Source organism: Gorilla gorilla, chromosome 6 (assembly GCF_029281585.2).
Source record: "Gorilla gorilla gorilla isolate KB3781 chromosome 6, NHGRI_mGorGor1-v2.1_pri, whole genome shotgun sequence".
Lineage (NCBI taxonomy): Eukaryota > Metazoa > Chordata > Mammalia > Primates > Hominidae > Gorilla > Gorilla gorilla.
The window spans coordinates 74,445,213-74,517,301 of record NC_073230.2 but is presented as its reverse complement, the minus strand read 5'-3'; the positions used below and the strand labels follow the sequence as shown (position 1 = coordinate 74,517,301).

Here is a 72,089-nt window from a genome sequence, read left to right as displayed (position 1 = left end):
CTCAATACACATGAAGTGACAGGAGTTTGAGACTATCCTGGGCAACATCTTAGATGACAACTCTATTAAAAAATAATATAATAAAGTTAAAAAAGAAATATATATGCCCAGAGCCTGGACAACACTGCAAGATCACATCTCTTCTAAAAAGATGGATGGATGGAGAGGCAGGTAAATAGGTAGATAGATAGATAGACAGATAGATAGATAGATAGATAGATAGATAGATAGATAGATAGATAGATAGGATTAAGCCAGGTGTGGTAGCTTATGCCTGTAATCCTAGCACTTTGGGAGGCTGAGGTGGGTGGATCATTTGAGATCTGGTGTTCAAGACTAGCCTGGCCAACATGGTGAAACCCCGTCTCTACTAAAAATACAAAAAGTAGGCGGATGTGGTGGTACATGCCTGTGATTCCAGCTACTCAGGAGGCTGAGGCAGGAGAACTGCTTGAACTCGGGAGACCGAGGTTATAGTGAGCAAAGATGGTGCCACTGCACTTCAGCCTGGGCGACAGAGCGAGACTCCGTCTCAAAAAAAAAAAAAAAAAAAAAAATATATACACACACACACACACACACACACACACACTAGTTGTGTATAAATGTGTGTGTATGCACATTCATCTGTGTGTAGCTTAATTCATTCAATTAGTCTATTATTAAAAGACATTTAAATTACCTCCAAACATTCGTTACAATGAGCAAGGTTTCAGTGAATTTTCCTTATTATCGGTTTTCTTTTCTTTTCTTTGTTTTTTCTTTCTTTTTTTTTTTTTGAGGCAGAGTCTCCCTTTGCTGCCTAGGCTGGAGTGCAATGGTGCAATCTCAGCTCACTGCAACCTCTGCCTCCCGGATTCAAGCGATTCTCCTGCCTCAGCCTCCTGAGTAGCTGGGTTTACAGGCGCCTGCCACCACGCCCAGCTAATTTTTGTATTTTTAGTAGAGACAGGTTTTCGCCATGTTGCCCAGGCTGGTCTCGAACTCCTGACCTCAAGTGATCCGCCCGCCTCCCAAAGTGCTGGGATTACAGGCGTGAGCCACCGCGCCCGGCTTTATTATCTGTTTTTAAACTCTCAACCTAAACAACAAACAGAGAAAGGCTCTCTCAAAGAAAAGATGTTTATTTGGGAGTAGGGCATTGCAACGGGAATACATGAGATTCACCACTGCCTACCGCCCAGGACTGCCGCGCAGCTCAAATAAATTTTTGAAAAGCACCTCTGCACTCCAGACTGGGCGACAGAGCGAGACTCTGTCTCTGTCTCAGAAAAAAAAGAAAAGACAAAGACAAAAAAGAAAACCGCCTCAAACAATTTTTTAAAAGTGCCTCTCGAGGCCTTGTGCACACGGAGTGACATGACCTGCTGAGGTCAAGCCAAGCTTTCCACCCTCCGTGACTGGGAAATCTCCTGCCTGGCTTCAGGATGAATCAAGGCCAGGGCGCCTCCCACCTCTCGGGAGGAAACCTGACGCCTGACCGCTTAATGGGTGTGTCCACAAGTTGCCACCTAAGGAGGAGGGGAGGGGGAAGCTACGCAGCCTTGATAGCAGCCGGGAACCCTGAGTCCCGGACCCGCACAGCGCAGAGGACCCCGGCAGCGCACTTGTCCCTTTCGCCCTGGCCTTGCCGCGGCGGCGGGGAGAAGAGGGTGGGACGGTCTGACCTCCGCAGCCAATGAAAGCAGCGAGTTCCTGGTCCGATCCCCAGCGCGACTCCTCAGTGGTCACCTCCCGGGCAACGGGCCACCGACCCTCGGCACCCCGAGACAATTGTCAGGCGGAGGGTGAGCCCCGGTTCCTGGGCGGCGGGTGCGGATTGGGATGGGCGCGGAGCCAGGTGGCGTGAACCTGCAGCCCTCCCTGCTTGGAGTGCGCGCGCCACAGTGGAGCCCGCCGCGTCGCTGACCGGGTGCGCGCTGCTCTTCCTGCTCTGGGTGCGCGGGAAGGGGCTGGGTGTCCGCGCACCCCTTCCTCCTGCCGCTCTTGGTACCTTCCACATCTACCAACGTCTGTGCGCCGGGTGGTGTGGAAGCGCAGCATCGCCGGTGGGACAGCCAGAAACAGAAGAGCACGCCTGGCGTGGCAGGGGCCCAGAGCCACAGGAACACGGGTGACAGGGACAGCGGGACTTAAGGCAGCAAGGGAGGTGCGGTGCAGGAGGGAGCCAGGACTTCATGGAGAGCTGGCATTGGAGGGCGATTGGAACCAAATAAATTAAAAAAAAAAAAAGGTGCGGGGGGAACAGAACAGGCAAAGGCAACAGAGGAGCACAACATTGCCCCAATGTTAGCTGTGTGCAGGGCATGTGCGGGTACCTGGGGCGGATATAAAGAATGCTAAGATAGGCCGGGTGCAGTGGCTCACGCCTGTAATCCCAGCACTTTGGGAGGCCGAGGCGGGCAGATCAGGAGGTCAGGAGTTCGAGAGCAGCCTGGCCAACATGGTGAAACCCCGTCTCTACTAAAAATACAAAAATTAGCTGGGAGTGGTAGCGGGCGCCTGTAATCTCAGCTACTCGGTAGGCTGAGGCAGGAGAATCGCTTGAACCCGGGAGGCAGAGGTTGCAGTGAGCCGAGATCACGCCATTGCACTCCAGCCTGTGCGACAGAGCGAGACTCCTTCTCAAAAAAAACCCAAAACACAAAAACAAGAATCTTAACAGAAAGGTGCCCAACAGTCAGGTAACTCACCAGGCCCCAGCCTCTCAGAAGGAGGAAAGGCTTCCGGGAGGCGGAACTGGGCCTAGCGATTGGGAAATGGAGGAAATGATTGGGCGAAGGTGTGTGGGTGGAAGGAATGGTATGAGCAAAGGCCGGGAAAGGAGAAAGCGTAGGGCAGGGGGAGGAGAAGATTCGAAAGCCAGCTTGGAGCTAGGTTGGAGAGGGGCCTTGCTGCCAGGTTTGAGTTTTGAGCAAGGTGCTTCTGTCGGGTTTAGAGGAGAGGACTAAAGTTAAAAGGTGGAACTCAGCCCAGGATCCGGAGGGAAGAGCCTCACAGTCTCTGGTGACGGAGGGTTCACTCCTTGACAGGTGCAGTTGTTCCATGTCCCAGCTGGAGCCTATTCTGCGTCCAGGGCTGGCCTGGTTTTGGGTCCTGGGCTGTTTCTTGGCTCCCGCTGCATCTCCTTCTGTTCCTTTCTTGCTGGCATCAGGTTGCAGAGAGCTTCTGTTTCCTGCTGCCACCCTTCCATAGGCATAGCAGCCTCTGTATTCTGTGAGCTCCGCTTCGGGTGCTGCAGCAAGAGCGTGAACATGGATGGGGAGAGCCGCTCCTATGAGGGATGAGACCTCGGATCTGGTTGGGGGAAGGCAGAGTCTCGAAGCGCTTTGCCTGCTGCCCTTGGTTCTGCCGGTCACAGTCTTAGCCCCAGTGCCCTGCCTACCCTTTCTCCTCAATTGCATCCTCTTTCCCAGCTATTTCCACGACTTTAGATTCTCCATTTTTCTTCCTGTCTCCTCCATCAGAGTATGAGCTCTTGGAAATCAGGGACACTTATCTGACTCACCTCTGGCCAATGAGGCCTGGCTCCAAGCAGCGTAGTCAGCACTTCTTAACCTCAACTAAACTGCAGGGTTCACTGTGGGCAGGAAGACAAGAGTCCCAGCTGGACTAGCCACTGCCCTGAACCTGCCATGAGCCATTGATGTCCATTATTTCTAATGCTCACAGCAACCCTGGTAGGTCTTGTGCCGGTTTTACAAATGGGGAAAATTGAGTTTCTGGCTGTGAGTCGTGTGTCCAGGATGGCCTAGCTAGTCAATAGGGCTGGAATCCAGATTACCCTGATTTCAGAGCCAAAATTCTTGACGATTTTTTCCCATCCATTCCCTTCCCTCCTGTAGTTCTGGTCCTGTTGCCTCATCCCTGGCCTGTTGTAATAGCTGTCTGACCAGTTGCCCTTTTTCCAGGTACCTCTCACCTCTCTTTGACCTACACATAGTCCCAAGAGTGGGCTTTCATGGCATTGGCTCCCTGCCTAAAATCTTGGCTGGCTCTAGTCAGGATCCAATCCACCCAGTGCCTCGGGCTTTCTGACTTCTGCATTCACTTCATGTGACTCTCCAGCTTAAATACAGTGCCCCAACTCAGTCCCTCCCACCTCTGGGGTTGTATCAAGTCCTGGGGCTGCAGAGATGGGAAGGGAGGCATGTTTGGCCATGGAATTCGACCACTTGTTCCTTCACCCCTTACTCACAAGAATCCCTTCATCAACACCTGCCCCCTCCCAGCTCCCTGGCCTCTTATAGTAGGAAAGCCCTTTTCCATGTGGAGCTGTTTGCCTGGCCAGCTCCAGTGCAATTTTCTCTAGGAGGCCTGACCAGTATTTGACCAGACTTTTGGTTGCAAGTAAAAGAAGCTCAAATCATACTTGCTTGAGCAAGAAGGGATTTTAAAGTCCAGGAGTAAAACTGGATCAGGCATGGCTGGATCCAGGATCCTTCTCTTCCCCATTTCCATCTTTTCATACATCTGCCATTTCTTGTCTCTGCTTTTCTCTAGGTTGACTTCATTCTTTGCAGCCTGTCTTCCTGTAGAGGCCCCAGAAGTTTCCTGGCTTACAGTCAACCAGCTTAGCAACTCCCACAAAGGCAGAGTGCTTTTCCTAGAACCAGTCTTGTTGGCTTGATTTGGGTCATAGGCCCGTCTCTAAACCTGTTTCTGTGGCCAGGAGGATAAAATCAGCCTTTAGTCATGTGCCTTCTGGGGCACAGTGAGTAGAATTAGCCTTACCTGAGCCAAAGGAAGACAGGGATTGTTAGAAGTAGATGAAGAGGGGCTGGGCGCAGTGGCTCATACCTGTAATCCCAGCACTTTGGGAGGCTGAGGCGGGCAAATCACTTGAGGTCAGGAGCTCAAGACCAGTGTGGCCAACATGGAGAAACCCTGTCTCTACTAAAAATACAAAAATTCACCAGGCGTGGTGGCAAACACCTGTAATCCCAGATACTCGGGAAGCTGAGGAAGGAGAACCTCTTGAACCTGGGAGGCAGAGGTTTCAGTGAGCTGATATCACCCTACTGCACTCCAGCCTGAATGACAGAGTGAGACTCTGTCTCAAAAAAAAATGGGTGGTCGCAGGTCAAAACAACAGATCTCCACTTTTCCTGCTGTTGTTCATCTCAGTAGGAAGGGAACACTTCCTTCCGTGTTCCTAATGGGCTTGTCATCCTGGGACATTTGTTCTCTGTGTTTGAGCTCTAGTCACTTACATTAGAGGTTTTGCAAAAGCTCTTTCTTTCATTGGCTTGGTGGTCCTTCCTTGCCCCTTTTCTTTCCCCCAAGGTGATAAATGAGTTAACACATACAAATGTTTAGAACAGGGCTTGGCATGTAATAAGCCTCAATAAGTGTTAGCTATTATCCTATGGACTATTACCATGAGCCCATCGATTCTTCCAGACCTGAAATTCAACAGCTCTGGCTATGAATCTGGGCTTTGCCATTTACTAGTTATGTGACCTTGATCAAGTTATTTTGCCACTGAGTTTCCTCATCTACAAAATGGTGTCATCCTAACTTCCTGGGATTGTTGTGAGAATCAAACAAGACAGTGTGCAATAGACACATAGCACAGTGAGGATACCCAGTAGGGGTAATGTTTTTTTACAATCACTACTATCATTACAAAACCTTTTTCAAACTTCCCAGTTAGGATTTATGTTTTCAGGCTGGGCACCTTGGCTTACACCTGTAATCCCAGCAATTTGGGAAGCCGAGGCAGGTGGATCACCTGAGGTCAGGAGTTCAAGACCAACCTGGCCAACATGGTGAAACCCCGTCTCTACTAAAAATACAAAAAATTAGCCGGGCTTGGTGGCACACGCCTGTAGTCCCAGCTTCTCAGGGAGCTAAGGCAGGAGAATCACTCGAATCCCGGAGGTAGAGGTTGCAGTGAGCCGAGGTCACGCCATTCCACTTCAGCCTGGGCAACAAGAGCGAAACTCTGTCTCAAAAAAAAAAAAAAAAGGAATTAATGTTTTCAAAACACCTTGCTCTTATATTCTAGTTCTTTCTTCATTCTGCCTTGTGGTGTAGCAACTTGTTAGCTTTTCTGCAGGCCTCATTAGCCAAGGAAGTAACTGGGGGACTCTTCCTTGTTTTGTTTCTCCCAGTGCCTGGATTTGGGTTTGTTTCCCAGCTCCCTCTTTCTGAAAGCAGGGCTGTGAGCTGCTCTTGGGATCCCTTGTGGGGCCAGCTTAGCCTCTGTCCTGTGATTGTAGGTGTTTGGAATGGAAAAAGTGGGACAGTGAGACCTTCATGTACACACGGTGCCCCAGCCAGCTCACCATCTCACTGTGGGTTGGGAAGTACAAGAAGATGTCCAGAAACATCATAATCAACCCGATGGGCGTTCTAGAGGTGGACGCCAACAAACGGGGGAGAACAGCACTGTTCCCTAGTTGTGGGAGCAGGTAGTGCACTGCCTCTGGTGCATGAGGCTCGCAGGGAGCTGATTTTAGCCAAGGGCATCCCAGAGTGGACTGGACCAAGGCCCATGTCCTCATGGAAGGCTCTGCCCACTGCTGCTGTCCTCATGCCTCACAGCTACCAAGGAGAGAGATGGGTCATAAGCTCATCTCACAGGCTGGCAAACTAAGAGCTCAGAGGGACCCTTCCATTGTCTGTATTTCCACAGGAAGTCAGGAATGGGGAAATCATGAGCTAAGAGATAAAAGGGAACTTATTTACCCCTTCGTGGTAAGGAAGTGTTCAGGTGGAACATGGGCTAATGAAAGGAACAGATGGCATGGTCTTGCTCCAAGCTTCCTGGAGAACCACGTGTTTAATAGCCTTAGAAATGTGCATACTCTTAGACCCACGTAGTAATTCTACTTCTTGGAACTTGACTTAAGGAAAAGGGAAATAGGTTTCAATATAATTAAAGATACCAAACAGCTAGAGAGATTGCATCACAGTTTTACTTCTAATTGACAAAATTTCTATACCCAATCATAGAGGACTCATTAAATGTGGTGAATCTGTGGGGGCGCCCAACCCCTCTTCATCTACTTTTACAGGTGCCCACCGCCACCCCCAGCTAATTTTTGTATTTTAAATAGAGACAGGGATTTACCGTGTTGGCCAGGCTGGTCTCGAACTCCGGACCTCAGGTGATCCACCCACCTCAGCCTCCCAAAGTGCTGGGATTACAGGTGTGAACCACCGTGCCTGGCCTCTGCTTTAAGAATTTGTAAGGATTTTGTTTGCTAGTAAATCATCAACTCTTCTGAAAGTATCTGTTTGGGCCCACTATTTCATTTCCAGTTTGAAAAGGTGTATACACACACACACACACACACACAGAGGCACGCATAAATACATTTTTTCTTCTATATATCTCTTATAACTAAAGTTTATCTTTAACTTAATATATTGGTATATTTCACGCAATGTAAATCAAACCAAAAAAAATTATGTGTTCAATTGGCTCAGAAATAAAAAATATGCAAAGAAAAGTATTGGATACAATTTTATAACTAATGATTCAGAATTCAGAAACCATGGCTTCTAATTCTACTTCTACATAATCTTTATTGTAACTATCATAATGTCCCAGTAGTTGTAGCAGGGAGAAAACAATATAAAATATATCTCTTGAGAACATTAGTCTCCAAATGATTTAGGGTTTCAATTCTCTTTTAAAAAGAAACTTACTAAAGAAGTAATTCCACTGTGTTACCTAATAGTATATTGTTATTATCTGTTACCTCCAATGTTAAGTAAAGTAGAATAGGTTACCATGGAAAAGATAACATTTGGTTCATTGCACTTCAGTGTTAAAACATGAGAAACCATTTAGTTTTCATAGTTAAATTAAGCTCACACATTGTCTAAATAAGACATTTTAAAATTCACTATATGCTACTTGGTCAAGCACACAAGAAGCATTAGTTTTTTTCTGATTTAGTGATCTTAGAGATTTTGTTTTCTTTTTTTTTTTTTTTTCTTGTTTTTGAGACGGAGTTTCACTCTTGTTGCCCAGGCTGGAGTGTAATGGTACAATCTCGGCTCACTGCAACCTCCGCCTCCCAGGTTCAAGCGATTCTCCTGCCTCAGTCCCTCTAGTAGCTGGGATTACAGGCGCCCACCACCATGCCCAGCTAATTTTTGTATTTTTAGTAGAGATGGGGTTTCACCAAGTTGGCTAGGCTGATCTCGAACTCCTGACCTCAGGTGATCCTCCCGCCTTGGCCTCCCAAAGTGCTGGGATTACAGGTGTGAGCCACCATGCCCAGCCCAATATTTTCTTTCTCCATTTTTAAATGCTGAGGTTAATTATTTAGAAAACATTGATTTAATAAGACATTTAAAACCTTTCATAGGCCTGGCACAGTGGCTCACGCCTGTAATCCCAGCACTTTGGGAGGCTGAGACGGGTGGATTCACCTGAGGTCAGGAGTTCAAGACCAGCCTAGCCAACAGGGTGAAACCCATCTCTACTAAAAATACAAAAATTAGCCAGGCATGGTGGCGAGTGCCTGTAATCCCAGCTACTCAGGAGGCTGAGGCAGTAGAATTACTTGAACCTGGGAGGCAGAGGTTGCAGTAAGCTGAGACAAAGCCACTGCACTCCTGCCTGGGTGACAGAGTGAGACTCTGTCTCAAAAAAAGAAAAAAAAAAAAAAACCTTTCCTAGAGGAGTTATCTTCACTTTTCTCTGATATCTGTACTCTTAAAACTTTTATTACATCAAATAATACTTAAGACTTTAAAATATTGTTAAAATACATCGGTATTTTAGGGGATTGCCTTTTTTTCTTGAGAAACTGGTAAAATTATATATTCAAAAATTTAGAATGTTTCTTTCTTATGTTAACAGAGATTGATGCCCTGAACAACTACCTCATGCTGACTTGCATCACTGTTTTGTTTTTTTGATTTTGTTTTTGGGTTTTTTTTTTTGAGACAGAGTCTCACTCTGTCACCCAGGCTGGAGTGCAGTGGTTTGATCTTGGCTCCATGCAACCTCTGCCTCCTGGGTTCAAGCGATTCTCCTGCCTCAGCCTCCTGGGTAGCCGGGATTAGAGGCGTGTGCCACCACAACCGGCTCTTTTCTATTTTTAGTAGAGAGGGGTTTCACCATGTTGGCTAGGCTGGTCTCCAACTTCTGACCTCAGTTGATCTGCCCACCTTGGCCTCCCAAAGTGCTGGGATTACAGGCTTGAGTCACTGCACCCAGCACATCACTGTTAAGTCAACAACAAAGAGCATCCTCCTACATTTCCCACTAAGCTTCCATAAAAAAACTGATGCTAATGATGCCCACCTAATACAGAATGGCCTCTCATATCTCTGAGGCAGCAACAGTGGGCCACATGTTTTCTTATAAACACAAGGAATTTAGGCATTTCACCAACCAATTTTTGAGAGTTTAATTACATAATAATTGAAAATTTCCAATACTGTCAATACAAAACCAGTATTCATTGAATATAAATACATCTGTCTAAACATCAAAGTCTTGCTTCTTTATTTATTTATTTCCTTTTTTTTTTTTTTTTTTTTTGATACAGAGTCTTGCTCTGGTGCCCAGGCTGGAGTGCAGGGCTCGGTCTCTGCTCACTACAACCTCTGCCTCCTGGGTTTCAGCGATTCTCCTGCCTCAACCTCCCAAGTAGCTGGGATTATTGGCGCCCACCACCACACCCAGCTAATTTTTGTATTTTTAGTAGAGACGTGGTTTCACCATGTTGGTCAGGCTGGTCCTTGAACTCCTGACCTCAGGTGATCCACCTACCTTGGCCTCCCAAAGTGCTGGGATTACAGGCGTGAGCCACCAAGCCTGATCTGTCTTGATTCTTTAAAACATACAACTAAATTATCTTACTCTTTAGACTTTGAGTTCCCTATTTTAAGTACTCCTGTTTAACAGAAAACTTTAAAGTGTTAGTACTTTTTTGTGTAATCCTCTGATGTTTATTTAGACTTAATTTTTTATAATGCTTTTTTTCCCTTTTGTAGAGATGGGGTCTTGCTGTGTTGCCTACGCTGGTCTCAAACTTCTAACCTTAAGTTACCCTTCTGTCTCAGCCTCCCAAAGTGCTAGAATTAGAGGCATGAGACACTGAGCTTGATTTTTTTTTATTACTTTCTCAAATTTATTGCATCTATAAAGCTTTTTTTTTCTGTGAATACTGGTAATTTCCAAGGTGTACATTTTGAATAAAACTCTTTCCCCATTCATTATAGAGCTTCTGTAGTATATAGAATGTAGTATATAGCTTCCGTAGTATATAGATGTGTATAGAGCTTCTGTAGTATAAGTTCTCTGATGTTCACTAAGGCAGTAGTCCCCAAGCTTTACGGCACCATGGACCAGTTTCATGGAAGACAATTTTTTCCATGGACTAGGGCTGAGGGAAATGAAACTGTTCCACAGCCAGGCGCGGTGGCTCACGCCTGTAATCCCAGCACTTTGGGAGGCTGAGGTGGGTGGATCACAAGGTTAGGAGTTCAAGACCAGCCTGGCCAAGATGGTGAAATCCCGTCTCTACTAAAAATACAAAAATTAGTCTGGCGTGGTGGCAAGCGCCTGTAATCCTAGCTACTAGGGAGGCTAAGGCAGAAGAATTGCTTGAAACCGGGAAGCGGAGGTTGCAGTGAGCCGAGATCGCACCATTGCACTCCAGCCTGGGCAATAAGAGAGAAACTCCGTCTTTAAAAAAAAAAAAAAGAAAAGAAAAGAAACTGTTCCACTTCGGATCATCAGGCATTAGTTAGATTTTCATAAAGAGTGTGTAACCTAGGTACCTTGAATGCAGTTCACAATAGGGTTTGGACTCCTATGAGAATCTAATGCTGCTGCTGATCTGACAGGAGGTGGAGCTCCTGGAGCTCACGATTGAATTGTCTATGTAGTAAATCCAAAATAGTCAATGTAAAAAAATCTAGAACTAATAAGTGATTATAATAAGGGTGCAGTGTGGGGAAAAGCAAGAGAGATCAGATTGTCACTGTGTCTGTGTAGAAAGAAATAGACATGGGAGACTCCATTTTGTTATGTACTAAGAAAAATTCTTCTGCCTTGAGATTCTGTGACCTTACCCCCAACCCCGTGCTCTCTGAAACATGTGCTGTGTCAAACTCAGGGTTAAATGGATTAAGGGCGGTGCAAGATGTGCTTTGTTAAACAGATGCTTGAAGGCAGCATGCTCCTTAAGAGTCATCACCACTCCCTAATCTCAAGTACCCAGGGACACAAAAACTGCGGAAGGCCGCAGGGACCTCTGCCTAGGAAAACCAGGTATTGTCCAAGGTTTCTCCCCATGTGAAAGTCTGAAATATGGCCTCGTGGGAAGGGAAAGACCTGACCGTCCCCCAGCCCGACACCCGTAAAGGGTCTGTGCTGAGGAGGATTAGTATAAGAGGAAGGCATGCCTCTTGCAGTTGAGACAAGAGGAAGGCATCTGTCTCCTGCCCGTCCCTGGGCAATGGAATGTCTCGGTATAAAACCCGATTGTACATTCCATCTACTGAGATAGGGAAAAACCGCCTTAGGGCTGGAGGTGGGACATGCGGGCAGCAATACTGCTTTGTAAAGCATTGAGATGTTTATGTGTATGCATATCTAAAAGCACAGCACTTAATCCTTTACCTTGTCTGTGATGCAAAGACCTTTGTTCACGTGTTTGTCTGCTGACCCTCTCCCCACTATTGTCTTGTGACCCTGACACATCCCCCTCTCGGAGAAACACCCACGCATGATCAATAAATACTAAGGGAACTCAGAGGCTGGCGGGATCCTCCATATGCTGAATGCTGGTCCCCCGGGTCCCCTTATTTCTTTCTCTATACTTTGTCTCTGTGTCTTTTTCTTTCCTAAGTCTCTCGTTCCACCTTACGAGAAACACCCACAGGTGTGGAGGGGCAACCCACCCCTTCAGTGCAGAAGTAAATTCTTCTCTATATAGAAGCAATGAACAAGTCAAATTTGAAATTTTAAATACGTTAACATTTAAATTAGCACTTTTCAAAATGAAACACGTATAAATCTAACAAAATACATTCAAGATCTATTTGATGAAAACTACATAATTCTGATAATAAATTAGTAACTAAATAAATGGAGAAATAGTTCCTTCTCATAGGAAGAGTCAGTATTGTCAAGATGTCATTTCTGTCTAACTTCACCTATAGATTCAACACAATCCTAATCTAAACAAAAAAAATTATTTTATGGATATTGAGAACACTTTCTAACATTTACATAAAGAGAAAAAACCAAGCAACCCACACAGTATTGAAAAAGAACAAAGTAAGAGGACTGTTATTACTCAACTTCAATACTTATTATAAATTTATAGTAATCATGAGATGTTGTATTGGCAAAATCATCGACAAATTGATCAGAGGAACAAATGCAGAGCTCAGATATAGATCCACACGAATATAGTTAAGTGATTTTTCACAAAGAATCAAAGACAATACAATGGAGAAAAAATAGTCTTCAACAAATGCTACTGTAACAACTAGACATCCACATGCAAAAAAGAAATATATAGATATAGTCATTACACCCCTCTCAAAAATTAACTCAGAATGCATCATATACCTTAATGTAAACATAAAACTATAAAATTAGAAGAAAACAGGAAAAGATCTGGATCTCCGAATACAGCAATGGCCACCCTTCATTGAAATTTTAAAACAAAGAAACAAAAACTGTGAAAGACATTGCTTCTCATTTAAATAAGAAGACAAGACACAGACTGGAAGAAAAATATTTTCAAAATATCTGTCTGGAAAGAAATGTTATCTAATGGTCAGACACGGTGGCTCACACCTGTAATCCCAGCATTTTGGGAGGCCGAGGCAGACTGATCATGAGATCAAGAGATCGAGACCATCGTGGCCAAGATGGTGAAAACCCATCTCTACTAAATAACAACAAAATTAGCTGGGTGTGGTGGCAGGTGCCGGTAATTCCAGCTACTTGGGAGGCTGAGGTGGGAGAATTGCTTGAACTCAGGAGGCGGAGGTTGCGGTGAGCCAAGATTGCACCACTGCACTCTCCAGCCTGGCGACAGAGCGAGACTCTGTCTCAAAAAAAAAGAAAGAAGAAAAAGAAATATATCTAAGATATATAACAAACACTTAGAAGTCAACAACAAGAAATGAAGAACTGCCATGGTTTACATATATTTTATATTACATATATTATTTATTTTTCATTTTTTGACACGGAGTCTCACTCTGTGGCCCAGGCTGCAGTGCAATGGCATGATCTCCATGCTCACTGTAACCTCCACCTCCCAGGTTCAAGTGATTCTCCTGCCTCAGCCTCTTGAGTAGCTGGGATTACAGGCAGCTGCCACCACGCCAGTCTAATTTTTTTGTATTTTTAGTAGAGACGGGGTGTCACCATCTTGGCCCGGCTGGTCTCAAACTCCTGACCTCAAGTGATCTGCCCACCTCGGCCTTCCAAAGTGCTGAGCCTCAGATTACAAGCCACAGATTGTAAACCACCGATTACAAGCATGAGCCACCGCTCCCGGCCACATGTATTACTTTTTAGAATCCCCAACAGAATGAAATCCTAACATACCCAAATTATAATTTCTGAACGCTCTTTAAGTAACATATGTAAAGGCACAAGAAATGCTAAAAGAGGCCAGGCGTGGTGGCTGATGCCTGTAATCCCAATACTTTGGGAGGCCAAGGGGGGGTGGATCACCTGAGGTGAGGAGTTCAAGACCAGCCTGACCAACTTAGCAAAACCCTGTCTCTACTAAAAATACAAAAATTAGCTGGATGTAGTGGCAGGCACCTGTAACCCCAGATACTCAGGAGGCTGAGGCAGGAGAATCGCTTGAACCTGAGAGGTGGAAGTTGCAGTGAGCTGAGACCAAGCCACTGCACTCCAGCTTGGGGGACAGAAGGAAACTCCATCAAAAAAAAAAAAAAAAAAAAAAAAAAAAACCTAAGGCTTTTTTGTATTCATGGTCTACTTCATTAAAATGTAATCTTTGAAGGGTGTTGTAGCCGTAGACAGCTCTTTGGGCTGCTAGAGTTATAAGAAATGCATTGCTTCCCTCAAGGGCAAAGAGTGGCACTGAAAAATAACATAATAGTTGTGACATGAATTTTTCAGGCATGGCTTCAATTCGACACATCAGAATGTGTAAGAATTCTAAAGACTGCTCTACTGCCACTGCACCAGATTTTTTTATATTGCTCCACCGACTATAGGAAATTTTCACTGAAATTAAGTTTTAATAAAATAACTGACTTACAAACTCTAACAAGGGGACAGAAAATTCGCCAGAGATATCAGTTCCTCCTGAAAAAGCCTCTTTTCTCAATACAGTTTTTCTGAAGATACTTTACTGATTTCAGGTGGAATTTTAAATTCTCCTTAAAGACAGAAACAAGCAAAAGGACTAACTGACAAAAACGAATAAAAGTGTGCTCAAATTTACTGACAGGATCATGGGTACATTTAAATAATTAGACCCTACTGGTTTTAAGTAAAAAAGAAAATACCTTAAATTTCAAAGGGGTCTTTATTTTTGGGGAAACAAAAAGCCACTTTTGACCAACTGTCCCCCATATACACACACCCTGGTCCCCCAACCACCCGTCAAGAGGGCCATGTCAAGGCTCCTAAGAGAGGAGACTGTGTGGTCTCGGCAGTGCGGGACGCAGGCTCTGGAACCGCAGGGTCGCGATTGGTCTCATGCCAGCCCTCCTGGACCCGTAGCCAGAAGGACAGGGCAGGCGCGGAGGGGCCGGGGTGTTCCGCGGGATGGTCCTTGCCGAGAGGAGGCTGGGGCACGGGCTTCCTGCTCGGGGAAGTTTGTTTCCGCTGCCCAGGAGGGCTCTGCAGCCGCCAGGGAGTGAACGCAGCGGGGAGGAGGCCCCGAGCCAGACGAACCAGGAGCCCTGGGTGGCGCGGGCTAGGTGGCGGGGGTCGGAGAATAGGGGAGCAGGAGCCCGGCCACGCCAGCTTCTGTCTCTGCCCGCCTACGTAAGGAACCGCCCTCTTTGCCCACCAGATTCCGGGAGGCGCTCTCTTCCCGCCGATGCCAGAGCGGGACTCGGGGGTCGCCACCCTCTGGGAGACTGAGGACGCCAGGACACCCGCCCCTGCCGTGGACGCCCCGCCCCGCCCTCGCGCTCAGCCTGGCGGTGACCGTGGTGGCCAGCACCGCTTTGGAGCCCTGAGCAAGGGCAGCGAGGTGTGTGGTGAGCAGCAGGCGGGGAAGGAGGCCGCGGGCACCGAGGAGGGTTCGGGGCCCTGCAGGGGACGCTGGGGAACTGGACACAGGGTCCTGGATGGGGAAAAGGCGCCGCGTGTAAGTGGCACTGCCAGGTTAGTCCCGGCTTCTGTTGCCACTCCTTCAGAAGATCACTGCTTGAGCCGGGACAGCGGTTGTGTGGCGCCAGGAGCTGCAGGGCCACCACCCAAGTGCGACGCCCTGGCGGGGAGCTTGGCCCGTGGCGTCCACAGACCCTGCCCCTAGGCCCCAAAGCCAGAGGCTGGAATTTGGAGGGTGGATGTGCAGGAGTCAACTGAAGCCCAGCCCCTGCCCGTAAGTGGCCAGCGTGATGCGGTGACACTTTAGTGCCACCACTGCCCCTACCCTATTCTCAAGCCTGGTGGGCTAAGAGATTTGTCTGCCCCATGGGGTGCACACCCATCACCAGGGAGAGGTAATGGGGGAGATGTCCCAGAAGTGTGGGACCGCCGACAGTCAGGAGCCTGCGAGAAAAGGAGGGCCTTCTAGGAGGCGCCCCGAGGCCAGAGAAGGAGAGGGTGCCCCAGGCCCACCTTGGAAAGTTGACGCTGTCCCCGAGGTGTGGCGCTGGCGACTCCCAACCAAATCGCCAAGCGCTCTGTGTGCTATCTGCCCTGCGCACGCGCTACCATACTCCTGGCTACCAACTAGAGAGGGGTGGCCTGGAGGGCGACTGCCAAGAGCCTGTTCCCCTGGAAACAGGCAACCCCCATCCTGGGCAAGGGGGGCACGGACACCCCCATCCCCAGCCTAGCGACCATGCATAGGGAGGCCCTTCACGGGTGAGCGAGGTGGATTGGAGTGGAGCAGGTGGCCCAGGGGGTCCCTGAGTGACTTAAAGGTGATTAAGCTGGGAGTGGAGCCGTCCCGTTGGCGGAAAGGTTGCGTGTGGGTGGGCTTGGAGGGCGATGTCTGCGGGGACCTCTTGGGCTCCAGGCTGCCAGTTGCCTGGCTGGACTCTTGGTGTCCACCTTGAACCTCAGTTTTCTCCCTTGTCCCAGACAATGAATATGGCAGAGCTGTTTTGATTATTAGGCCAGATATTCCTGGTGAGCATTTATTAGCCTGCCTGGTCTCTGTATTTTTTCTTTCCTGACTTTGTAAGGAAACTCTACTGCCAGTGTGTACTCTTGGGGAGTGAGTTGGGGAGGCAGGAAGACAGGACTCTCACCTTTGGCTTCAGAGTCCCTTCTGGGTCCCCTCCCCTTAGGCTCAATTAAAGCACATAGCTGGCAACAAATCTCCTATCCATGACAGCTGAAGAGTCCAAAACAAGATGGGTTCCTTTCCTGACCCCAGGGCCTCATCTCACCTCCAAATTAAAATCCCTTAGGGTGGTCAGCTTCAGACAGCAGTCTAAATTTGATTTTTGTTCTCTGGGGCCGACCCAAAGCCCTTATGATGGAGTGTTGCTCCCCCTCCATACTACCCCATGCCTCCCCCAGTGCATTGGAGGACCTTAACTGTAGTGACCTGGAATTGGGAACAAGGTTCCCCAGCAGAAAATGTGATCCTCCCCAGGAGGCTGGCCTGGCGTAGCCTCATGGACGTCAGTCTTGGGTCAAGAGACTCAGGGCAGGGAGAGACTCTCACCACCCCTCCCCCCACCACTTTCACATGCTGCAGGGTGCTTCCTCACTCAACACCCTCCAGTGGTGAAGGCCCCAGTCATGGCTGGCCTCTGGGCTGCTCCATGTCCCTTCCCAGATCCCAGGAGAGGAGCAGATCCTGAAAGAGGATCTAAATTTCTCAGCTCAGCTGAGCCCTCGGCCACTACCCTGGAACATACACTCTGGTTTTCTCGCCCTGAGTCCCTTCTTGCTCCTGCCCATCTGGCTATCCCAGGCAGGTGATTGGGTTTCTGCCCCATGTCTGGTTGGGCTGTGAGGGTCACTGGCAGGCCACCTTTCAGAAGGCACCACCTGGCAGTGGGCAGATTGTCATTGTGGTCTCTCAGGTCCAGAAATAGTCTCTGCCACAGCCTGCTGGGCTCTCTCCATCACCCTGTGGGCCACCACCCACCCTGGGAGGCCTGGGAGGGCAGCTCAGAGCTCTGGGAGGTGCCTTTTCCCAGCTTCTGCCCACATTGCTCCCACCCGTGCCTCAGTGTCCTCCTCTGAGGGATGGATGTGTCTCTGCAAGTAGATGATAGTGAGGTTACCATGGGGAGGGGCTCCCTCCCTCCTCTGTCCTGGGCCCCTGGTGCCTCCCTCTGACAGATGCTGGCCCAGACACCCCATGAATCTTCACAGGAAGGCAGCTCCCACCACAGCCCCCAAGAAAAAGGAAAGCCAACTGGGCTGTGCGGGAGGGGGTGGCAGCAGCCCTAGACACCAAGATAGGCAGGAGGCCAAGCCTCTAGAACTCTGTCCTTATTAGGTGCCCACCAGGTCCTGAAACACTGCATAGGGTGGCCTAAGGCCTCAGATTCTAGTGGGCAGACACCACCCCACTGCCTCCTAGGTTCTCCACACTGTAGGCATCTGAGTTCACCCTCCTGGAAAACTGCTACAAATGCCTGTCCTGGCTCATCCACCCAGCTGGGATGCCCACTGGGTTCTGGACCACGCCCCTGTGGGTCTGCCTCTGTGTGCCTCCTTTGGAGGGTAGGGGCTTCTCTGGAAGATGCCCTCATGCCTTGAAGTTCTCCAGTTCAGATTGGAGCACACTGGGCCTCTCAACAGGAGTAGCAGCTTGGAGGAAGCAGACAGAGAAGAGAGGAGACACACAGCCTGGCCCTGAGAATGCCCAGGGTTTGTGGGACATCGTGGTGATGCTCATGGGAGTCTAGTCCAGCCCAGGCAGGAGTCCTCAAAAGGCCAACATTCTCCCTCCACAGAAGAGGAAACTGAGTCTGGAGTTAGCCAGAAGGACCCATTGAAGGGGTCAGGTCAGATGGGCCTCTGTTCCTCACCTCTGTTGTGGCCTTCATGTGCCAGGGTTCCCCTACTGGACTCGACCCCAGCAGATGGACAAAAAGCTGCTGGCCACGCCAGCTGTTGAACCCATTCACTTTTGCTGTGTGGCCACCAGCAATCCAACACTCTCCATTTCCTGGCTGGAGAACCACAAGGAAGTCCATGAAGTGCGTCACATCAGGGCATCAAGGTCAGCCTGGTGGTGGAGGCATGACCTTTGGACCTGGGCGAGTGTGAGTGTGGGGTCCAGGGTGGAGGACTTTGCAGGGCAGGGCCTGTGATCCAGTCCTCTCACCTGAGGATCCACCCACAGTAGTGGCACCAGCTGTGGAGCCTGGTCATGGAGAGCCTAGTGGAGAATAAGCTCCCCATTGTGTTAGCTCATTCTGACACTGCTATCAAGAACTACCTGAGACTAAGTAATTTACGAAGAAAAGAGGTTTAATTGACTCACGGTTCTACAGGCTATACAGGAAGCATGGCTGGGGAGGCTTAGGAAACTTACAATCATGGCGGAAGGTGAAGAGGAAGCCGACCTATCCTACATGGATGGAGCAGGAGGAAGAGAGAGTAAAGAGGGAAGTGCCATACACTTTTAAACAACCGGATCTCATGAGAACTCACTATCACAAGAACAGCAAGGGGGAAGTGAAGTTCACACCCATGATTCAATCACTGCCCATCAGGCTCCTTCTCCAACACGTGGGGATCACGATTTGACATGAGATTTGGATGGAGACACAGAGCAAAACAGTATCAGGCAGCATCCTTCAGGCATATGGCCTGGACGTGCTGGGCGAGGGCTGCAGGCAGAGTCAGGCAGTGAGGAATCTGTCCAGCTATTGTGTGCCCCTACACATTGCTGTCCTCACTGGCCCATCCTACATACATGGCTGCTGCTCAACCAGATGGTGGTGCTGGGCAGTGAGGTGGAGCTCCACTGTGCGGTGTGAAGTGGCTTAGCATGGGGAGGTGAACAGCAGGAAGGTGGGCACCGACGGCATGCCGTACCTCAGCATGCTCAAGGTGGATGTCACTGCTGGATGGATGCAAGGGGTGGGCAGGCTTGTTACCAACGGAAGAGATCCGAGTTACTGGGGGGCGAGTTTGTGTGGGTCTCCAGCAACTTCAATTTTTGCCTCCCCAGAAGAAAGAATTTGACTGAAGGAGCAGAAAAAGAGACCAAGGCAAGTTTCAAAGCAGGAATGGAAGTTTATTTAAAAGGCTTTAGAGCAGGAAAGAACGCTTGGAAGAGATCCAAGTGGGTGCCTGAAGGTTAAAAAGAGGGGAAAAAAAGGGGGGTCTTTAACTTTGATCCCGGGACTTTATAGACTCACCTCTTTCCCCTAGGGTGGGCTTTCTGCAGATGTGATGCCCTCCTTACCCTTGGGAATTGAGTACATGCAGTATGTATGTATGTAAGTTTAGGAACTTAAACGCATGCCCATCTGAGGCTTTCTTCTTTTCTCTGGTGGAGTGTACCCAGAAGACCATACTTTGCCTTTTTTGTCTGTCAGTGTGCATGCCCAGGAAGTTGCTTTTCCCTGGGACCTGCCATTAATTAACACTTAAATGTTAACAGGTGTGGACCATTGGGAACTGGCCTCTCCCTGGCTTTCGCTGCCAATTTATCACTTTTAGTGAGGCAATGCCATAATTGCCAAACCATCACCTAACATTTTTAGTGGGTGAGGTAGGGGAGAGCCCTCTCCTGCCCCTATCATGTCTGTCTATCTACCTATAACAGGCTGGGTTGTGGGGGCTCCACTTTACTGAAATCTACCACCATTATAGAAGTTTTAAAGGAGCCAGTGAAAGACAAATTTATGATACCAGCCAGGAGACAAAATCCTCTGTAGTAAGCAGTTCTGGATATGAACTTGCTGCTGGTTCATAGCACCTTCTATAAACCACGGTCTGAAATTGGATGCATTTCCTCCCAAAGTGAGAATATATGTGCCAGTAAATAACAATGGGAAGCATTTCTGTGACTTTTGTTCCTCATAATCCTTTCAAAGACATTTCTTTCTCCCTCTGCAACTTTGTACTCTCTGAATTCACTCACTGAGTAAAGAATTCCTTGAGTAAAGAATCCCACACATAATCTCTTTTGTGTGTGTGTGTGTGTGTGTGTGTGTGACAGAGTTTCACTCTTGTTGCCCAGGCTGGAGTGCCATGATGCAATCTCGGCTCAGTGCAACCTCCACCTCCCGAGTTCAGATGATTCTCCTGCCTCAGCCTTCTGAATAGCTAAGATTACAGGCACACGCCACCACGCCCAGCTAATTTTTGTATTTTTAGTAGAGATGGGGTTTTGCCATGTTAACCAGGCTGGTCTTGAACTCCTGACCTCAGGTGATCCACCTGCCAATGGCCTCCCAAAGTGCTGGGGTTAGCCACCGTGGCGTTAGCCACCGTGCCTAGCCAAACTTGTCTTAACGTTACTGGAAAAGGGTCTGAATCCATATCCCAAAAGAGGGTTCTTGCACCTCCCGTAAGAAATAATTCAGAATGAGTTCATACAGTAAAGTGAAAGCAATTTTATTAGAGATGTAAAGAAACAAAAGAATGACTACTCCATAGACAGAGTGGTGAGATTGGCTGCTCGATTGACTATACTTATAGTTGTTTCTTGATTATATGCTAAACAAAGGGTAGATTATTCATGAGTTTTTCAGGAAAGGGGCAGAAATTTTCCAGAACTGAGGGTTCTTCCCCATTTTAGAGGCTACAGGGTAACTTCCACATCTTGCCATGGCATCTGTAAACTGTCATGGCACTGGTGGTAGAGTCTTTTTGCATGCAAATGCATTATACTGGCATATAATGAGCAGCGAGAATGAGCATCACCATCTTGGTTTTGGTGGGTTCTGGCTGGCATTTTTTTAAACCACATCCTGTTTTATCAGCAGAGTCTTTGTGACCTATATCTTATGCTGGCCTTCTATCTCATCCTGATAGAAGGTTAGAATGCCTAACCTCCTGGGAATGCAGCCCAGTAGGTCTCAGCCTTATCTCACCCAGCTGCTATTTAAGATGGAGTCGCTGGATTAAGAAAATGTGGCACATATACACCATGGAATACTATGCAGCCATAAAAATGGATGAGTTCATGTCCTTTGTAGGGACATGGATGAAATTGGAAACCATCATTCTCAGTAAACTATCGCAAGAACAAAAAACCAAACACCGCATATTCTCACTCATAGGTGGGAACTGAACAATGAGATCACATGGACACAGGAAGGGGAATATCACACTCTGGGGACTGTGGTGGGGTGGGGGGAGGGGGGAGGGATAGCATTGGGAGATATACCTAATGCTAGATGACGAGTTAGTGGGTGCAGCGCACCAGCATGGCACATGTATACATATATAACTAACCTGCACAATGTGCACATGTACCCTAAAACTTAAAGTATAAAAAAAAAAAAAAAAAAAAAAGATGGAGTCGCTCTGATTTTGAAGCAGAATATCTCTGACACCTTCACAGGTGGGAACTGGAGTGCACGGGTGCTGGCAGGGGCAAACTCCACTCACTCAGCCCACTGTGCTCCACCACTTGTGGGAGGGGGAGCATGCAGGTGACTGGGTGCAGGAGCTGAGACATTTTTGGACCCTGGCAGGAGCAAACTCTGTACTGGCCCCATGGCAGCATCTGGGGGATGCTCATGACTTCTGAAACCCCAGAAGGACTCTTACAGTGCCCTTTTAGCTTTGCTGTCCATGGATAGCTTAAGTGTTAACAGCTCAGTGGAGGGACAGTGTGATAGCCTTTTGCACCCATACTCATGGTACCTGAGTTCTTGTCTGGCATCCAGGAGGAATGAGGTTGCAAGAACAAATTGAAGATGGTAAATGTGAGATATTTTATTGCCAATCAAAGTGGCTCTCAGCAAGAAGGGGAGCAGAAAAGGATATTGAGCAAGATTATCTTCCCCTGAAGTTTGGTCATCCCTGGCCAGACTTTTCTCTGAAATTATTCCATCATGCTTTCTCTGTGAAGTCAAGCTCCTTCTCTCTAATGTCCAATCATAGTCTCCAATGTCCAGCTGCTTCTCCTCTCTCTGCTGGCTGAGCCTGGGGTTTCTGTGGGCACAAGAAGCAGGGTGGGGTGGGACATGGGTGGTTTTGGAAAAGGCAACATTCAAGCGGGAAAACAGAGATGTAAATTTTCACTTTGAGCAGTGCTATCAGGCTTTTTGGCATGAGGGTGGGGCCCTTACCAGGGATCTGCCCTCCCAAAATTTCTCTGCCTCCTGTCCCTATCGTTTGAATGCCTCTGACATTAAGATCCACTACAACATTATGGGAAAAGTCTATTGGAATTATAGTCAATGAGAAATGGAAGAATTAGGATGGGCTATTCTGAAAGGCGTAGCATTAGTTACATTTGCGTTTACAAGTTTTTTATTAACCTATATTTATTACTTATGAATATATATCATGTTTTATTCTGTCTAGTTTAAACATATACACTAGATAATAAAAGTGGTCCCCACTGTGAAAGAAAAATAAACCTCTGGACCCCCAAATCACTAAGCCAATGGAAAAGTCAAGCTGGAAACTATGTCAGGCAAACCTGCCTCCTATTTTATTTCTAAATAAGATAGCTACAAATATAAAAAGCTACATATTTTCCTCACAATTTGCCCATAAGGAAATTCCTTGTCAACAAAGGGCATACAGAACTCAAAGTCATCCCTCTGAGGCTCATCTGAGACAAATGCATATCTGATTTCTTCCTCTGCCCTATTGTTTATGTAAAAATGCAGATTCACTGAGGCAGACTAAATTTTGTATTCAGTGAAGGGCTTATCAAGGACTCAAAATAATGTAATCTTTTGTCTCTTATCTACTTATGACCTGGAAGCCCCCAACTCCAGTTGTCCCACCTTACCAGATCGAACCAATGTACCTCTTACACATATTGATTAATGTCTCATGTCTTCCTAAAATATATGAAAGCAAGCTCTACATTGACCACCTTGTGCACATGTCATCAGGACCTTCTGAGGCTGTGTCACAGGCATGTCTTTAACCCTGGCAAAAAAAACTTTTTAAATTGATTGAGACCTGTCTTAGATACCCTTTAGTTCACACAGCCAAGGCCCTGCTAGCTGGCCACTACCACACCCAGCTGATGCATCGCCATTGCATGGGCTCTGGTTTCTTGATAACAATTGTTTTATTTGGGTAGCAGATGGGCAGATGTGTACCTGAGATTGCAGCACTGTGCTTTTAGGTGACGTGGGATGTTCCAAGCACCAACTTCCAGCCAGTCTATCTTGTGATTGTTTAAAATTCTTTAGTGTAGTGTGAAAATGGGAATAAACAGCTCCTGAATGCTAACAATGGCTGTTAGCACATTTTAGGGTGCTCTAAGGTAGCCATGGAGAAGTTCTGGGTCCTTTTGTGACTCTTCTCTCAGCAGCTGGTGGAATGGTTTTCTTGGGTCTTGTGATCCAGGTTGTATGTATGTAAGGGGAGTTGAGGGCAGGGTGGGGAAAAGAGAAGAGATCCAGATTCCTAGAGGGCACATCCAGGCATTCATTATTCTCCTGGCTTGGTGAGTTTCTTATTTAAATATTTTTCTATTTAATGGTTCATGTGTCCTGAACAAGGAGGTGAGAGAAGAAAAATATCTCAGAACAGTCTCAGGTCTGTGAGGGCTGCAAAATTTATCAAGCACACAGAAATGAAAGTATGGGACTTCAGTCTCACCCCACACCTGTGCCCAGGGACAATTGCTTAAAAAAGTTTCATTTTGGACTAGCTGTCTCACCCATTATTTCTCTTTCTGGGAATTTGTAAAACAAAGAAAAACATGTAGCCAATCAATAGCTTATGAATTCAATGTAAATTATTGGTAAACAACTTAGAATCTGCCTTGTTTTTTTCAAAAATACCCACTTTTAATGGTTGTTAATTGAAATATCTATTCAGGTCAACTTAAATCTATTCTCCTTGTGGCCACCCTCAATATTTTACTTTGAAGACATTATTTTCAAATTAGATTCTGACCTTTTTGATTATTTTAGGCTCCCTGGGGCCTGGCCTGGAACACCCTCCTAGGTGTAAATAGCCCAGCCATCAGCCACCTTCTTAGCAGAGGAGATGAATCAACAGCAGGTCAAAGACACATGCAGTGAGTAGCTCTCTGGGACCTGAGTGTTAATTACAAGGAGAGTCACACAGGTATTCCTGAATGCTTGGACAGCCTGACCTTTCCTGAACCAACTCCTACACCAGCTTTTTCAAGCACACCTTGACCTCTTGTTGGTCAGTCCTCTGGGGTAAAAACTGACCTTCAGGGTTGTCTCCAACAGGAGAGAAACATCAGGTTATTAAAACCTCAGGAATGGCTGGTCATGGTGGCTCACGCCTGTAATCCCAGCACTTTGGGAGGCCGAGGCGGGTGGATCACCTGAGGTTGGGAGTTCAAGTCCTGCCTGACCAACATGGAGAAACCCAGTCTCTACTAAAAATACCAAATTAGCCAGGCGTGGTGGCGCATATCTGTAATCCCAGCTACTTGGGAGGCTGAGGCAGGAGAATCGCTTGAACCCAGGAGGCAGAGGTTGCAGCGAGCTGAGATCACATCACTGCACTCCAGCCTGGGCAACAAGAGCGAAACTCTGTCGGGAAGGGGAGAGGAGGGGAGGGGAGGGGAGAAGGAAGGAAGGATAGAAAGAAAGACAGAAAGAAAGAAGGAAGGGAGAGAGAGAGAGGGGGAAAGAAAGAAAAAGAAAGAAAAGAGAAAGAAAGAAAAAAGAAGAAGGAAGGAACGAAGGAAAAAGGAGGGAGGGAGGAAGGAAGGAAGGAAGGAAGGAAAGAAAGAAAAGGTAAGAAAGAAAACCGTGGATGACTGCGGACGGCCACAGGTGACATTTCAAGCTGTGAATTTGGAGAGCGTGGGCGCTCCAGGCAACTGTGGGGTGACTGCTCCCCCTGGTGGCCATATATGGCTAAAGCAAGTACAAGTCCAGACACACCTGGAGAACAGGTGCCATCGCCTGAAAGCAACCGTAACCACGACAACAAGGCCAGGTGCAGAACCCAGGTCTCCCCCCTTTATTAGAACCTGTGGAGAGATCATGAATGTATTCTCCGATATGTTCATTTTCAGGGGTTAAAAAAAAATCTCCCACAGTGTCACTTCTCCCAGGAACGTGTGTATGTGAATGGCTTAAAAACTGTTGCCCTTGACAAGGAAATGTACCAATCTCCAATGACAGAATATTTAATCGAGGAAAGGTCTCATTAACAGATGTTAAGGAGAACTACAAACCACTGCTCAATGAAATAAAAGAGAATACAAACAAATGGAACAACATTCCATGCTCATGGGTTGGAACAATCAATATCGTGAAAATGGCCATACTGCCCAAGGTAATTTATAGATTCAATGCCATCCCCATCAAGCTACCAATGACTTTCTTCACAGAATTGGAAAAAACTACTTTAAAGTTCATATGGAACAAAAAAGAGCCCGCATCGCCGAGTCAATCCTAAGCCAAAAGAACAAAGCCAGAGGCATCATGCTACCTGACTTCAAACTATACTACAAGGCTACAATAACCAAAACAGCATGGTACTGGTACCAAAACAGAGATATAGATCAATGGAACAGAACAGAGTCCTCAGAAATAATGCCACATATCTACAACCACCTGATCTTTGACAAACCTGACAGAAACAAGCAGTGGGGAAAGGATTCCCTATTTAATAAATGGTGCTGGGAAAACTGGCTAGTCGTATGTAGAAAGCTGAAACTGGATCCCTTCCTTACACCTTATACAAAAATTAATTCAAGATGGATTAAAGACTTACATGTTAGAACTAAAACCATAAAAACCCTAGAAGAAAACCTAGGCAATACAATTCAGGACATAGGCATGGGCAAGGACTTCATGTCTAAAACAGCAAAAGCAATGGCAACAAAAGCCAAAATTGACAAACGGGATCTAATTAAACTAAAGAGCTTCTGCACAGCAAAAGAAACTACCATCAGACTGAACAGGCAACCTACAAAATGGGAGAAAATTTTCGCAACCTACTCATCTGACAAAGGGCAGATATCCAGAATCTACAATGAACTCAAATAAATTTACAAGAAAAAAACAAACAACCCCATCAAAAAGTGGGTGGAGGATATGAACAGACACTTCTCAAAAGAAGACATTTATGCAGCCAAAAACACATGAAAAAATGCTCATCATCACTGGCCATCAGAGAAATGCAAATCAAAACCACAATGAGATACCATCTCACACCAGTTAGAATGGTGATCATTAAAAAGTCAGGAAACAACAGGTGCTGGAGAGGATGTGGAGAAATAGGAACACTTTTACACTGTTGGTGGGACTCTAAACTAGTTCAACCATTGTGGATGTCAGTGTGGCGATTCCTCAGGGATCTAGAACTAGAAATACCATTTGACCCAGCCATCCCATTACTGGGTATACACCCAAAGGATTATAAATCATGCTGCTATAAAGATACATGCACACATATGTTTATTGCGGCACCATTCACAATAGCAAAGACTTGGAACCAACCCAAATGTCCAACAACGATAGACTGCATTAAGAAAATGTGGCACTTATACACCATGGAATACTATGCAGCCATAAAACATGATGAAACTGGAAACCATCATTCTCAGCAAACTATCACAAGGATAAAAAACCAAACACCGCATGTTCTCACTCATAGGTGGGAACTGAACAATGAGAACACATGGACACAGGAAGGGGAACATCACACCCCGGGGACTGTTGTGGGGTGGGGGGAGGGGGGAGGGATAGCATTTGGAGATATACCCAATGCTAAGTGACGAGTTAATGGGTGCAGCACACCAACATGGCACATGTATACATATGTAACAAACCTGCACATTGTACACATGTACCCTAAAACTTAAAGTATAATAAAATAAAATAAAATAAAATAAATAGTTAATGAATGGAGTTCTGCAGGCTTTGCTTTAAAGAACAGATCTACAGTATTTTAATGGGGAATGTAATCTCAGTGTCATCTCTGAGGCATGTTTACTGCTATATCTCTATCGAGCACCTGAAGTAGTGCCTGGAACAGAGGAATGAGTCAGGGTGTGGTGACTGGACTGGATGGCACTTTCAAAGCACTGGACCTGTCCCACGATGGGGCAGTGAGTTTCCCGTCCCTTTACCTATAAGGTATCTAAAAGGTTTAGCCTTGCGTGTGGTAGATGTGCTTTGAAGGGGGTTTAGGAGACAGTCTGGGAGATGACCCTTAAGTAACCTGCCTACAATCTCCTTTACACTCAGGTGATCAGTGAAGTTTTTTTCAGGGACAATGTAAAACAGTAGTTCTGCTGGTATCACTGACTACGTATTAGAATCACCTATGAACTCTTAAACACTAGTGTCCATAGGCCCTATTCTCAGGATTTTGATTGAATTAATGTAGGCTGACACCTATTCATCTGTTCTTAATGCTTTCTGAGTAATCCTAAAGTGCAGTGAAGGTGGACAACCACTAATGTGGAAACAAAACAAAACAAAACAAAAACACTCCAATATGCAATACAACTTCACAGCTAGCTCAGACCTAGTTCTCTGCAGGTCTCATAATTTATAATAATTTCTGCTTGGAAGCCAGAAGGCCCGTTCCTTTATTGTCACCATAGCTGAAAAGCATAATCTTCAAGGCCTGATTCATCCTTACCTCCTCCAGGAAGCCTTCTCTGCCTGTTCCAGCCTATTTTCCTGTCCCCTTATTGTACTTCCTGCCAGTGCTTGCATCCCTGCTTTGACTCATATCCCTTTGGCCCTTCTCTCATATCCCTTGTGCCCTTCTCCTTTCCTTTCCTGAGCCTCCACCACACTCCAAATTGAATACTCTAAAAGGTTTAGGGCCTGCATGTGGTAGAGGTGCTTTGAAAGGGTTTTTTAGGAGACAGTCTAGGAGATGACCCATCCTGTGCATGTCTACTCACCAAACCCTGTTTTATAATTGCCTGCCCATTTGTATGTCTCTCAATGAAACTGTGCACACCCCGAGAGGAAGAACTGTGACATATTTACCTTGGCAACCACAGCACTTAGTGCATGCAATAGAGTAAACACGATTGCACAGATGGATGGAAGGAAGGATGAATGAGTGGACAGATGGATGAATGAAGGAGTAGTACTCTTTGTGGGGCTTAACTGCACTGTCTGAATTGATTAGTGTCTCTACTACATTTCTCATGTGTCTCTATTACATCTATGTAACTTGGGAAAGAATATTTCCTAGTAATCGCTTTTTCCCATCCATAAATTTTATCTGCCAGCTGACTGACTCACAGCCTGAAAGGAACTTGTTTATTATAGTTTTCTGTAACAAAAGACCAAATCTTAACGTCACATTACAAGATTAGAAAAGGTCTTATCATTTACTGAACCCTTACTGGGTCCTGGGGGCTTTAAATACATTATCTCTTTATGTCAACTCCTCCTATTTGTCAGTTGTAGAATCTGAGACTCAGAGTTTAAAGTAACTTGCTCCAAACCACACTCAGCAGTAGTTGAGATTCAAGCCTAGGTTCTTTCCCACAGAGGCTCATTTCTTCTCCTGTCCCAGTTTCTGTCCCTCAAGTAGAGACTACAGGGGTACTAACATTAAATACTTCAACACAAGGTCAGTCTAGAAGCTCCACGACGACCCAAACCCGACAGACCTGGACCTTAACAGTGTTCTGAGGATCCTGCACATGCTCCAGGGTTGCATCAACATCCAGGGCAACCACCAACCCAGAGGTAAACCGCAAAGGGTTGTCTGACTCGCCCGCTGGCTCAGTGATGGTGGCTGAGGCTTTGTGGATCTGTAAGCAAGAGGAAAATCCTCTGATTCTAAAGCCAGGTCATTCCTGGACAAGAAAACACATCTTTTTTCTGTCTCCTTATCTAATGAGTGGGCATGTGGGAGCCACTCAGAGGAAGAGCCTAGCCCAGCTGCTCCATTGGTCAAAGAAGATCACCAAGGTAAAGATTTTTGACCGTCTGGACAGATTTGGCCTACAGGGGCCAAATAGACCCTGACCTGCTCTGGAAGTGGGAGATGCAGAAAGGCACTCTGTCGCAGCATGGTCTGTAGAATTTTGACCACTTCTGCAGGTTTGGATGTCATGAATCGGGGCATAAGGTCAAGGAGTTTGTCCACAAAGCTGTCCTGCAAGTGGGGCAAATCAGCAATGAAATACCTGGAGGAACAAACAGAAGCAACTGACTCATTCAACTGTGCACTCATTCACCACAGGCTGGGCCCCAGACACCTACCAAACCCTGAAGTAGGAAGAATGATGAAGTGAGAGGAGCTTGCAGTTTACGACCAAGATAGACTGGTACCTATACAATCATGCCTCAGTCACATGATCATCAGAAAGGCCTCTGTTTATTGATAACCATTATGTGCCAGGCATACTCTTAAGTGTTTTACATGATCTTATTTAACTCCCAGCAATCCTATGCATCATTAGAATTTTTATTTTCATATTATAGATTCATTAATTATTTTAACAAATACATTTTTAAGACCTACGAAGCACCAAGCACTATTTTAGGTTCTGGAAACACAGTGAACAAAAGAGAACAAAACGATTGCTTCAATGGAGCTTACATTCAAGTGGCAGAAACACTGAGACTCAGAGGGGATGATGCCTCACTGAGGCTCAGAAAAGTTAAGTACGTTACTCCTGGCTCAGACTGATCCAATTTTGGGCCTCGTGCCAGTGGATAGTCAAAAAATATCTCACTGAGGAGGTGATATCTGTGCAGGAACTCAAAGGATGAATTAAGAACATCAGATGAAGAACTTTGGGGATTCAGAGCTATCATCTTCCCAAAAATCTTTTCAACCCCACTGTGCAAAAACAGACTCTCTTCTTTAAAGAATCTAAAGCCAAAAGTAAGGCATGAACTTATTTCAGATTCAAAACTAGAATTTATTTTTTATTTTCTTTTTGAGAAGGAGTCTCGCACTATTGCCCGGGCTGGTGTGCAATGGCGTGATCTCGGCTCACTGGAACCTCTGCCTCCTGGGTTCAAGCAATTCTCCTGCCTCAGCCTCCCGAGTAGCTGGGATTACAGCTGCCCACCACCACGCCCTACTAATTTTTTGTATTTTTTAGTAGAGACAGGGTTTCATTATGTTGGCTAGGCTGGTCTCGAACTCCTGACCTCATGATCCACCCGCCTCAGCCTCCCAAAGTGCTGGGATTACAGGCGTGAGCCACCGCGCCCAGCCTCAAAACTAGGATCTTAAAAAGCCAAGCTAGATGGTACAGTTCGCTAGACAGCATTACCTGCTGGTGAAGGTAGCGTTGCAACTCAGCCCTGTAAGAAGCTATCATCACCCCAATGACAAGTACAGAGTCACAAAAACCTCAGGTTTGGTGAACTTCATGAGGGCAGAGACAATGAGCGGAAGAAATGAAACAGACTTCATCAGTGCTTTAAGATCCTATGTCTTCTCCCAGTATTATTCTGCCAGCATACCAGAAGTCTGGTCACTCCCTTGACTCCTATTTCTTCATCAAGCTTTCCATTCAACTACTGCATGGGCTTTAACAGATTCATTCCATATAAAACTCTGAAAAAATATATGTATTCTACAAAATAAAATTTACCTACAAAATTACAAAACAATTGTTTGTAGATTACAGAGAAATATGCAAGTATAAGTATAAGAATAGGGCCTGGGGCAGTGGTTCACACCTGTAATCCCAATACTTTGGGAGGCAGAGGCAGGAGGATCTCTTGAAGCCAGGAGTTTGAGACCAGCCTGAGCAACACAGCAAGACCCCATCTCTAAAAAAAATATTAAAAATTATCCAGGCATGGTGGCACATGCCTGTAGTCCTAGCTACTCAGGAGTCTGAAGCAGGATGATAGCTTTAGCCCAGGAGTTCGAGGGTGCAGTGAGCTGTGCCAGTCTGGGTGACAGAGTGAGACCCTGTCTCAAAAAATAATAATGAGGTCAGACGCGGTGGTGGCTCATGCCTGTAATCCCAGCACTTTGGGAGGCCAAGGCAGGCAGATCACTTGAGGTCAGGAGTTAGAGACCAGCCTGGCCAACATGATGAAACCCCATCTCTACTAAAAATGCAAAAATTAGCCAGGTGTGGTGGCAGGCACCTGTAGTCCGAACTACTTGGGAGGCTGAGGCAGAAGAATCACTTGAACCCAGGAGGCGGAGGCTGCAGTGAGCCAAGACTGCGCCACTGCACTCCAGCCTGGGTGACAGAGCAAGACTCTGTCTCAAATAAATAAATAAATAAATAAATAAATAAATAAATAAGAATGGTGTGAACGAACAGTGTTGAAAAAAACAGATGACTAATGATTTTTTTCAACAAACGTATTTACACGTTTTCTTCATATTACTTGTGTTTTTATGGCCTAGCCGAGTGCTAAATGCAAGTGATTCCTGGTAGGTTTAGTTTTGAAGCTCCAACTTCAAAGAAGTTTCTATTAATATTAAGGAAAAAAACCAAATTAGTTTTTTTTTTCCTAATTTAAGGTTAACGACATGGCCACAGATGATAGCTTGGCTGCACAAGCTAAACCAAGGAATGTGATTTGTGATTGTTCCTATTGCCTGCAAGTGCTATACTCCGTGTAACCAAGATTTTATAAGCCGGAAGAGTTATAAAATACTTACCTCTGAAAAAAGTCTACTTCCTGTAAAAATTTTTCACACATCCCAAATAAGGGGTAAAGTCTGTAGAAAAGAAACATAAAATAATTTGCTTGTGAAATCTGCAAACTGAGGAGGATCAAAAGTCCCAGAAACCTGAGCCTAAATTAAAGGAAAGTTAGTGTATTTTACACTATAAAAATGATCTCTAAAAGTAACAGAAGACTCCTAATGGACCTGGGGGAAACACCTGTCGGGATCCCAAGACCTGATTAAACCACTGCAGTGCCCATTAAGCTCAAAGAATATTAAAAATCAAAGACTATCACAGGCTACACTTGGCACTAGACTCACTACGAATACAGAAGAGAAGCATAGCATGTGGGCAGTACAGTGTCAAGTTCCCCTTCTTCAGGAGTCCTTGCTTTATTAGCATCTCAGCTAGTATGGTCTCTATACCTATCTGATTTAGATCTCATCTCCTTGCACATGAGCTGTCAGCATTGGGATGAAAGCTCCCAGATAGCTGTGTGGACTGCTGCAAGATCTATCCAGTTTCAAGAATCACTGCACTCAATGAAGCCTACAGCCATTGTATCGGCATCTGGAAACTAGTTCATTTATATTTCCTTCTGGTCTACATGCAATTTACTCAGAGATCATTTTTTCCATAGCGGTATAGCCTACTAAGGTAGTTGATACTGTAAGGGCTCCAAGAAACATACCTAAAAGTTAACTAAATTCCTATGCAAGAGGGGAAAAGGTTTTGCTACTATTTTGCCGACAGACATAGATGGTGTTCCTTCCTCTCTATCTTGAATTACTTGGCCTCACAGTACTTGAGAACATTCCATTTCAGTAAAAAGTTATTGCATACCTAAATAATCCAGGCAACATGCTAGGTCAATATGACTTACTAAGTTTTGACCTTTGTATATTTTCTTCCTATTTCTTGTATGTAATTTCTGCGTGAAATTTCCCACTTGTTTTCTTTAATATATTTTTATTGGAGGAATAAAAGTTCCCACCAAGATAAAACAAATACTCTTTCCTTATGTAAAAATATGTAAGAGAATGATGTCAAAGTTTAGTCTTTTTATTAAAATATAGTCTCCATGAGTAGACTTTGTATTCATCATATATTTCCTAGCACAGGCAGCATTCAATAAGTATTTGCTGAATGAACAAAAAATGGGGCCGGGGGTAGATGGCAAATGGAAACCTACTCTGGAAGCAACATTCATTCTAATTCTTTTCCTGAAAAAAAAAAACAACAAAAAAAAGTAGCACTTGAAAGTTTTTAAACTAATCTTCTACCAGAAATGGAAGTGAAATTTCATAGTGAGGTTACCCACCAAACACCACAAGGAGTGAGAGGGCTAGAAGGGAGAATTCCAGCCAAGCAAGGGCACAAAGGAAAGCAATTTGGCCAAGCAGTGACATTTCCTCATTTGTTTGCCTGATTATATAGAGAATCATCTTGGAGAGACTCCAGGAAGTAAAATACAAAAAGATTTGGGAACTCTCCCCAGACGTCAAAAAAGAGCAGGCATCCTCATCAACAGACCATATACATGAAGTAGGCCTCTAATACTAAGATCTCCTACTTTTCCTTTGGTGTGAGGGAAGGAAAGCTATCAAAGTGAGGCTCACTCGGGGGCTAACAATCATTAAAGAATACAAATTACCAATTTAAACTAGTCTAGACTTTCATTGTAAGTAGGCAAAGACAATGGAAAATGACTAGGTGTTACAAACGACAATCAGGAGCTGTAAAGGAGACCAAGCAGTCCTCAAAAAGAGTTAAGTCAAGGCAAGAAAGCACAAAAAACTTTTTAAAAAATTCTAATCAACAACCTCAGTGAGAGTTAACAGGGATTTAAAAGGATATTACATTGACAAAGCAAGAGAAACTGCTACAGAAACAGCAGATGACAAGAAGAGAAACTATACAGCAGAAAAAAAAAGGAAAAAAATAGTAGAGAAGCACACTTGGAAATAAAACACATAATACCGAAATCAAACTCAACAGTTGAGAACAGCGGAATCAACAACAATGTAAACTGAAATGATAAACTAAAAAGAGCATATTAAAGAATTTACTGGCCAGGCACAGTGGCTCATGCTTGTAATTCCAACACTTTGGGAGGCTGAGGCAGGCGGATCACCCGCGATCAGAAGTTCAAGACCAGCCTGACCAAACATGGAGAAACCCTGTCTCTACTAAAAATACAAAATTAGCCGGGTGCAGTGGCGCATGCCTGTAATCCCAGCTACTTGGGAGGCTGAGGCAGGAGAATCATTTGAATCCGGGAGGCGGAGGTTGCAGTGAGCTGGGGTGGTGCCACTGCACTCCAGCCCAAGCAACAGGTTAGGAATTCGAGACCAGCCTGGCCAACATGGTGATACCCCGTCTCTACTAAAAATACAAAAATTAGCTGGGTGTGGTAGCGGGCGCCTATCATCCCAGCTACTCAGGAGGCTGAGGCAGGAGAATTGCTTGAACCCGGGAGGCAGAGGTTTCAGTGAGCCGAGATCAGGCCACTGCACTCCAGCCTGGGTGACAGAATGAGACTCTGTCTTCAAAAAAAAAAAAAGGAAGGAAAAGCAAAGCAAAGAAAACTCAGACCACCCTAGCTACACTGCAGAAGGAGATGCCAAAGCTGCCTGCCAACACATCAGGGCCCATCCTAAGCACAGAGGATACAAGCTGGATCATCCATGTCTGGTTCAGCTGTGTCAAAAAATGGGTGGGTGCTCAGAAGCTCTGGCACCAAGGGTAGCACCAGGGTTGGATGCTGACTTCCCAGAAACTTCAAGCACCTGAAACAAACAAATAAGAATGCACATCAACAAATTAGTAAAGTTAGTCCTTTGAAAAGTACTAGGAACTGGAATCAGAAAACCTGAACTGGAATTGGAAATTCTCAACCATATACTTTTGCTAACTCTATGACTTCAGATAAGTCACCCAGTTATTCTGGAACTTGGTTAATTCATCTAAAAAAACTGGTTATTATAAAGATAAAAGAACTGTTTATTTAACCAACAGCCATTTCCCCCATCTTTCTTCCTGAGAGAGCCCTGATTTTACTCAGGTATCAGGCAGGCAGCAAAGTGCTCGGAAAAGGCAGGTCCAGCCCAAGAGCTGAACCACTATTGGTCTAAACCCATCATGGCAATCGCATTCCCATTTTCCAGTGACTGGTTTGCTGGTAGGCAAGTAAGCCAGTTCTAGACAATGGAGCACGAAGAGTATGCTGGCTGGGGAGCTTCTCAGGGATGTTTTTGCAAATCAAAAGAGCAATGCATGAAAGGGAATGACCCTTCCTTTCTGTCTTGAGATATTATCTTATGAGGCAGCCATCTTACAACTATGAGAAGAAAGCCGGCCGGGTGTGGTGCCTCACGCCTATAATCCCAACACTTTGTGAGGCCAAGATGGCTGGATCAGGAGGTCAAGAGATCAAGACCATCCTGGCCAACATGGTGAAACCCCATCTCTGCTAAAAATACAAAAATTAGCTGGGCATGGCGGCACGGGCCTGTAGTCCCAGCTACTCGGGAGGCTGAGGCAGGAGAATCGCTTGAACCTGGGAGGCGGAGGTTCAGTGAGCGATATTATGCCAATGCACTCCACCCTGGCGATAAAGAGAGACTCTGTCTCAAAAAAAAAAAAAAAGAGCCAAGAGAACTGCAGAGAAACCAAAGAGAGCCCTGGTAACCTGTTGAATGACCAATCCTGAAACCAACCTTCTGACCTCATTATGAAAAAACAGACTTATTGGCTAAGATATTTTTAATCAGATTGTCTTTTTTATTTGTGGGCAAAAACATTCTAATTGACATCCTGGGTGAAGTCCTGAAATCACAGATCTGTCTGAAACTAAGTAGCCTTATGCAAGTAAATTTTTTCATCTACAAAATGAGATTAAAAGTCATTACTTCATAGAGTTGCTATATGCATTAAATAACTAACACAAAGTACTCAGCAAAGTGTCTGTCACATAGTAAGAACTCAATGTTAGCTATTATAACTACATGAGGGCCCTTTATAAACTATAAGGAACTATACAAGCAAGGTAATTATATATTTTTATTATTGTTTATGGGTTTTTTTTTTTTTTTGAGACTGAGTCTTGCTCTGTTGCCCAGGCTGGCATGCAGTGGCACAATCTCGGCTCACTGCAACCTCTGCTTCCAGGGTTCAAGCGATTCTCCTGCCTTTGCCTCCCGAGTAGCTGGGATTACAGGCATGTGCCACTACGCCCAGCAGATTTTTGCATTTTTAGTAGAGATGAGGTTTCACCATGTTGGCCATGCTGGTCTTGAACTCCTGACCTCAGGTGATCCACCCGCCCCAGCCTCCCAAAGTGCCGGGATTATAGGCGTGAGCCACTGCACCCAGCCAATTAAGTGCACCTTCTAAACCAGAACTTAATGAATAAAAAATAATAAGGCCGGGCACAGTGGCTCATGCCTGTAATCCCAGCACTTTGGGAGGCCAGGGCAGGTGGATCACCTGAGGTCAGGAGTTCAAGACCAGCCTAACCAACATGGTAAAACCCCATCTCTACTTAAAAAAAAAACAAAAATTAGTTGGGTATGGTGGCGTGCACCTATAATCCCAGTTACTCGAGAGGCTGAGGCAGGAGAATCGCTTGAACCCAAGAGAGGCAGAAGTTGCAGTGAGCTGAGATCACGCCACTGCATTCTACTCAGGGTGACAGAGCGAGACTCCATCTCAAAAAAAAAAAAAAGTAACAAAACAAAACACTATATAGGAGAAAGAGGAAATCTAATTAATTTATTTCTATACTTGTAACAGCTACCACAAGGGTTGGTGCGTAGTCAGCACACAGCAGGCACATAATATTTGCTAGGTGGATAGATGCACAAATTAGTAAGTAATCTAAAATGTGATATTCAGCTTAGGAATCAGATTCCTGAGAGCGGTTAAGTTGAATCAGGTTTCTAAAGTAAAGGCAAAATTCAGGGCCGTACTACCCTCAATCTATAAGGACGGAACAAATGTCAGCATTGTACATTTACCACATTATGCGACTCAGTAAGTAAATGGGCAAAAAAGTCATTACTTCCATATGGAGTCCCTATCAGTAGGGTACTTGGTTAAATTTTTCAGCAGCTCCACCAATGCAAGATGAATCCCTTCTTTGGTTGAAACATTAGTACAGCATAAGAGTTCATGAAGAGCCTCTCGAATATCTCTGGATGAATCCTTTTTAAAAAAAGTAATAATAACAGTAGTTACTGTTGGTTAGCAGACTCAGCCTCTATCTACCATCCCCTTCTCCCCAGCCACCTTCCCATCTAGGGTGGCCATGTAACAAAGTATGTGGAAGTTTTTTGGCTGAAATTCCTGAAATATCTTTCATTTTACTGATAAAGGACCAGAGGCAGTAGCTTTATCCCCTTTGTTCTTTAACCTTCCTTTTCCATCCTATCTGGAACTCAGTCATGATGCTGAAGGTACAAGAGCCTTTTTGCAACTAGGAAAAAGGACAGGCTAAGAAGAAAGGCTAAGAGAGAGGCTGGGAATGGCCAGTTAGCAGAACACTCAGAACACACACACTTACTAAGTTTGCCATCTTATACAGGCACAGTTTGTGGCATCCCAAAACAATTACAACAGTAACATCAAAGATCACTGATCACAGATCACTGTAACAGATGTAATAATGAAAAAGTTTGAAATATTGCAAGAATTACCAAAATGTGACACAGACATAAAGTGAGCACATGCTATTGGAAAAATGGCACTGATAGACTTGCTCAATGCATGGTTGCCGCAGTCTCTCAATTTATTAAAAAAATACAATATCTGCAAAGCCCAATAAAGAGAGGTATACCTGTATGTGCTAAATGGAGGAGTGAGGGAAAGAGTCGATCTATCTGAAGTGAATTTCAAGATTTCAAGAATGAGAAATATTAAAAGAGAGGCAAATCGAAATGTCACTCCTATCCATAAAATTCTGCAACAGTTTTCCATAATGTTAGAATAAAATCCAGACATCTTAAAATGGCCTACAAGGCTCTCCACCTCTCCCTAATCCCCTCTCAGACTTCATTTCATGCCACATTTCTACTTTCTCACTGTGGTTCACTCCTACTGGCTTTCTCTCTATTCTGCAAACACAACAAAGCTCACTTGTGTTTTAGAGCCTTCCCACTAGCTGTTGCCTCTACCTGAAGTTATTCTCCCAGTCTTCACGTAGCTAGCTTCTGTTCACCATTCAAGACTCAACTTGAACATCATCTCCTCAGAAAGTCTTTACTAACCACTCAAATTACAGAGAAATTCCCCATTCCTCCATCATACTGTTTATCTTCTGCAAAACATTTATCACCATCTGAAATCATTTTGTTTGTTTACTCCACCTCTCTTTAGAATATAAGTTTTATGACAGCAGGGATCCTGTCTGTTTTGATATCCCTATATTTCTAATACATAGACAGTGCTTGTTGAATAAAGAAGTGAGTTTTTCTAGGCAGGGTAGGATCTTGACATAGCAGGAAAAAAAAAAAAAAGGCAAATTCCACCTGGAAGGGTCAGCAAGGTAAGGCTCAAAGCAATGAAGCACAGTGACACAGAAAATATAAGGGAGCAGTGCACAGCAGGGTGGAAGAATAGTCTACTGTAAGTTTATATGGGTCTGAACTCCTGAAAAGAATTAAAAAGCAAGGATTCTTTGTGAGTTATATACATAAGTACTCACAAATAAGCATACCTGTGAACAATTCTGTACATCAAAACATAGCTTGGAACATAGATCAGCTACTCAGCAAACACTTACCGAGCACCTAATTGTGCCAGACACTGCTGCAAGACATTGGTAATAAAAAAATGAAGAGTCAGCTGGGCACTGTGGCTCACACCATAATCCCAGCACTTTGGGAGGCCAAGGTGGGTGGATCACTTGAGGTCAGGAGTTCGAGACCAGCCTGGCCAATATGGTGAAACATCATCTCTACTAAAAAAAATATATAAAAATTAGTATTGTAGTGTGTGCCTGTAATCCCAGCTACTCAGGAGACTGAGGCAGGAGAATTGCTTGAACCCAGGAGGTGAAGGTTGCAGTAAGCCAAGATCGCACCACTGCACTCCAGCCTGGGGAACAGAGCGAGACTCAGCCTCAAAAAGCAAAAAACAAACAAACAAACAAACAAAAAAGAAAAAGGAAAGGAAAGGAAAAAGGAAAAGGAAAGGAAAGGAAAACAAAAGAGAAAAGAAAAGTCAAGACACCTTGAGGAGCTCACAGTCTTATGAAATAGAGAATTACTGAAAAATGCTAGAGCAGTATACACAGGGTGCTATGGGAATAGAGTGGTGGCATTTAGCCCACCCAGGGCTGGGAGTAACAGTTAGGGAAGGCTTCCTGGATATGTGACCTAATATAGGCTGTGGGAATAAGTGGACGTCTCCTGGGTTAAAGTGGCAGTTTTGCAAACTGAGGGGGAAATTACACTGAAGGTAAAATTGTGAGGAAAAGCAATATGTGTAGGAAAGTGACTTCAGCATAAAGTTCAAGGTGAGGAATGGTGGAAAAGAAAGCTAAAAAGGAAAGGAGTGGCTAGGCTATGTATGAGGCCACCCATGAAGAACCACACATAGAATGTAAACTTATTTTTAGGAAAAAATACATGAAAAAATTATAAAGATTTATAATTCAGGAAAAATCTTAGTAGAAGTGCTAAGCAGCTGAGAGAATGGTAGGGACCTTCAAAACCAAAGCACCAGCTATTCTTTAAAGTATGCAGTAGAAATCTGTTACAAGTGTTCTAAAAACTAAGCACCTAATTACTATCCCTTTCACATCTGAACCCCATCTTCCCCAAAAAGGAAACCAGAAGACAAACCCCATTTATGAATACTCCGAAGAACTTGAGTAGTTGCAATTAAAATCTAGACATTTTAGAAAAATAATACAAGAACTACCTAGAGCTGTACGGCCTGGGAAGCAACTCTGTGTTTACATTTTGGTTCAGCCACTAACTCAGACAACTTATGTTTTTCTCTATAAAATTCCCAGGGTAGAATGAATCAATCCCTAAGAGCACTTGCTGCTATAACAGCCTATGATTCACTACAAGAATCAAATCAAATTAAAGGTTGAAAAGAACTCTTCATTATTTAGCCCCTACCTTATCTATAGCCACTTCCTCCACTCTTCCATCTCTTCAACTCTACGCTATCATTATAATAAACTCTTTTTAGTTCCTTGAATATATCATATTCTGTCTTATCTCTGCATCTTTAGACATTGCTCCCTCTGTCTGGTACCCTTTCATCCTACCACCAGTGTCACTTCTCCTTTAAAAAAGATGCACTTCAGCTTGAGTGACAGAGTGAGACCCTGTCTCAAAAGAAGAAGGAAAAAAAAAAGCCTAGTTAAGTCCTACTCCTCCTTCAAGTGTCCACTACAGCACTTCCTCCTTCTTCCCAACCTCACCTCAGCCAATTCAGGTTAGACACTATGTATTCCCTAGGCATCCTATCCTTTCTTGATCACAGAAAGACCAAGCTTATTCAAATTTCCTGTTTCACAGTCAATTTCTTCCATCTTAGGGGAGGGGTATGGTGAGAAAACAGAACTGTGCTGCCTGATATACTGTTCTGTCTCCAATACCTGATTTTAACAGAGGGGGTGAGGGATGAAGAAATGAGTAACAAATTAGGAACACTCACCTCTAGCACAGCCAGGACAGTGTCAAGCTGATCTTCTCGGAGGGTGATGTTGTTAGAGATTTTTCTCATGGTATGTATGGACTGCAGACGTACTTCCTCAATTTCATCGTTGAACATGTCAACTAGGAAATCAAGGCACTTCTCAGCAAAAGAGGGTGAAGACTGGGCCAACATGCAGAGGGCCTCCACAGCAGCAATACGAACCCCTAGAAAAAAGAACAAATGAAATTGCACATCAGGCTGGGCACAGTGGCTCATGCCTGTAATCCCAACACTTTGGGAGGCCAAGGTAGGCAGACCACTGGAGCCCGCCTATGCAATGTGGTAAAACTCTGTTTCTACCAAAAATATTAAAAAATTAGCTGGCTGTGGTAGTGTGCACCTGTTCTCTCAGCTACTTGGGAGGCTGAGATGGGAGGATCACTTGAACCTGGGAGGCAGAAATTACAGTTAGCCAAGGTCGTGCCACTGCACTCCAGTCTGGTGACAGAACGAGACCCTATCTCAAAACAAAACACACAAAAAACAAATTAGCCAAGTGTGGTGGTGCACGCCTATAGTCCCATCTACTTGGGAGGCTGAGGCAGGAAGATCACTTGTGCCCAGGAGTTTGAGGCTGCAGTGAGCCATGATCGTGCCACTACACTCCATCCTGGTGACAGACTGGGCCCCTGTCTCAAAAAAAAAAAAAAAACTCCAAAAACAAAAAAACAAAAACTGCACATCAGCCAGGTGCAGTGCCATACACCAAAGTCCCAGCAACTCAGGAAGCTGAGGTGGGAGGATCATTTGAGCTCAGGAGTTCAAGGCCGGCCTGAGCAACACACTGAAGCCCCATATTTTATATATATATAAAGTAACTCATATCAAATTAAGAGCCACGGGAAAAGTCCAAGATGGATTCCTTCTCCTTCAGGCTGTCTTCTATTCTCTACTCCTCTCATTCTATAAACTCTCCCTGGGAGATCTCTATGCCCACAGTTTCACATACCACCCACCTTAACGTCGATCTAAGAACATGGACTTTAGTATCACAAGGACTATGGCTTAAATCTGACTCCACATATATGTGATGAAGTCACATGTCTGTCTACATTAACTTCTTGAAAATTAAATTGTCTTACTTATCTCAGTAGTCTGTCTACATTAACTTCTTGAAAATTAAATTGTCTTACTTATCTCAGTATTCCGACCACAGTACTTTTTAAAAAGTCAGTTAGTAAATAATGTTATCATTATTATTAAGATTAAAGTAGACTAAATATCATTGTTCGAATTTTACAGGTAAGATTCAGCAACGTGGATTAACTTGCCTCAAAGTGAATGAGGGCAGGAATAGGACCAATACTCAGGTCTGTTGATTGTAGGCTAAAATCATATAGTGGTTAAGGATACATGCTTGGAATGATAGAGGTCTCAGAGCACACTGTAGTGAATGATCCCTCCACTAAGTTGGAGGGTGATCTTGAATAAGTAACTCAACTTCCTGGCACCTCAAATTTCTCACCTGGTAAATGGAGATAATACTCATTTCCTTACAGAGTTGTTAGGACTAAATGAGATAATACAGGTAAAGCACATAGGGACTCTGCCTGGCATATTTTAAGGGCTCAATAAGTATCACCTAGGGTATAGGTTTGGGTTCTGTAAGCACCCTGAAAACAGAGGCATGTTTTCCACCCCTTGGCATGCTCAGAACATGTAAACAATAAAGCCACTGATCCGAGGAAGCCCTTTCTTCATTCACTAATAAATGCGTCCTGAACACGTACTATATGCTAGGTGCAGTACTAAGGGCTAGGATACAAAGATGAGAAATGAGTAAGACACAGAAAATGCTCACAAGACTTCTATACATGGTTGTTTTTTTCTAGTGATTCCCATATACTTCTGTAACAAAATGGACTATTCCAAAACAAACAAAACAAAAAGTACCTCAAGTTGTGGTTAAAACTCACAAACACAATTTCCTCTTTGTATAAAGAAAGGTTTTATAGACATGTTAAAAGTAGAGTTACTACATTAAAGACAGATGATTCAGGTTTTTCTTGGTAGTTATGAATTCCTCCTTTTCATCAGAAGAGAACAATTTTCTTCACTTCACAATAATATAATTTAAACATGAGGCCGGGCGCAGTGGCTCACGCCTGTAATCCCAGCACTTTGGGAGGCCGAGGCGGGCGGATCACGAGGTCAGGAGATCGAGACCATCCTGGCTAACACGGTGAAACCCTGTCTCTACTGAAAATACAAAAAATTAGCCGGGCGCGGTGGCAGGCGCCTGTAGTCCCAGCCACTCGGGAGGCTGAGGCAGGAGAATGGCGTGAACCCAGGAGGCGGAGCTTGCAGTGAGCGGAGATCCGGCCACTGCACTCCAGCCTGGGCAACAGAGCGAGACTCTGTCTCAAAAAAAAAAAAAAAAAAACAAACATGAAATTGCTAATTATAAGGCAAGCTAGAGATAAACCCAAACATGTTAAGTGCTGGCTCTTCCTCCTAGAATTTTATCCATTACACCACACTGACTCATATGTAACATTTTCAAGCCCACCAAGGCAATCAGGAAGGAATTTCTGATCAGAAAGAGATAATCAGTGTGACCTCAGCTGATACAGTTCCAAACAGAAGCAAAGAAATGTGGTATTTTACTTTGCCTGAACGGCCAGACTATAAGCAAGAAAATTGATATTTTCCACTGAACTTTTTGGAATGTTGAAGATATGTCGGCCAGGCATGTCACGCCTGTAATCCTAGCACTTTGAGAGCCCAAGGCAGGAGGATCACTTGAGCCCAGGAGTTCAACACCAGCCTGGGCAACATAGTGAGACCCCATCTCTATAAAAAAAGTTAATTAAAAATAAATAAATAATATGTCACAGATTCCCCATGGGTACAGAGCAGAGAAAAGGAATCTACTATACTATATTTTAAAAAAGACTGATCCTCAGCATCTGCACATGTATAATTGGGTCCAGACTTAGCTACCTATTAGGTTTGTACTTAGTACTAAAGACACAAAGATGAACAAAAGCAAGACTATCCTCCAGGCTTACAAATAAGAACAGTTAATTGCATTACAGAGTGATGACTGTTGCCATGGAAAAGCACAGGGAATGTAAGAAAATGCATATGAAGAAATATAGCCCAATCAATGGGATCAGAGGTGGCTTTCTGTAATACGTGATCCCTAAAAACAATAACTAAAAGAGCTGCTAAGCCAAAAGAAAGAAAAAGGCCTTTCTAGAAGAAAAGCTGCATGCACAAAGTCCCAAAAAGGAGAGAGAAGATGGATAAATTAGAAGACTAGAAGTATGTGAGGCACTACACTAGAGTGAACAGCCAGCAAAATAAGGCTCCATTTCATTCCCAGCAATGCACCCCTAAAACCCAAATTTTCCCAGAATTGTATAAATGTGATAAAATTAGAAAGCTGTCATACCTGATACCTGGTTATGGTATACTCACTTTTTAAACTTAACTTAATTTGATTACATCTTAATAACATTTGCAACATGAAGGATAAATCCTTGAGGAGATGGATACCTATCTATATGATGTGATTATTTCATATTTCATGCCTGTATCAAAACATCTCATGTACCCCTTAAATATATATACTAGTATGGAACCAAAAAAGGGCCCACATAGCCAAGACAATTCTAAGCAAAAAGAACAAAGCTGGAGGCCTCACGCTACCTGACTTCAAACTATACTACAAGGCTACAGTAACCAAAACAGCATAGTACTGGTACCAAAACAGATATATAGACCAATGGAACAGAACAGAGCCCTCAGAAATAACACCACACATCTACAACCATCTGATCTTTGACAAACCCGACAAAAACAACCAACAGGGAAAGGATTCTCTATTTAATAAATGGTGTTAGGAAAACTGGCTAGCCATATGCAGAAAACTGAAACTGGATCCCTTCCTTATACTTTATACAAAAATTAACTCAAGATGGATTAAAGGCTTAAATGTAAGACCTAAAACCATAAAAACCCTAGAAGAAAATCTAGGCAATACCATTCAGGACACAGGCATTGGCAAAGACTTCATGACTAAAACACCAAAAGCAACGGCAACGAAGCCAAAATTGACAAATGGGATCTAATTAAACTAAAGAGCTTCTGCACAGCAAAAGAAACTGTCATCAGAGTGAACAGGCAACCCACACAATGGGAGAAAATTTTTGTAACCTATCCATCTGACAAAGAGCTAATATCCAGAATCTACAAGGAACTTAAATTCACACACACAAAAAAGAAAAAAACCATGACCCCATCAAAAAGTGGGCAAAGGATACGAACAGACACTTCTCAAAAGAAGACATTTATGCAACCAACAAACATATTAAAAAAAGCTCATCATCACTGGTCATTAGAGAAATGCAAATCAAAACCACAATGAGATACCATCTCACACCAGTTAGAATGGCGATCATTAAAAAGTCAGGAAACAACAGATGCTGGAGAAGATGTGGAGAAACAGGAACACTTTTACACTGTTGGTGGGAGTGTAAATTAGTTCAGCCATTGTGGAAGACAGTGTAGCGATTCCTCAAGGATCTAGAACCAGAAATACCATTTGACCCAGCAATCCCATTACTGGGCATATACCCAAAGCCTTATAAATCATTCTACTATAAAAACACATGCACACATATGTTTACTGCAGCACTATTCACAATAGTAAAGACTTGGAACCAACCCAAAGGCCCATCAATGATAGACTGGATAAAGAAAATGTGGCACATATACACCATGGAATACCATGCAGCCATAAAAAAGGATGAGTTCATGTTATTTGCAAGGACATGGATGAAGCTGGAAACCATCATTCTCAGCAAACTAGCACAAGAACAGAAGACCAAACACTGCATGTTCTCACTCATAAGTGGGAGGTGAACAATGAGAACACATGGACACTGCAGGTGGGGGGGCATCACACACTGGGGCCTGTTAGGGGGTGGGGGGCTGGGGGAGGGATAGCATTAGGAGAAATACCCAACGTAGATGATGGGTTGACGGGTGCAGCAAACCACCATGGCACATGTATACCTATGTAACAAAACTGCACGTTCTGCACATGTATCCCAGAACTTAAAAGTATAAAAAAAAGTATTTAAAAAATCTTAATGGCAAACTGAAAACTGTATAACTAAATCATATAAATGTTAAAAGTGATGAAATTCAGTTGCAGAAACGAAACAAAGCAAAAATGCCAATAGAAACAAAATAGGTTTCAGTTACTCATTTTAGAGTAAAATAGGTTTTAATAACTGGACTTCCTTATTATCCAATATTATTTAAATTGTAATTCATATTTTAAGTTCATAGAGAATCAAAAAGCAGAGGTAGATTTACTTTCTATACATATGGAACATTTTAGAACAAATGATAGGATAACCCAATTCTTACATCTACTGATGAAAAACTTTCTTTCAAAAATAATATTCTTGCCCTTCTAAGAAGCAGTTCTATCCTGAGGTATGATTGTATAGGCATTTTTAAGACCTCGCACAGGTCTCTGGCACAAATTTACTGTAAAATGTGGACAATCAACATTACCTCACCAGGTCTGTTACCCTTGCTGATAATGAAGAGGCTGGAGTCAATCATCTCAAAGCACTGAAATTCTGAGATGTACGTGAGACAGATAGCATATGGAAATCACATGGGCTTTTATAGGATGTCTATTACAAGATGGAGTAATGAGGACCAGCTTTATCCTCCAAGGATGAGACAGAGACAAAATATATGAAACAACAGCATTCCAGACACTGGGCATCTGGCAATAAAGGACTGCAATCCCTGAGAGATGGGAAATAAATGAGGTGATCTCAATGATTACAATTCCGTTTAGAGAGACTCCAGGCACTAGGTCTTCTCTCCCTGAGTTGAGAAGATTGAGCTAGGAGTTTGGGAAGTCCAATGTGGCTAGAGTTCATAGAGCAAATTTCTGGAAAGGAGAGAACTACACAGAGAGACAGAGAGCTTGGGAGATCTGCAGATGGTCGCCTCAAGTCTTCAGCTGAATTCTGATCTGTGCGACAGAGACCATCTGAGGCCTGGAAAAGAACCACTCAAAACAATGAGAGGAAACAATCTCCAGAGGTCACACAGGGCCTATAAAACCACAGTTAACTTAGAAGAATTTTGCAGCCAGGTGTGGTGGCTTATGTCTGTCATCCTAAAACTCTGGGAGGCCGAGGTGGCCGGATTGCTTGAGGCCAGGACTTCAAGCCTGGCCTGGGCAACATGGCAAAACCCATCTCTACAAAAAATACAAAAATTAGCCAGGTGTGGTGGTGCCCACCTGTGGTCCTAGTTACTCAGGAGGCTGAGGTGGGAAGGTTGTTTGAGCCCAGGAGGTCAAGGCTGCAGCGAGCCGTGACTGTACCTTGGCACTCCAGCCTGGGCAACAAAGCAAGATCCTGTCTCAAAAAAAAAAAAAAAAAAAAAGAAAGAGAGAAAAAAGAAAAGAAGAGGTTTTGTGCTTCAAGTAGTGAAAAAGAAGAGTTTTTTGCTTCACTAGTGGAGAAAAGTAAGCTGTACGCTAAATGCTACTCTAATCCTGCCTAACAAAGTATAAGACCTGAAAAAACGGATCCCAGAACAAAGCTCAAAAATATTTATAGGAATAAAATAATGTTCAGTATCCAATAAAGTGAAATCTATAATGTCTGGCATCCAATTAAAAATTATCAGACATGAAAAGACACAGGATGGAATATACACAGGATGAATATATAATACTGGAGGAAAAAAAATCAATCAAAACCAACCTAGGAATCACAGAAATAATAGTCCTAGTAAACAAGGATAGTAAGACAATTATAAACATATTATCTGTTGACAAAGCTAGAGGAAAGATTAAGTATGTTAAGAAAGATATGGTAGATACTAAAAAGACCCAAACTCTTTCTTCTTTTTTTTTTGAGACAGGGTCTTGCTCTGTCACCCAGACTGGAGTGCACTTGTGTGATCATGGCTCCCTGCAACCTCTAACTCCTGGGCTCAAGCAATCCTCCTGCCTCAGCCTCCCAAGTAGCTGGGACTAAAGGCAATGCACAACCATGTCTGGCTAATTTTAAATTTTTTGTAGAGATAGAGTCTCCTTATGTGGTCCAGGGTGGAAAAACCCAAATTCTAATCAAACTTCTAGAGACAGAAACTACATGTCTGAGATGAAAAATATACTGGGTGGGATTAACATCAGATTATATCTTGCAACACTCAAAGACAAAGCAATAGATACTATCCAAAATCAAACACAAAGAGAAAATAAAAACTGGAGAAAGAAAGGGAGAAAGAAAGGAAGGAAGGAAGGAAGGAAGAATAGAGCATCAGTGAGCTGTAAAACAATGTCAGTATCCTAATGCACGTGTAATGAAAGTCGCCAAAGGGCCTGTAGAGTCAGAGAAATTTAAAAAAATAATAGTGGCTGGGTATGGTGGCTCACACCTGTAATCCCGGCACTTTGGGAGGCTGAAGCGCGCAGATAAGTTGAGCTCAGGGGTTTGAGACCAGCCTCGGCAACATGGCAAAACCCCGTCTGTACTAAAAATACAGAAATTAGGCGAGAGTGGTGGCGGGCACCTGCAGTCCCAACTACTGGGGAGGCTGAAGCATGAGAACTGCCTGAACTCAGGATGCAGAGATTGCAGTGAGCCAAGTTCACACCACTGCACTTCAGCCTGGGCAAAACTCTGTCCGCGCCACACCCCCTGAAAAAAAAAGAGAGAGAAAGAAATTATAGCAAAAAAAAATTTCCAACCGTGATGAAAACTATTTGATTCAAGAAGCTCAACAAACTCCAAACAAAAGAAACATGACATGAACTATACTATACCTAGGCATATCATAATCAAATTGTTTAAAACCAGTGATAAAGAGAAATCTTAAAAGCAGCTTGAGATAAAAAGACACATTATATACAGAGGAAGATAAAAACGACAGCAGATTTCTTGACAGAAAACTATGGAGCAATATCATTAAAAGACTGGTAGAGGCCACGCACAGTGGCTCACGCCCGCAATCTCAACACTTTAGGAGGCCAAGGCAAAAGGATCACTTGAGCCCAGGAGTTCAAGACTGGCTTGGACAATATAGGGAGGCCCCGTCTCTGCAAAAAATTAAAAAATTAGCCGGGCATGGTGACATGTGCTTCTGGTCCCAGCTACTCGAGAGGCTGAGGTGGGAGGATTGCTTGGGTCCAGGAAGTCAAGGCTTCAGTGAGCTGTGATCACACCACTACACTCTAGCCTGGGTGACACAGTGAGACCCTGTCTCAAAAAACAAAAAAGTCTCTTGGAAAAAAAAAACTTATTAATCTAGAATTGTATTCCCACAAAAATATTTTTCTATATTTATTTATTTATTTATTTTTTGAGACAGAATTTTGCTCTGTTGCTTGCCCAGGCTGGAGTGCTGTGGCACGATCTCAGCTCACTGCAACCTCTGCCTCCTGAGTTCAAGTGATTCTTGTGTCTGAGCCTCTCTAGCAGTTGAGATTACAGGTGCATGCCACCATACCAGCTATTTTTTGTATTTTTAGTAGATCCACGGTTTCACCATGTTAACCAGGCTGGTCTTGAACTCCTGGCCTCAAGTGATCCTCCAGCCTCAGCCTCCCAAAGTGCTGCGATTACAGGTGTGAGCCACCACGCCTGGCCCAAAAATATCTTTCAAAAATGAAGGTGAAATAAAATATTCATCAGTCATATAAAGGTTTGGCAGTCAGACATACCTAGGTTTAAATCTTGCTCTGTCTCTTACTAGCTGGGTAAGTAATATCAAGTTATTATTTGTATTAATATCAATTTTAATTACCAATTATTAAGTGCTTATTATAAATAGGCACATGTATTATGCCAAGTGCTTTATGTATACAGAACCTCATTTAATTCTCACAACTCAGAAAGATAGTTATTATTATCCCTGTTTTATAAAAATGCTGGAATTTAAATATAGATTGACTGAACCCAAATCTCTTGCTCTTTACCATTGTCTCATACCACTGGGGCCTCAGTCTCTTCTGTGTGTAAAATAAAAAGCATAGTAAGTACTTCCCAGAGTTACTGTGAGGACTAAATGAAACGATACATGTGTATCACCCAGTACAATGCCTGACACACAGCAGTCACTTAAAGAGTGCTATTGCTATTATACAGTGATACTTACCATACATCTCATCTTCCAACCCATGAACAAAAGCTCCACAAGCTCCTGACTCAATCAAGTTCACAGCCCCGGTATCTACTTCTTCCTTGGGAGCATCGTCTCCCCACTTTCTGCCACTGGAAAACTCCCCTGAACTGTAAAGTTCCTTGGCATGCTCATGTGCAGCACGTTTCCTCTGCAGAGGACAACAACAATTACCAATTGTAGGAGGTTCATGAAGGAACACTAAGATGAACCCTGAGAACATGGGAAGGCAGAAAATAAAACTGCTCTTTGAGAGTTACGTTTGTAAAAATTATCAGTAGTTCATACAAGAGAAATGCAAATTCAACTTAAAATGAAACCAAAGCCTTGCTGGTCTATAATAGCTGAAAGTACCTAATTAAAGAGGATAAAGATAGCTGAAGAATGTGTTAAGAAAGTTGGTTATGTTTGCTGTGGCAGCAACATAGGAAAAGAGAGAGCCAGAGAGGCAAATAATGGCAGTGCCCCTCCAAAAACCATCTTGGGTAGACAATACATTGACTCTAAGAAAACAATTATCGGGCCGGGAGCAGGTGGCTCACACCTGTAATCCCAGCACTTTGGGAGGCCAAGGCAGGCTGATCATGAGGTCAGGAGATTGAGACCATCCTGGCCAACATGTTGAAACTCCATCTTTACTATAAGTACAAAAATTAGCTGGGCGTGGTGGCACGTGCCTGTAGTCCCAGCTACTCAGGAGGTGGAGGTTGCAGTGAGCCGAGATCATGCCACTGCACTCCAGCCTGGCGACAGAGTGAGACTCCGTCTCAAAAAAAAAATTATCTTCAGTCCCAGTAAAAGTATTTTTCTATTTGGCAACATTGCGTTCTATTTCAGCTACAGTACAGTCACTAAATAATCTAGTAAACTCACTTTACACAGAGATTGCCTAAGGTGGAATATACCGGTTAGTGTATCCAGTCCACTCGACAGTTATGGTTCTCATCACAAATGAATGACCTGGCACTCTGCTTTATACATCAGCCTCTCATGAAACCCCATCTCCAAAAAACTACAAAAAATTAGCCGGGTGTGGTGGTACACACCTGTAGTCCCAGCTACTCAGGAGGACGACGTGAGAGGATCACTTGAGCCCGGGAGGCAGAGGTTGCAGTGAACCAAGATCGCACCACTGCACTCCAGCCTGGGTGACAGAGCGAGACCCTGTCTCAAACAAAACAAAACAAAACAAAACAGAACAAACAAACAAACAAACAAAAAAACCATCCACCAGAAAAAGAGCTGAGAGACATATACCAAAATGACCAAAGTCATTATATTACGGTAGCAGGCATATGGGTAAATTGTTTTCCTTTCCCTTATCAAAAATTCTACAACTCTATAATATCACTTTTATAATTTCAAAATTGAGGTACTAACAATGAATGTACATATTATTTTCTCAGACTCAAATTTGGTTCTGCAAACCACGTTAGTGAACCATCACAATCAAAGCTTAAGGGCATTTCATAAGAGGCATTTGGGGCCGGGCACAATGGCTCACATCTGTAATCCCAGCACTTTGGGAGGCAGAGGCAAGAAGACTGCCTGGGCTCAGGAGTTCAAGACCAACATGAGGAACAGAGCAAGACCTCATCTCTACTAAAGATAAAAAAAATTAGCTGGGCATGGTGAGGTATGCCTGTAGTCCCAGCTACTCAGGAGGGTGAGGTGGGAGGAATGCTTGAGCCCAGGAGATCAAAGTTGCATTGAGTAATGATTGTGCCACTGCATTCCAGCCTGGGCAACAGAGCGAGACCCAGTTTCAAAAAAAAAAAAAAGAAGAAAAAATGGCGTGGGGTGCAGGGTATTTTGTTACTGTTTGGAGAAAGGCTTTACTCAGTCTTCCATGGTAACTGCTGCTGAAAAGGAGTCCTAAAATGTCATACCATCTCACAAAATGAGAATGGGCCTTTGTAGTTCCTAACAAATAGAAAATTAATCTTTTGGGGTTTTCTGGGGTTTTTTTGTTGTTTTTTGGGTTTTGTTTTTTGAGACAGAGTCCCATTCTGTTGCCTAGGCTGGAGTGCAGTGGTGCGATCTCGGCTCACTGCAACCTCTGGTCTCCAGGGTTCAAGTGATTCTCTGCCTCAGTCACCCAAGTAGCTGGGACTACAGGCACATGCCACCACACCTAGCTAATTTTTGTTTTTTAGTTGAGACGGGGTTCATCATGTTGGCCGGACTGGTCTCAAACTCCCAGCCGCAAGTGATCTACCTGCCTCAGCCTCCCAAAGTGCTGGGATTACAGGTGTGAGCCACTGCACCTGGCTTAGAAAATTAATCTTGCCTCTCTTTTGTAAAGCATAACCTGTGCAAAGTATTTCATTACAATAATATGAAATTTAATGAAGTCACTTGTTATTTGCTTCAATTTACTAAGATTTTAAATTAAAATGTAATACAGTTATCATACGTTAATTTAACAAATGCTGCTAAGTTAAATCAACACAACTCACAATACTGCCCCCCTACATTGGTTACAGAAACCCAGTTTAAACAACAAAGAATAAAAGGTACCCTCAGATCTGACATCAGCTTCTGGTCAAGGGTCTGCTCCAAGAAATGAGAACTGACTTGCTCCATAGAGCCCTATAAAAAGAAAAATCCAGAGCATATAAAACAACTTTTATGATTTGAACATTATCTTAAAATTCAGTCTATAGCCAATTTAAGTGCATAAAGATAATATTATTCATGACAGTAAAGATGCTATGGGTACTGAATCAGCAGGAAAATAAAAATATTAGCAGCAGCTAACACCTAAATAGAGCTTACTATGTGTCACCTACTGTGCTTTTTTTTTTTTTTTTCCTGAGATGGAGTTTTGCTCTTGTCACCCAGGCTGGAGTGCAGTGGCATGATCTCAGCTCATTGCAACCTCTGCCACCCAGGTTCAAGCAATTCTCCTGCCTCAGCCTCCTGAGTAGCTGGATTACAGGTGCCCGCCGCCATGCCCAGTTAATTTTTTGTATTTTTAGTAGAGACGGGGTTTCACCACGTTGGGCAGGCTAGTCTCAAACTCCTGACCTCAGGTGATCTGCCTGCCTCGGCCTCCCAAAGTGCTGGGATTACAGGCGTGAGCCACCACGCCCGGCCACTATGTGTCATGTACTATTCTAAGGGCTTTAGACGTATATTAACTCATTTAAATCCTCACTATAACCCTGAGAAGTAAATACTATATTAGTCCCATTTTATATATGGAGAAAAGACACAAAAAGATTAAATAACATATTGACGGTCACAAAGAATAAATTCCAGAGCTAGGAGGTAAATCCAGGCTCCAAAATCCTTTCCCTTAACGACTACTCTCCACTCCTTTTCATTCTTCTTTCCATTCATCTGTTCATTCATTCATGCATTCAATTAAACAAATATTTAGCAACCATTCAATTATGTGTCTACAGTTACCAGGAACAAGAATACAAAAATAAAAAGACAACAGCTGTACACTCAACAATCTCACAGACTAGTAAGGGAAACTGACAAGAAAAAAGATTCCTGCAATATGGTATGAAATGCTGTAATACACATCTATGAATGATGCCATGGGAATGGAGAGAACAAGCAGTATTAAGGTACAGGCAGGGAGAGGTATACTTGGAGAAATGAAAATCACAGTGCAAATGCCAAGTGGGAAATATTAAGTGGTTTTACGAATGGAACGTAAGATAGGGCTCCTGAAAATGAGGCAGTACAGATAGGATAATAAAGAGCCTTATTTGTCATAGTAAGGGGTTTGCCTTATAAATAATTATTACATAATCCCTGTTAAACATCTAATGAGCTTAACAATGTATAAAATATTTTACTTATATTTTTCCAATTTATTCTTCCCAATAATCCCATATACCTCTCATCCCCATTTTCTAGATGACAACTGAGGCTGAGATTAGGCAACTTACTCATTTTAAGTAAGGGAGAACATAGATTTATATTTCATAAAGCCCATCTTGCAACAGTATGACTAATGGACCATAAGGAATCAAAATGAAAGCAAAAAGACTAGTTTCAGAGGCTATTGGAGCAGGTCCTAGACATTAAGAAATGTATCTGAGATCTTCTCTAATTCCTAAGTTAATAAATGCGGAAATGCTTATGCAGGCTCAGATCTTTTCTCTAACAAAATTTTTCATAGAAAATTACATGTTCCTGGGGAATGTCCTTACTCAAGTTCACACTTTTCCTATGATTCCACAAAAACAACTGCTGTACTATTTTGACTAAAGTAGTTTCAAAACCACTTTTTCTTTTGTTACATAGATCTGAGTCAATGTCATATCTAACATCCATTTTTTAAATCCCAACAACAATTTTATAAATAAGAACTATAAACGCTTAAGACCTCCTAAATCTCTCTCTAGTTTTACCACCAGCATTAGCTGTTGGCTTTTTTCTACTAGAATAAAAGTTTTCATGACTTCACAGTAAGTTGCTTCATCCATAATTCCCAGTGCCCTCCTCCAATGCCCTCAGCTGCACGCTCAACCAACACAGCAGCACAGAGGGAGTACTATGCAAATTTGTGCCCCAAAAAGTTAAATATCATTACTTGAAATAAATTTTCAATGTCACCTAAGAATAGGTGAAGCTTCCCATTTTAAGTCCACAAACAGAGTCCTATAGCATAGTAATCCACTTGAAAAATGGTGAGATGTCTATTACTGCAGGACCAGTGGAAATGGAGAAGGGATGGATTTAGGGGATGTCAAGAAGGAAGAACTGATATGAGTTGTGACTCAATGGATGTAAGACATAGAAAAACTATTCCCAAATTCCTCTGGTTCATGACTTAGCAGATGATAGTATCACTTATGAAAACATAGAGAAACAGATTTGGACCAAAAAGATAATGAGTTCATTATAAAGTGCACCTCACCAAGGAGAAAAAAAGCTATATTCTGGTATACTTTAACCAAGACAAATATGTTTAGATTAAGATGGAATCTCTCCAACTGTACTACTAGCACTACATAACAACCTGAATTTAGGTAGTTAATGCTATGAAAACCTTACTTAACACTGAGAAAACCACTACACTTGAGAGCCTTATTAAATGTATGTGAAATTTAGATACAAGATATTTAACAATTATCACGCCTGCTTTAAGAGCAAAAACTGCTCAACTGGTATAAATAACATAAATCTATGCAACTAGGTGATAAGTACATCAGACATAAAACTGCCACTAACTAGGAATATCTGCATTTACCCTGGGAAAGACCAGTCATGGGCAGACTTACAGGCATAAAAGTCTATAACCTAACAGTCTGAAAATGTTGTAATTTTTAAGGTCAATGACTTCTTAAGGCTTATAAAAGTAGTGACTGTATTCTAAATAGTCCCATGAATCTGCTTACTGGGACCTCAAGTTTCTTTGCCCCACAAAGAGAGCAGTTATAAATAAGTAAAAGCTAACCTCTTTTACATGGTTTTGAATTTTCTGATATAACACATATCAGAAAATTTTTCATACTGCTATAAGCCAAAGGGATTGGAAACTATTCACTTTTTAAGCAAGATAGACTCGAGGCTACAAAGTTAAGTTGTAGAACCTGGCTTCTGTTTTCCTCTCCAACTTACCTCATTACAGATCCCGTATATTGAACATTACCCCCCAACTAGAAAGCACTAAACTGCTTGTAGTTTAGTATGATATTGCAGCTTAGTATATTGCTATGCATGATAATGTACTGCTTTTATATCCCTGCTCATATTTTCTCTTTCTCTGCATTGCTACCTAGTTACTCATCCTTCAAAACTCAGTTCAGAGATCGGCTCCTCCAAGAAGGCTTCTGTGGTTGTGGTTGGTGCTCTTTCCTACCAGTACCAGGTATTATTATTCACTGATTAGCTATCCCTGGCTACCTGACTATCAACTTCATTGAAGACAGAAACTGTCCTCGGTGTTTGTCGATTTGCTGAACAGGTGATCTAAAGATTATACAGGTTGAACATCCCAACTCCAAAAATCTGAAATCCAAAATGCTCCAAAATCCAAAACTTTTTGAGTACCAACATGATGCTCAAAGGAAATGTTCACTGGAGCACTTCAGATTCTGGATTTTGGATCATATTTCAGATTTGGGATGCCCAACAAGTAAGTCTAATACAAATAAAATATTCCAAAATCCAAAAACAAAACAAAACAAAACAAAATCCAAAACACTTCTGGTCTCAAGCATTTTGGATAGGGGATACTCAATCTGTATGCAGATTTGTTTAAAAAAAAAAGACTCACCAGAGTTACCTGGCACACATCACCCACAACAAAAAGAGACCAAAATAACAAATAACTATATTTCAACTAAAATGACTGTAGATATATGCTGCAGAGCACCAGAGAAAGGGCAAAATCCCTGTGGAACATGGAAGCCTCAGGATAGCACCACAGGGAAGGGAGTGAGGCTTCCTACCTGCCACATTGTCTCCCTTGCCAAAATCAGCTTAAAATCAGAGGAACTTCTTACAGGGAAAAAGCAAGCCAGAGATACCTATCAGTGGTCCCCACTGCTGCCACAGGCACCAGCAATTCTTGATAAAGGAGAGTCCTTAAGTCCTCAGTGGCCACAAAGCCAGTCTGGAGAGTAGCCAAGAGATCATTCAGCTGTGTTGCCTCAGAGTGGGAGCCCACCTTGTCCTAAGCTGCTGTAGCATGGCACCAAGTTGAAGCTAGACTCACTACTAGTGTGGATCCTGCCTTGGGGACCAGTAGCAACTGACTCTCTTCATCCCTGAGAACCAGCCATCATTCTACCGTGATCACACGATGGCCTGCAGCACCATAACCCCATCCACATAGAGTCTAGGTCAAACAGAGTGACGATGATTTCAGCATCAGACCCCACACAGCGCTACCAACCACCCAGAAAACAGGCAGACCTGCACAGCAAGGAAGCCATCAAATAGACAGCTGGCAGCGCTTTACCCAATACCCCTGTTCCATACAACCATCTGGGCTGCCAAGTACGCATGCGCCAGTACTCAGCCAAAAAGCCAATCCTGCGGCAGCCCTACTTCCTCACCACCCATCACAGAACCACCTGCCCACGCCCTGCCTGATAGCTGGCAATTCAGTGGTCCTGTCCCCTAAAACAGGCCACAGTAGAGTCCCACAGTCCCACAGCACACAGTCCAACTGGTCCTGTGGTAGCCCTGGCCCCCTACCATAGACTGCTGCCAAACTGCCCAGCCCCACTGCACAAAAGCATTTGAGCCTAGCCCAAAGCAACAGCCAACCAGGCAGTAGCCCCATCTCCCTACGTAGCCACAGAGCTGCCCAGCAGACCGCTGCAGCAAAGGCCTGAGCCCAGCACGACAGCCACCACAGCAGTAACTACTGCCTCCCTGGAAAACCAGATAGACAGCCTGGCAGCCATTTTAGCCTGTACATGTCTTGGCCAAAAATCAGCTCAGTACCCTCATCTATAGCATTGCCATCACAAACTCCCACAATCTAGGCAACTGAGGCAATTGCAAACATTAATGACTAGGATTATAGCTGAAGATTACAGCTGAAGCTGACAAGGATTATTACACCACCCATTGAGTCCACCCAGAACCAAAGGCAACACACCATACCCAGCTAATACCCTAAAACCATCTACAGAAAAAGACTGTTACTATATACTAGCTACTCAATAAAATTGAAAAGAGCAACTACGCTACTAAATGCACAGATATCAACATCCAGTATCTTGCACACGATAAATGAAAATCAAGGAAACATGACACCCTCAAAGGAATATGGTTAAGTCTCCTGGTTGGGGGCAGTGGCTCACATCTGTAATCCCAGCACTTTGGGAGGCCAAGACAGCCAGATAGCATGAGCTCAGGAGTTCAAGACCACTCTGGGCAACATGGCAAAACCTGTCTCTACAAAATATAAAAAAATTAGTCGGGTGTGGTGGCATGCGCCTGTAGTCCTAGCTACTCAGCAGGCTGAGGTGGGAGGATCACTTAAACCCAGGAGGAGAAGGTTGCAGTGAGCTGAGATCATGCCACTGCACTTCAGCCTGGGTGACAGAGCAAGACCCTGTCTCAAAAAAAAAAAAAAAAGGAAAAAAGTCTCCAATGACAGACCCCAAAGAAAAGGACACTTACAAAATGCCTGAAAAGGAATTCAAAATAGTGATCTAAAGGAAACTCAGTAAGATACAAGAGAATACAGACAAACAATTAAATCAGGAAAACAATTCATGATCCGAATGAGAAATTCAACAGAAATCAATATCATAAAAAAGAACCAAACAGAAATCTTGGAACTGAAGAATTCAATGAAAAAAATAAAAATAGTATACAATTGAGAGCTTCAACAATAGACTAGGATCAAGCAGAAGAAAGAATTTCTGACCTTGAAGACAGGTCTTTTGAAATAACCCATTAAGAGGGAAAAAAACCAAATAAGAATAAAAAAGAAAGCCTTGGAACATATGGGACATCAATAGGCAAACAAATACCTGCATTGAAGATTGCCTGATGGAGAAGAGATAGAGAAAGTGCAGAAAACCTATTTGATGAAATGATAGCTGAAAACTTGCCAAGTAGTGGGAGAAATACGGACATCCAGATTCAGGAAGTTCAAAGGTTCGCAATTACATTCAACCCAAAAAGATCCTCTCCAAGGTGCATTATAATCAAACTATCGAAAGTCAAAGAGTGAGACTTTCAAAGCTGCAAGAGAAAATTGTCAAGAGAATCTCCATTACTATCAATAGATTTCTCAGTAGAAACCTTGTAGACCAGGAGAGAATGGGATAGAATTAATATAATCAAGGTATTGAATGCTACAACTAGAAACAAAAGGACAATAATCACTATCATAACAACATACAAAAGTATAAAACTCACCAGTAAAGGTAAACTCATAAATCAAACAGACCAAACCCCAGTGATACAATATGTCATATAAAATATTCAGTCTGCTAGCATGAAGGTTAAATTTAAAATGGTCAAAAACTACAACAGCTACAAATAGTAGCTAAGGAACACATAACAGATGAAGAAGAAAATTAAGGCAACAAAAATATAAATTGAAGGGGGGAGGGAAAAAACCTAGGGTCCTTTTATGTAACCAAAGTTGAGTTGCTATCAGCTTAAAACATTCTATTGTAACTGCAAGACTTTTTTTTCCCCCTTTGAGACAGTCTTACTCTGATGCCCATGCTAGAGCATAGTGGCCTGATCATGGCTCACTGCAGCCTCAATCTTCCAGGCTCAAGTGGTCCTCCCACCTCAGCCTCCTGAGTAGCTGAGACTACAGGTGTGTGCCACCATGCCCGGCTGATTTCTTTTTTCTTTATTTAGTAGAAACGAGGTCTCACTATGTTGCCCAGGCTGGTCTCAAACTCATGAGCTCAAGCGATGTGCCTGCCTCAGCCTCCCAAAGTGCTGGGATAATAGGCAAGAGCCACCACACCAGCCTAACTGAAGACTCTATAGTCTATGTAGAAAAAAGTTACAGCAGATACACAAACAAGAAAGAGAATGAAAACAAAGCTTGGCCCCACAGAAAACCACTAAATCAGAGGTAAACAACAAGAAAGGAAGACAAGAACAAAGGATCTCCAAAACCACCAAAAAGTAATTAACAAAATGGCAGGAATAAGACCTTATCTATCAATAACAATCTTGAATATAGCTGGACACGGTGGCTCATGCCTGTAATCCCAGCACCTTGGGAGGCCAAGGCAGGCAAATCACTTGAGGCCAGGAGTTTGAGACCAGCATGGCCAACATGGCAAAACCCGTCTCTAATAAAAATGCAAAAAAATTAGTTGGGCATGGTGGCACATGCCTGTAATCCCGGTACTGGGGAGGTTGGGGCACGAGAATCACTTGAACCCAGGAGGTGAAGGTTGCAGTGAGTTGAGATCACACCAGTGCCTTCCAGCCTAGGTGACGGAGTGAGACCCTGTCTCAAAGAAACAAAAAAAAAAAAAAAAAAGAAGAAGAAGAAGTAGAAAAAAATCTTGAATATAAATGGATTAAATTCTTCAATTAAAAGGTACACTACAGCCTGGGCAACAGAGAGACAGACACCCTGTCTCAAAGAAACAAAAAAATAAAAGGTATACATTGGTTGAATAGATTAAAACACAAAATCTAAGTATACATTGCCTAGAAGAAACACACTTCACAAGCAAGAATTAAAACATACACCGAAACCCGTGGTATGCAACAAAAGCAGTTCTAAGAGATAAGTATACAGCAATAAATGGCTACATCAAAAAAGAAGAACAATCTGGTTTTCAATTTTTTTTAGGGACAGTTTCGCTGTTGTCCAGGCTGGAGTCCCCAGGAGTTTGAGGTTGCTGTGAGCTATGACTGTGCAATTGTGGAACCGCACTCCAGCCTAGGCAACAGAGCAAGACCCTGACTTAAAGAAAATAAAAAAAGAATAAAATCTTGTAATTTGCCACATCGATTAACCTGGAGGACATCATGTAAAGTGAAATAAGCCAGACATGGAAAGACAAATACTGCATGATCTAAGACTTAAACATAAGACCTAAAACCATAAAAACCCTAGAAGAAAACCTAGGCAATACCATTCAGGACCCAGGCATGGGCAAGGACTTCATGACTAAAACACCAAAAGCAATGTCAACGAAGCCAAAATTGAGAAATAGGTTCTAATTAAACTAAAGAGCTTCTGCACAGCAAAAGAAACTATCATCAGAGTGAACAGGCAACCAACAGAATGGGAGAAAGTTTTTGCAATCTATCCATCTGACAAAGAGCTAATATCCAGAATCTACAAAGAACTTAAACAAATTTACAAAAAAAAAAAAAAACAAAACCCCATCAAAAAGTGGGTGAAGGATATGAACAGACACTTCTTAAAAGAAGACATTTATGCGATCAACAAACATATGAAAGAAAGCTCATCATCACTGGTCATTAGAGAAATGCAAATCAAAACCACAATGAGATACCATCTCACACCAGTTAGAATGGCAATCATTAAAAAGACAGAAAACCACAGGTGCTGGAGAGGATGTGGAGAAATAGGAACACTTTCACACTGTTGGTGGGAGTGTAAATTAGTTCAGCCATTGTGGAAGACAGCATGGCGATTCCTCAAGGATCTAGAACCAGAAATACCATTTGACCCAGCAATCCTGTTACTGGGTATATACCCAAAGGATTATAAATCATTCTACTATAAAAACACATGCACACGTATGTTTATTGCAGCACTGTTCACAACAGCAAAGACTTGGAACCAACCCAAAGGCCCATCAATGATAGACTGGACAAAGAAAATGTGGTGCATATACACCATGGAATACCATGCAGCCATAAAAAAGGATGAGTTCATGTTCTGTGCAGGGACATGGATGAAGCTGGAAACCATCATTCTCAGCAAACTAACACAAGAACAGAAAACCAAATACCACATGTTCTCACTTATAAGTGAGAGTTGAACAATGTGAACACATGGACACAAGGAGGGAAACATCACACACCAGGGACTGTCAGAGGGTGGGGGGCTCGGGGAGGGACAGCATTAGGAGAAATACCTAATGTATATGATACGTAGACGGGTGCAGCAAACTACCATGGCACATGCATACCTATGTCACAAACCTGCACGTTCTGCACATGTATCCCAGAACTTAAAGTATTCAAAAAAAATTGATATCATAGAGGCAGAGAGTATAACAGTGGTTAGCAGACACTGGGGAGGGGAGGGAGTAGGAGAGAATGGTAAGAGACTGGACAACAGATACAAAGTCACAATTAAGAGAAATAAATTCTGGTGTTCAACTGCACATAAAGGTGACTATGATTAACAGTAAAATATTGTATATTACAAAATATACAATATTATAGCTGTGAGAGAGGCTGTCGACAGTTCATGACAAAGAAATGATAAATGTATGATGTGATAACTGTACTAACTATCCTGATTGGATTAATATTCAACATAGATGTGTATCAAAACATCAACTTGTGCCCCATATATACAATGTGTCAATTTTTGTTTGTTTGTTTGTTTTATTATACTTTAAGTTTTAGGGTACATGTGCACAATGTGCAGGTTAGTTACATATGTATACATATGCCATGTTGGTGTGCTGCACCCATCAACTCGTCATTTAACATTAGGTATATCTGCTAGTGCTATACCTCCCCCCTCCCCCCACCCCACAACAGGCGCTGCTGTGTGATGTTCCCCTTCCTGTGTCCATGTGTTCTCATTGTTCAATTCCCACCTATGAGTGAGAATATGTGGTGTTTGGTTTTTTGTCCTTGTGATAGTTTGCTGAGAATGATGGTTTCCAGCTTCATCCATGTCCCTACAAAGGAAATGAACTCATCCTTTTTTATGGCTGCATAGTATTCTATGGTGTATATGTGTCACATTTTCTTAATCCAGTCTGTCATTGTTGGACATTTGGCTTGGTTCCAAGTCTTTGCTATTGTGAATAGTGCCACAATAAACATACGTGTGCTTGTGTCTTTATAGCAGCGTGATTTATAATCCTTTGGGTATATACCCAGTAATGGGATTGCTGGGTCAAATGGTATTTCTAGTTCAAGATCCCTGAGGAATCGCCACAGGTACCAAAACAGAGATATAGATCAATGGAACAGAACAGAGCCCTCAGAAATAATGCCGCATATCTACAATCATCTGATCTTTGACAAATCTGACAAAAACAAGAAATGGGGAAAGGATTCCCTATTTAATAAATGGTGATGGGAAAACTGGCTAGCCACATGTAGAAAGCTGAAACTGGATCCCTTCCTTACACCTTAGACAAAAATTAATTCAAGATGGATGAAAGACTTACATGGTAGAACTAAAACCATAAAAACCCTAGAAGAAAACCTAGGCAATACCATTCAGGACCCAGGCATGGGCAAGGACTTCATGTCTAAAACACCAAAAGCAATGGCAACAAAAGCCAAAATTGACAAATGGGATCTAATTAAACTAAAGAGGTTCTGCACAGCAAAAGAAACTACCATCAGAGTAAACAGGCAACCTACAGAATGGGAGAAAATTTTTGCAATCTACTCATCTGACAAAGGGCTAATATCCAGAATCTACAATGAACTCAAACAAATCTACAAGAAAAAAACAAACAGCCCCATGAAAAAATGGGCAAAGGATATGAACAGACACTTCTCAAAAGAAGACATTTATGCAGCCAAAAGACACAGGAAAAAATGCTCATCATCACTGGCCATCAGAGAAATGCAAATCAAAACCATAATGAGATACCATCTCACACCAGTTAGAATGGCGATCATTAAAAACTCAGGAAACAACAGGTGCTGGAAAGGATGTGGCGAAATAGGAACACTTTTACACTGTTGGTGGGACTGTAAACTAGTTCAACCAATGTGTCAATTTTTAAAAATTAATTAATTTTTAATGAAAGATTATACACAAATCACTTGATCACAGGTTTACCTACTGGAGAGCTGGAGTAGGGCAGCTTTACCTCTTAGCTTGCACAGAGATACTAATAAATCAGCAGGGCCTTAAGTGGCCAATCCCAATGTGTAACTGGATACTCACCAGGAAAGGATTATACATGGGCTTTAGATTATGAAGTTTGAAGTCCTCATCTATCATTTACTATCTGTGTGGTCTCAGAAAAATTATAACACATTCCTAAATTTTAATTTTGTTATTTATAAGTAATACATTTACCTCAGAGAGTTTAAAAAGATTAAAAGTTACTTGCAAAAGTATGCAAATGAGTTAGGCATGTGTGCTTGTATATAAAGAAGTGGGTTAATATTTATGTGTGAATATGCGTGTATTTATGTGTGTATGTATGACTAAAAATGCCTCATTTAGTAGGCCAGGAACTCTATACATAGTAGTAATTATTATTATCAGCAAGGTAAGAATGATTATTATTTCTGAATACAAACATAATTACTTATATAATTTGAAGCTGTTCGGATTTAACATGAAATTATAACACAAGGCATGTGACTCAAGTTAGAGTCATTCAAGTAGAAATCCTTTCAATGTACCATATGTTATACATACAACTTTATGCAAATAAATTTCAGATCCTATAGAGTACAAAACTGAAAATTTTGAATGATTCTTACTTTAAGGATTACTTTTTAAAACTGCCTATTCAGGTAAAGATATATCATTAATTTACTCCTCTAAAACATCTTTCTCTTCCCCACTCCCACCTAGAGTTCATTGTAGATCCTCTGTAAATGCCAAATGAAAGGATCTGATGAATGATTAGACTGTTCTGAATTTTAAAACATTCATAACCCAAAATAAAGTTTTAAAATATGAATTCAGAAATAAAATCAGTAACAGCTGGCTTGTTTAACTCTAATATGCACAAGAGTGGAAATACTCCAATCATCCATTACTATATCTCATGAAAATGCTTCACACGGGTTTCAGCAAGTACTCCCATAAATACTGGTCACAGGACTAAAGCTATCAGTGGATCAGTGTTCAGTACAGTCAGAAACAAAGCATTCAGCCAACAGTCTCACCAAGAGTGGCAGGGCCTGGGGCACTCAAAGGGGAAGTGTCCAAAAAGAATCACAGCTTTTCCTGCTGCGACACGTATACAAATTTTTATAGATACTTACACACACATATAGTTATACACTATGCCCCCATCCACCCTACATAGTATAGTACTTTTTAGCTTATAAACATTTTCATAGACTGTATCTCATTTGAGCATCATGACAACACTATCAGGTAAATATGAGAGATATTAGAACCCCACTTAACAGATGAGGAAACTGAGACTAATATCAAGTGACATATACAAGGTAACACAGATATAAAATAAGGCTATTAGGCCATCACTCTACTACAAAACAATTTTATCCCTTAAAAGTTAAACAATTTTTTTTTTTTTGAGACAGGGTTTCGCTCTTTTGCACAGGCTGGAGTGCAATGGCACAATCTCAGCTCACTGCAACCCCTGCCTCCCAGGTTCAAGAGATTCTCCCACCTCAGCCTCCAGAATAGCTGGGACTACAGGTGTGTGTCATCACACCAGGCTAGTTTTTGTATTTTTAGTAGAGATGGGGCTTCACCATGTTGGCCAGGCTGGTCTCGAACTCCTGACCTCAAGTGATTTGCCTGCTTCGGCCTCCCAAAGTGCTGGGATTATAGGTGTGAGCCACTGTGCCTCTGCCTCCCGGGTAACCTCTGCCTCCCGGGTTCAAGCGATTCTCCTGTCTCGGCTTCCCAAGTAGCTAGGACTAGAGGCGTGTGCCACCATGCCCAGCTAATTTTTGTATTTTTAGTAGAGACGGGGTTTCACCATGTCGGCCAGGATGGTCTCAATCTCTTGACCTCGTGATCCGCCCACCTTGGCCTCCCAAAGTGCTGGGATTACAGGCGTGAGCCACAAAAGTTAAAAATTTTCAATAAATGTGCTGAGTCCTCAAAAAGAAAACAGAAAAGTACCAGGCTAAAAGATGCAAGATCAGGATCTGACCTCACTCTACAATTTTCTGTCTGTATAAGCTGGATAACTTACTTAACTCCTCAGAGCCTGTTTTCTCATCTAGAAAATGATAACAGCATTTTAAAAAAATTTTTTAAATTTTTTAAAATTTTATTTTTTGAAAAATAGAGATGGGGTCTTGCTGTGTTGCCCAGGCTGGTCTTGAACTCCTGGGCTCAAGTGACCCACCCGCCTCAGCCTCCTAAAGTGCTAGGATTATGGGCATGAGCCACCGTGCCCCAACTGGATAATGGCATCTATCTTGCAGGATTACTGTAAAGAGAAAATGAGAAAATATATGTAAGGGGCCTCCTTCAAATTATCTAAGATAGTGGTCCCCCACCTTTTTGGCATCTGGGTTCAGTTTCATGGAAGAAACCAGAGAGGGTGGTGAAGCAGGGTGGTTTTAGGATGAAACTGTTCCACCTCAGATGATCAGGAATTAGACTCTCACAAGGAGCATGAAACCTAGATCCCACACATGCTCAGTTCACAATAGGGTTCACACTCCTATGATAATCTAATGCAGCTACTGATCTGACAGCAGGCAGCACTCAGGCAGTAATACTCGCTCATCTACCACTCACCTCCTGTTGTGTGGCCTGGTTCCTAACAAGCCATGGACCAGGACTGGTCCACAGCCTGGGGGTTTGAGCCTCCTGAACTAGGACATAACAAGTGCTTAATAAATGGGAAAAACTTTTTTTTATTGTTTTCCTTTTTCTCTAGGCTCTGGCTATCTTAATTCCTAGTAGGGTTAATAGAATTATGTTTTAAGATTCTTTCTAGTTCTAAAAGTGAACAGGAGAGTGAACTATTTCTTTCTATATTAAGAAATTCTGGGGCTGGGAGTAGTGGCTTAAACCTGTAATCCCAACAATTTGGGAGGCCAAGGCAGAAGGATCACTTGAGCCTAGGAATTCAAGACCAGCCTGGGCACAAAGCAAGACCCCATCTCTACAAAAAACACAAATTAGCTAGGCAGGGTGGCACATGCCTGTAGTCCCAGCTACTCAGGAGGCTGAGGTGGAAGGATTGCTTGAGCCTGGCAGGTCAAGGCTGCAGTGAGCCGTGACTGCACCATTGCACTCCTGCCTGAGCAACAGAGGAAGACCCTGTCTCAAGAAAAGAAAAAGAAAAAGAAATTCTGGGGTTTTAAATTCAGGTCACACTGCCCCATCTGTAGTTTCTCAAAATGTTTGTAAAAACTTAACAAGCAATGTGTTCATTTAAAAAAAGGATTATTGGCTGGGTGTAGTGGCTCACATCTATAATCCCAGACTTTTTTTTTTTTTTTTTTAAGATGAGAATCTCCTCCTTGTCACCAGGCCAGAGTCCAGCAGGGTGATCTTGGCTCGCTGCAACTCCCACCTCCGGGTTCAAGCGATTCTCCTGCCTCAGCCTCCCAAGTAGCTGGGATTACAGGCATGCGCCACCATGCCCCAGCTAATTTTTGTATTTTTAGTAGAGACGGGGTTTCACCATGTTGGCCAGGATGGTCTCAATCTCCTGACCTCGTGATCCACCTGCCTTCGCCTCCCAAAGTGCTGGAATTACAGGTGTGAGTCACCACACCCAGCCTATAATCCCAGTCTTTTGGGAGGCTGAGGCAGGAGGACTGCTTGAGGCCAAGAGTTTGAGACCAACCTGGGCCACACAGGCCTCATTTCTACAGAAAAGAAAACAAATAAATATATACATGCATTCATACATACATAAAAAGTATAACTTACCAACAGTTTTGCTGCCTGAACACGAACCACCCAAGAGCCGTCACTGACCATGTGACAAATTTTTCCAAATGCATCATCAACTAAGCGTATTTCTTCATTAGAAGAAGGAATTGGGACAATGCTAAATTAAAAGAAAAGAAATGAAATCACTTAGAACAAAACATGAATCTAAGTCTGCAGATTCAGGCCATGCACAGTGGCTCACATCTATAATCCCAACACTTTGGGAGGCCCAGGCAGGTAGATTGCTTGAGCCCAAGAGTTCAAGACCAACCTGAGCAATATGGCAAAACCTCATCTCTACAAAAAAAATACAAAAATTAGCTAGGCATGGTGGCATGCGCTGATAGTCCCAGCTACTTGGGAGGCTGAAGTGGGAACATAACTTTAGCTCTGGAGGTGAAGGTTGCAGTGAGCTGAGATCACACCCCGGCACTCCAGCCTGGATGACAGAGCAAGACCCTGTCTCAAAAAATAAATACAGTCTGGGTGCAATGGCTCACGCCTGTAATCCCAGCACGTTGGGAGGCGGAGGCAGGTGGATAACTTGAGGTGAAGAGTTCGAGGCCAGCCTGGCCAACATGGTGAAACCTCCTCTCTACTGAAAATATAAAAATTAGCCAGGCACGGTGACACATGTCTGCAATCCCAGCTACTCAGGAGGCTGAGGCAGGAGAATCGCTTGAACCTGGAAGGTGGAGGTTGCAGTGATCCGAGATAGTGCCACTACACTCCAGCCTGGGCAACAGAGCGAGACTCCATCTCAAATAATAATAATAATAATAATAATAATAATAATAATAATAATAATAAACAAATAAATACATAAGTAAGTAAGGCTGCAGGCTCAATAAACTGAGAACAGTCAATGAAGACTGACACACACAAAAATGATAATTGAATAGTTCAGATCCTAGAATGACTATAGTTTGAAATAAACAAATCACTCTAGGAGTACAAACCAACTCTTTCAGTTGCATTGCAAATTATGCTTTTTTTTTGAGACAGGGTCTCACTTCTGTCACCCAGGCTGGAGTGCAGTGGCGTGAGCACTGCTCACCACAGTGTCAACTTCCTCGGCTCAGGTGATCCTCTCAGTTCACTCTTCTGAGTAGCTGGGACTACAAAAGCATGCCACCACACCCAGCTAATTTTTTATATTTTTAGTAGAGACGGTTCACCATGTTGCCCAGGCTGATCTCAAACTCCTGAGATCAAGCAATCCGCCCGCCTCAGCCTCCCAAAGTGCTAGGATTACAGGGCTGAGCCACTGCAACCAGGTGCAAATTTTCAATGTATTGAATAAAAGTGTGTAACCCACCAAAGGTTCAGCCAGGTGTGTAATCCCAGCACACTGAGATACTGAGGTGGGCAGATTACCTGAAGCCAGGGGTTCAAGACTAGCCTACCCAACATGACAAAACCTCATCTCTACTAAAAGTACAAAAAATGAGCTGGGTGTGGTGGTGCACAACTGTAATTCCAGCTATTTGGGAGGCTCAGGCATGAGAATTGCTTCAACCCAGGAGTTGGAGGTTGCAGTAAGCCGGGATCACATCACTGCACTGCAGCCTGTGCCACAGAGCAAGACCCTGCCTTAAAAAAAAAGGTACGTAACCCACCAAAGGTTCAAAGATTTATGAAATTATCAAAAACTAGCTTCCACCGAATATTTCATGTCCTTAAGTTTATTATCTTCTGTAACTGAAATTCTTCTTTTTTTTTTTTTTTTTTTGAGAGAAAGTGTCTTGCTCTGTGACCCAGGCTGGAGTGCAGTGGTGCGATCTCAGCTCACTGCAATCTCCACTCCCCGGGTTCAAGCGAGTCTCCTGCCTTAGCCTCCCTAGTAGCTGGGATTACAGGCGTGTGCCACCACGCCCGGCTAATTTTTGTATTTTCAGTAGAGATGAGGTTTCACCATGTTGGCCAGGCTGGTCTTGAACTCCTGACCCGAGGTGATCCGCCCACCTCGGCCTCCAAAAGTGCTGGGATTACAGGCACCACCGTGTCCAGACTGAACTTCTATAAATACATTAAATCTCAGAATAAATCAATATAAAACTTACTTATCAATCCAGTCCTAAAAGAAGAGACAATTTCCAGTTAGCCCTTTTCTTTGTATGTGTCTAAGTCCTAAAATGGAGTCTACTACAAATGGAGCCTACTCCTACAGGTTTATTAATCCATTCTGGTTTTCAAATTTTGGCAGTTTAATGAAGAGGAAAAAACACCTCTTTTTCCTATACAAGGAAAAAGAAAATATTCTATAAATATTTATAAATAAAAGATAAATAAATATTTATAAATATAATATTCTATCTTACAAAATATGATAAATAATATTGCCTACCTCCTCAAAGAATCACTGTGGTTAATTTAATTGCTGTGAAAATATTTTTAACCAGGAAAACTACATAAGAGATCATTATTCTCAAACTCATCTGCTATCTTTGTCTGGCATTTGGCGCAAGCCAAACTAAAATGGGTCCCAAACAATTTTAGAGATTTTTTTGTAAAGTACTGAAAACCATTTAAGAAAGATATTCCAATTTCTTCACTTATGGATGAGAAGATTAGGACAAAAGAAGTGAAGTATCTTTCCGAAGGTGTACAGAAAGTTCCTATCAGAGATGAAAAATGAGGACAAGGCAATCTGATTTTCAGGGCCTGTGCTTTTCCCTTACTCCCCATTGCCTTCCAAAAATCTAACCAACATTTCTTTTCTAGAAGTGGGCTTTTTGCATGGTGAGAGGAGAGGAAAACAGCTTCACAATCAACAAAAGCCAGCTTACACCCACACTGACCTTTCAGGATAGAGCTGACTGACAACCCAGATAAGCTAGACTGCAGCACTGCGCACTTGTTCATAGTCGTCACAGAGTAATTTACAGGCCTGCAAAGAAGAATTCCAAAAGTCTATTAGTTCTGTGTCCTCTCAGGCAATGTTTAAACTATTTTCAAAGTGAAGATATAGGGTAGTTGGATAAGGATGCCCAGTAAAACACTTGTGTGTGGTTTTAACTTCTTGAATCTTTGCTTAAAAATGAATCTTGACCTCTGTCAGCTGCTCTGGCTATATTCTGACTATGCACTCTACCCCACGTCTGAAAGGAGAATCACAGACTGATGGCATAAAAACATCTAGAACAGATCAAACCCAGCAAAGCATGCTGGGAGCCCACAGTACTGTTCTCACAGGCTCAAACACCAATTATGGGTTTTTCTTCCCCCTGTAAAAATCAAAGCACACACTTCTGTTTACCTTGGTCTGAAATCATTGGCCTCTGTTTCAATCCACTCACTCTTTCTGGGTAGCCCCATACTCCCTAAATACTGATGGCTCTGAATACCTACCCTTAGCTCTGATTTCTCCTGATCTCCAGACCTTTATAACTACTTATGGCTGGAATTCTCTTCACGGATGTCCCATCAAACTTTTGTACTCAACACACGCAAATCTGAACTCATTAAGGAAGCAAATTCTACCTTATATCTTAAATTCTACACTATCAGTCCATCCTCACTCCCTTGATGCTGTCATTGCTGCTTGCCTAGATTACTAACAGAGTCTTATGCCACCAAACATCTGAATCAGCCAACTAACTTCCATTCCTCTGAGTCCTTACTATCCAAGTTTCCTTTAAATTATTTGGCTTCCCACGTAGTATCAAAAAAACAAAAAAAAAAACGAGGAAATATACATGAAAAAGCAGAATTAAAACAACTGAGTATATGTTTAAAACTGCAAAAGCCCACTTTTTCAGAAAAATATTAAAATATTAAATCTAACAAATATCTAGGCAGACTGACGGAGAAAAATACAGAAAATGCACAAAAAACCAATTACCTGGAATGTGAAGGATACAAAACGTTCAGCACTTGTAGATTTTAAATAAGCAATGGCTTTGAGTTCAACCATGATTGGGTATATTGAAAAGAATATCTCAGAAAAAAAGAAAAAGAAAACTGTTATAAAGCTATGTACAAAATGTTAAGCACTATTGAAGTCTTCCAATTCTACCAGTTATGGAGTTATTGGTCTTGGACTAACTCTCCTGAAAAGAAAAAAACAAAACAAAACAAAAAAACCTAAAAACTGGGATAAAATAGCCTACCGTGGGCACTGGCAATGCAACCGAGCAGGTAGGACATGGGTGCTACATTCTCTTTGTCAGAACACAAAGCATTCATACACTCTTCTCACCCTCACTCTCACCTTTTAATCTTAGATCTACTATTAAACATATTCAACATTACTATCAATCCTTTGGTCAAAATTTCTTTACTCACATTTTGCTTGATGCACTTGGATAGACTGTTCAAGAAAGTGTGAGTAGTGAATTCCTCAAACTCTTGCATATTTAAAATTACATTTTTGAGCCTTGATGCTTGAAGTGTAGCTTGGGTAATGGGTGGGCTTTAAGCCAATTTTGGCATGCAAGGGGTTGAGTTTCTTAGGCATCAACACCTCTGAAAATCATGGGGATGCAGGCTTAATTTCAACACTATTCTAAATACTTGAAAGATATTACATAATTCTTTAATAAACTCTTGTGTCTACCAATGGTTCACATGAACTCAATATCCATGATTAAACATCTATAAAATCAAGGCACTGTTATTTAGTGGAGACTTGCTGGCTATTCTATGAGAGGAGGTATTGTTATTATAATCTCATCCTCTCATAAAAGTGTCTCATATTACTCATAACCAGCCCTTCATATTCTATTCCTATTTTGGTATTTAAAAATAAGATATCTTTGAAACACTTGAATTCAAAGAGGGAATCTGAATAGTTTTTAAAATGTCTATGAAATGCCATTTCTTCATGCTTGAACAAATACAAATTGACTAAAGTGCTTCTCTTCAAACTTTCTGGAACATTTTTTATCTAAATTCTAGGAACAATCAAAATAGGTTTTAACCACAAATGTGAGAATGTTCTAAATGTCAGGGTGGAAAATTTTTTTAAATAATTTTATAGTAATTTTTTTCATCATAGTGACAGTGTGCTAAATTTTTTTAAGTCAAATATTACTGTGGACATTTAAGTCAAGATTCTAAGTAGCTGTTCTAAAGTCCAAAATTTAGTTTCATATACAATGATATTATATATATATGCATATAAAATTAATATATAT

General features: G+C 43.0%; 1 protein-coding gene across 1 annotated transcript; it reads right to left on the bottom strand.

Annotated features, from left to right (window-relative positions):
• Positions 1 to 21,664: 21,664 nt before the first annotated feature.
• LOC109027741 (integrator complex subunit 4-like) lies at positions 21,665 to 70,867 on the bottom strand. Its single transcript, XM_055347848.1, is given in 12 exon segments — positions 21,665 to 22,249; positions 28,866 to 29,009; positions 29,228 to 29,387; positions 31,847 to 31,988; positions 34,521 to 34,645; positions 36,919 to 37,061; positions 40,530 to 40,735; positions 49,719 to 49,893; positions 52,263 to 52,334; positions 66,949 to 67,069; positions 69,753 to 69,841; positions 70,796 to 70,867. Coding segments are annotated over 12 exon segments (1,506 nt in total). The 3' UTR covers positions 21,665 to 22,192.
• Between the last annotated feature and the right edge of the window lie 1,222 nt (positions 70,868 to 72,089).